At 44.1% G+C, this 71,145-nt stretch overlaps 5 protein-coding genes across 7 annotated transcripts in view; all 5 read right to left on the minus strand.

Moving 5' to 3' along the window:
• Positions 1–3,204: 3,204 nt before the first annotated feature.
• LOC123481049 (oocyte zinc finger protein XlCOF6-like) lies at positions 3,205–8,707 on the minus strand. The gene is made up of 2 exons (XM_041871069.2): positions 8,302–8,707; positions 3,205–4,458 (listed from the first exon to the last, which is right to left on the minus strand). Exons 1-2 carry the CDS (start codon positions 8,465–8,467, stop codon positions 3,287–3,289), a joined length of 1,338 nt encoding a protein of 445 aa, XP_041727003.2. The 5' UTR covers positions 8,468–8,707; the 3' UTR covers positions 3,205–3,286.
• A 9,603-nt stretch (positions 8,708–18,310) lies between these two features.
• LOC123485256 (zinc finger protein OZF-like) lies at positions 18,311–30,300 on the minus strand. Its single transcript, XM_045216192.1, has 2 exons — positions 30,049–30,300; positions 18,311–20,785 (listed from the first exon to the last, which is right to left on the minus strand). The coding sequence occupies exons 1-2, from the start codon at positions 30,212–30,214 to the stop codon at positions 19,326–19,328; spliced, it is 1,626 nt and encodes a 541-aa protein (XP_045072127.1). The 5' UTR covers positions 30,215–30,300; the 3' UTR covers positions 18,311–19,325.
• Positions 30,301–32,466: 2,166 nt separating this feature from the next.
• Positions 32,467–36,525, minus strand: LOC123485257 (gastrula zinc finger protein XlCGF57.1-like). Of its 2 annotated transcripts, XM_045216194.1 has the most exons (3): positions 34,769–34,966; positions 34,368–34,387; positions 32,467–34,235 (listed from the first exon to the last, which is right to left on the minus strand). In XM_045216194.1, the coding sequence occupies exons 1-3, from the start codon at positions 34,786–34,788 to the stop codon at positions 32,944–32,946; spliced, it is 1,332 nt and encodes a 443-aa protein (XP_045072129.1). In that variant the 5' UTR covers positions 34,789–34,966; the 3' UTR covers positions 32,467–32,943. The 2 variants fall into 2 exon arrangements, with proteins under 2 accessions (XP_045072129.1, XP_045072128.1); XM_045216193.1 differs by lacking the exons at positions 34,368–34,387; positions 34,769–34,966 and adding an exon at positions 36,241–36,525.
• An 8,301-nt stretch (positions 36,526–44,826) lies between these two features.
• LOC123485258 (oocyte zinc finger protein XlCOF6.1-like) lies at positions 44,827–49,044 on the minus strand. 2 transcript variants are annotated; one of them, XM_045216195.1, is made up of 2 exons: positions 48,773–49,044; positions 44,827–46,712 (listed from the first exon to the last, which is right to left on the minus strand). In XM_045216195.1, exons 1-2 carry the CDS (start codon positions 48,936–48,938, stop codon positions 45,520–45,522), a joined length of 1,359 nt encoding a protein of 452 aa, XP_045072130.1. In that variant the 5' UTR covers positions 48,939–49,044; the 3' UTR covers positions 44,827–45,519. The 2 variants fall into 2 exon arrangements, with proteins under 2 accessions (XP_045072130.1, XP_045072131.1); XM_045216196.1 differs by lacking the exon at positions 48,773–49,044 and adding an exon at positions 48,054–48,265.
• A 17,524-nt stretch (positions 49,045–66,568) lies between these two features.
• Positions 66,569–71,145, minus strand: part of LOC121557239 (prolactin) — a 4,590-nt gene continuing 13 nt past the window's right edge. The window contains exons 1-4 of the mRNA XM_041871077.2: positions 70,955–71,145; positions 69,929–70,036; positions 69,635–69,814; positions 66,569–66,769 (exon numbers count right to left, since the gene is read on the minus strand). The exon at positions 70,955–71,145 is cut by the window's right edge and continues 13 nt beyond it. Coding sequence (XP_041727011.1) covers positions 66,569–66,769; positions 69,635–69,814; positions 69,929–70,036; positions 70,955–71,145 — 680 coding nt within the window. The remainder of the gene's footprint in view (positions 66,770–69,634; positions 69,815–69,928; positions 70,037–70,954) is intronic.

The following is a 71,145-nucleotide window of genomic DNA, read 5'->3' on the forward strand; positions in this document are numbered from 1 at the left end:
TTGCAAAAGGCAAACTGACAGCCGCGACCAACCAGAGACATATAATCCATAGATGGTGGTTCCCATTCAAGTCAAGACTGCCAGCCATTGCTAGTGTACACATGAGTTTAACAGTCAAATTGACAGGGTTAGAGGTTACAAAACCCTTCTATTGAATATATGTATATGGCCACAAATGCAACATGCTGTTCCACAGATAGAATAAGAAGCGATAAGCAGACCAAAGTCAGCCTTTAACGATAAGTAATCAGATAAAGACAGCACTTCTAAAAACCTATTTCACACCATAGCCTGCTGAATTTGTAGATCGCCTTTCTTTCATTTTGATTTCGTCACAAATGAAAATGTGGCACTGACTCGCCCATGGATTGATGTTTCAGCATTGTCTCAATGAAGAGTTCGGTGTTCGACTAGCCATGTGCGACGTGCACGTGCAGTTACAAGCCTGCTAGAGTTAGCGGCAGGGGGACGAGCAATACCCACCGTCGTCGTACGGATGAAGCCTGACCTGGAATGTAAAGCTAACTGAAGATGGTTAGCTTTAGAAAACCCTGAGTAGCTTGCTTTGTAGTATACCACTCAGATGTTATGAACCTAATCCTGATTTACAGTCACCTTTGACCCCACGGTACACACCATCTATGACAGGGGTGTCAAACTCATTTTAGCTCAGGGGCCACATTGAGGAAAATCTATTCTCAAGTGGGCCGGACCGGTAAAATCATGGTATATATAACTTAAAAACAACAACTTCAGATTGTTTTAATACTAAGAAAACAATCAACATAAAGCTGGAGCCTGAGGACAGTGTGTCCAAAATAGTACAAGCACAACATCACTATTAATCATAAAACACCTTAAGTTTATTTGAAAATTCTAAAGAAAAAGAACACACAAACACACAATGCCTCAGTGATTCACAGAACTGTTTCACAGATCACAGAACTATATCAGGGTGTCATTTCTCAGGCAGAAATGTAGATACAAATAATGAAATCCTGTTCCCCAAACAAGTGCAAGAACCACAGAGTCAAGAATAGGTTAAATATACAAATAAAATAAAATCAATTAAAAACAATAGCACATCAACATAAAAACATATAAACATAAAGCTGGAGCCTGAGGACAGTGTGTCCAAAAGCACAACATCACTATTAATCATAAAACACCTCAAGTTATTTGAAATTCTGAGGACAAACAACACACAAACACACAATGCCTCAGTGATTCACAGAAGTATATCAAAGAACTATATCAGGGTGTCTCATGCAGCACTTTAAGTGGGGCTGCATAGTTTATTTGACTCCTGATACCTGGCATCTTTTAGCTTTCACCAGCGCATCAATATCAGGCGTCACATCCTGAGTGGCAGCCAACTTCAGGATGTGATTCAAGTGCTTGTGCGTGAGCCTTGAGTGCAGCTTTGTTTTATTCATGACGTTATCCATCTTTAATGACTTGCAACACAAAGCCTCCTGGTGCAAAATACAGTGAAACGTCCAAAAATCACGTCCTCCATTTGCAGATTGCACTTTCTCTCTGAACTTTGTCACCCTGTCCAGCGCGCCGACAAGTGCAGTGAAAATATCAGCTACTGTCGTTGTATCTGTCATCGGCACCAACTCCACGAACTCCTCCGTGACGGTCAATGTGTCATCAACTCCGCGGATGAAAATGGCCAGTTGTGCAACATCTGTAATGTCCGTGCTTTCATCAATTGCAACCGAAAACGCAATAAATGACTTTACTTTTTGCTTCAACTGGCTGTCCAAATCCACTGAAAGATCGGAAATCCTGTCTGCAACTGTGTTTCTTGTCAGGCTGATATTTGCAAAAGCCTGGTGCTTTTCAGGGCACACAATCTCCGCTGCCTTCATCATGCATGTTTTTACAAATTCACCCTCACTAAATGGTTTTGAAGCCACTGCGATTTCATTAGCAATGAGGTAGCTAGCTTTCACTGCAGCGTCACTGATGTCTCGGCTGTGAGTAAACACAGACTGCTGTTTCTTCAGACCCGCCAACAGTTCATTCACCTTCTCTCTTCTCCACTGTCCTTGAAAGTTGTCATATTTGTCGGCATGAAGACTCACATAGTGGCGACTAAGGTTATATTCTTTCAGCACTGCAACATGCTGTGAACACACCAAACATACAGCTTTCCCATTCAATTCCGTGAATAAATTGAAGGATGACAATTTTTCTTGGAACACTCTGCGTCCACTTTTCTCTTTTTTGACAGAGACATATTGGGGCAATGAGGGTGCCAAAGCGCATAATGTTAAAAGTAGAAGCCGTAATAAATATCGCGGGCAAAACAAAGTAGCTCATCCGGACTGGCTGCACTTGCTTGACCTATTTGCTCTGCCCCGGTATAAACAGTTTGCTTGCTTAACACAATTGGAACAGCAGTTTCTTTTATTGAAAAATTGCAGCTCATTTTTATACTTTACAAAATCATCTCGCGGGCCGGATTAAACCCGTTTGCGGGCCTGATCCGGCCCGTGGGCCGGACGTTTGACACCCCTGATCTATGACATCCCCTTATGGTCAGTCATGTCTGGTTCAGTTAAGCATGGTCCTATTTGGCTGTAAAACAGTGTGTGTGTTTTAATGTGTTTAGTAATGGGTAACAGTGTTGATTAATTTAACATTATACCCTCATATGTCTGTGAAGAATGATTTGAAATGACTAACAAGTTTTACATTCAACAGAGATGGTGTGATGGGGATCACATCTCCAAGAGTGCCATCTAGTGGGAAGAAAGGAGAAATGTCATCAATTAATTAGCAGTGCCACTGTCAGAGAAGGCACTTGTGACATGACCTGAAAAGGCAGTATTTTCCTCTAAAAAGCCTTGGAGTATGTTGAGAGACTAGAAGCCTCATTCTGTGACCTCTATCTCTCCCTCCAGACAGATGTAAAGTAGATAGGCCCTCCATGTAGACCAGAGAGTAGCAGAGAGCACCTGTGGAGAGAAACAGCAGGTTATCAATAGAATAGATCAGAGAAACTGTCATCCTGAAGCATGGAGAGCAGGTCCCTGGGAGAGGTATCATCTTATCGTACTCCACCAACCACTGGATGTGAGTCTATGAGCGTGTACTCAGAGTATTGTCCACATCCTGCCTTTTTATTCTCATCTTGTGACTAAATAGATCTTTGCCCTAATTTTCTTTCTTTTGAGTTTTCATCCTGTTTTCCTCCTTTGTGGATGTTTTTACATGGATCAGTAATTTAGACTTTTGAGTGAAGCTTTTGCCGCAATCATCACAGCTAAATGGTTTATCTTCTGTGAGTCAGTTTATGCTTCCTTAGGGTCCCCTTCTGACTGAAGCTTTTCCCACAGTCATCACAGCTAAATGGTTTCTCTCCTGTGTGAGTCAGTTTATGCTTCCTTAGGGTCCCCTTCTGACTGAAGCTTTTCCCACAGTCATCACAAATAAATGGTTTCTCTCCTGTGTGAGTCAGTTTATGCTTCCTAAGGTTCCCTTTCAAATTGAAGCTTTTCCCACAGTCACCACAGATAAATAGTTTTTCTCCTGTGTGAGTCCGTATATGCCTACTTAGGTCCCCCTTCTGTAAAAAGCTTTTCCCACATTCTCCACAGATAAATGGTTTCTCTCCTGCGTGAGTCAGTTTATGCTTCCTTAGGGTCCACTTCTGATTGAAGCTCTTCCCACAGTCACCACAACTAAATGGTTTCTCTCCTGTGCGAATCATCATGTGCTTGGACAGATCCCCTTTGAGTTTGAAGGTCTTGTCACAAACAGGGCTGGTGCAGGGTTTCCCACTGTGACGGAGTCGGACATGGGCCTTTTGTTTACAGGTGGAGTGGTAGCTTTTTTGGCAGAAGCAGCCAAAGAGAGTCACATGCCTCTGCAGGTCCGTTTTCAGAGCAAACATTTCGCCACAGTCACGGCAGCGGTGAGGTTTTCTAGACGTGGTGCTGGGTTTGAAACAGTGTTCCACCATTGATGGGTTTGGATCCAATGACGAACTGGGATCCAATGGTGGGCTGCTGTCAAGTGCCACTGGGTCGCTGCTTCCGGCTAGGTTTTGGCTGGAGGCATTGTTTTGATTATCTGGAGGGTGACAGGGACTGTAGAGACCCTTAAGGTGGGTCACAGTAACATAAGGTGTGAGATCCACTTGTTTAGGGTCCCTCTCTCTGTTCTCCACAGTCTGGGTTTGGGGAAGAGTCAAGGGCTGAAGTGGGTCCTCCTGATCACATTCACTTTTCATACAGGAAGGAGTGAATTTGAACTCTATGATATCAGTCTCCAGCCCTTGAAGCTGCTCTTCCTCCTGAGTGGTCCTGAGTTCCTCCTGTTCCTCTTTAATCTGTGGAAGCTCTGTGTTCTCCTGCCCCAGACTGGGGCTCCACTCCTGCTCACAGTGCTGCTGATCAGGGAGAACCTCCTCTTCAGAGACAGCGAGAGAGAGCTGCAGGGAGTCTGGAGGAAAGGAGAGAGGAGCAGAGGTTATCTATACAGCTTTTAGACATCAGGATTGGTGTCAATTCGAAGTTAAAACTAGAATCCTTAGTTGCTACATAAATGTTTTGATTATAAATAAATCATTCTTAAAATAACATGACGTATAAATGCCTCATGAGCTTAGTTCAACTGTCGTTTGCAAACAATGTAAATATAGCCTCAAAACATGGTTTAAAACTATAATGTTGATATCATGGATGGTCAGTCCTTGCGTCCATAGCTCTGTCTATGAATTTGAGAGTGGTTCCATTTCTCCAGGCTCATCCCTCACCTTTTTACCAAAACAGAGGCAGGGTGACTTTTATTATTGTTTCAATTAAGGCCTCTAGCTTTAAGTAAGTAGATTCATGAAGTAAATAAATTCCAATTCAATAATTGAACTACTATAATCTATTTTCAAGTACTTATCAATAAATTGAAGATAAGCCATTTACTTCAAGTGTATTTGTTAATTTATAAATAAATTAAAATAACTTCCTGGTTTTCGTGACAATGTTTGTATCCATGTATCGTCATTATTTTTCCCAACGCATGTACAGTATTAGCAAAGATGGTTTGGTATGAAGATATGTAGAAACTGCTTCTCCAATAGAAATCCCCGATCACGTTTTTAGGCGATGTCATGGCGACATTAGCTAGCTAAACTCATGCGCAGAAACACGTAATCGGGTCTAACCAGGGCTGCGTTCAGTACATAGAAACGTAATAGAACGTTAAATTGAACAAAAACAGCGCTGTATTGAGCAACCAGTTCAAAAACAGAGATGGGTTGGGGTGTGGGTTCAAAATCCACAGCTGCAATATAGTTTATGTCAACAACAATCTAAGCCAAAACCATCTGTTTTGCCCCATAGGTGCGCATGCGTTGGTTTGTTGCTAAACAACCCATCTATACAGTTAATGATGGGGGTTTGTTTCTCTGGCCCGGTTTACCCCGGTAGAAGGAGTTTGAACCGGGTGAAAAGTGATTGCATTCATTTTGGAACGGGGCTGCCTCTAGGGTGTAAACCAGGTGCCCGCTCTTGTCGAAGGCGGCGCAAAACAAAAGTGACGTAATTAAGCACGTGGAGTGATGAGTAGGATTATGTGTTTCACATGCAAAAGTGATTGCTTTATCTGTCTTCCCAATGAAAACTAGTTTGAAATGTTAATTTATGGAAAAGAGATGCTGTACAATTCTGGACGATATACCATGCTGCGTTATTGACAAAATGACCAAGCAGTGCAGATTACTGTTTGATTTATCGCCAGATAATAGTGCTCCCTCATTGGGTCTAATGGTCGTGTCACGCCGAACTGCGCTTGTGCATACCGTCAACTCCATATGAAGTAGTTTTTGACGAAAATCTAAAAGTGCCAGTGTCACGATCTTGTAGTAATGACATCTTCAGCTACTTAAAACATTGGTTTGAATCTATACTGAACAAAAATATAAAAGTGTTGGTCCAATATTTCATCAACTGAAATAAAATAACCCATAACATTTTTCATACGCACAAAATGCTTATTTCTCTCTAATGTTGTGCACAACTTTGTTTACATCCCTGTTAGTGAGCATTTCTTCTTTGCCAAGATAATCCATCCACCTGACAGGTGTGGTATATCACCAGTGGAAACCCGTCATTCAGGGCAGTTTTGAGCCCCACATTTTTAGGAAAATAAACTTAGAAATTGTTGCATGTTGCATTTATATTTTTGTTCAGTATAGGTTGTGCCTTTAGAAATCAAGGACATTTACAACTGAATACTTTTTCACTTCTCTCTTGGACTTCTCTAACCTGGCCTGGTCTGCGGTTTCCACTAGTTACCACAACCACAGTCAAAATTGGGTATATCGTAAAAAATATATATGTAAACTAAAATCTGCTTAATTTAAGGTTAGGAATAAGGTTAGCAGTGTGGTTAAGGTCAGGTTTAAAATCCCATTTTAAGAAGATAAATTGTAATTCAAAATTGTAGAAATAGGCAGGGTTGATGACTTTGTGGCTGTGGTAACTAGTGATTAACCCTGGGGCCTCGTTTATAAATGTAGCTGACACACAAAACCTGCCCCAAAACATGTGTGCCAGTTTTCAAGCAAAAGTAGGCATTTATAAAAACTGAACTTGACACGAGAATATGCTTATCCTCCCGCAAACTTTAGAACATGCATATGCACAGTTTCGAGTGGTTTAAGTATTGAATTGCAATTAAGGCAAAAGTAGCAACCTTGTGCAGCACTATTTTCAGCAGCAGCACACCACTGCTGGCTTGCCTCTGAAGCTAAGCAGGGTTGGTCCTGGATGGGAAACCATATGCTGCTGGAAGTGGTGTTGGAGGGCCAGTAGGAGGCACTGTTTCCTCTGGTCAAAACATTTTTATATCCCAGGGCAGTGATTGAGGACATTGCCCTGTGTAGGGTGCAGTCTTTCAGATAGGATGTTAAACAGGTGTCCTGACTCTCTGTGGTCACTAAAGATCTCATGGCACTCAATCTGGCCACCTAATCATCCCCAGCTTCCAATTTGTTCATTCATCTCCTCTTCTTTGTAACTATTCCCAAGGTTGTTGCTGTAAATGAGAATGGTGTTCTCAGTCAAAGAAATATGACACTCTTATTCAAACAATTTTATAAGATTTGCTGAATACATTTGTCACCTTTTCTGACTGTGATGGTTTCATACTCACGAAGTAGCCTTATAGGCCTACAAAAGTCCCATCACTCATTTAATTGGAACCACTTTACAGTAGTAAATAGATAAACTATTTGAAGTATTTTGCTCTATGTGATCCGGAGCGCATTAACCATTGAACAGAAGGGTCACGTTATTTTGTCTCAAATAAACAATATTTAATTTATAAACATTTTCATAACCATTGCTGAATAAATTCCTCACCACCTTTTCTGGCCATGATGGGTTCATATTCCCGAAGTAGCTTTAGCCTACAGCAAATTACCACGCGCATCTCATTTATATTGGGCCTAATAGATTGGCTATTATTTTATGTATCCAAAGGGGAGCGCGGTTTATAATATATAGTAGAAGTTAACAGATTAACAGAGAGTTCATATTTTGCTTTGAAGTGTGTAGGTTATAGGGCCTTCCACTGTAACTAGGCATAGGCCTATTGTATAGATTCACATTTTTCGAGTAGACATCGGCTAGACAATGTTTCAGAATTCGCGGGCAGTGCAGAATATTTCGGTTGGGGGAAAAAGTCAACGCAAATCATCAGGCTATTGATTTCAAACAATCTGTTTACAGGTCCACAACAATTTGCCATTGTTTTTTTTCTTTCAGAAACGGTCAAATATAACAAATATCACTGTAAAAGTTTTAAACATTCTGCCAACACATCTGATCAAGTTCGCCGTTGCTATATTTCCTTTATAAACGGCCAAGGCCTAATTCCAATACTTCCAAAGTATACAGCAAACGTGCGTGTTATAAAACGGTGACTGATGTGCGTTTTTCAGGCGGGGTTTTAATGCTCGTTCACGCCTAATTTATAAATGGGAAACAAGCGTATGCCACGTTTATAAATCTTAATATTTGTGTAATTGCGCAATCTTTTCAGAAATGACTCAAGCAGATATTCAATGTGTCCTGTTAACGTTAGCGACAGTTATAAATGAGGCCCCTGGTCTGCCGAGTCTGCTTCGCAAGCGTCCCCGGAAGTCTCGCAATGTTGGGCCTTTGGGTTTAGAAACTGTTAATAGTTAATAAAACATATTGAAATGGTGATCACTGAAAGACTAAACAGTTTATTTATTGAGCAGAACTGCTAGTTATCTACATTTCAGTAGATCTACACACGAACCTTTGTTACATTGTTGTATAATCGGTGTGATCCGCAGCAGTCTCCGTAGCCGATCATTCTCCTCCTGGTAGTCCACTACCGTTTGCTCAACTGCCCCAAAAATCTCCACAGCAGCCGCAGTTAAACGCTCATTTAAAAACACACGAAACAACTGTAGTTTAGACATATTTCAGTGGACTGAAAGTTGGGTATTCAACTAGTATTGCTTCATCCACGAGGAAAGAACGGTGGTCACAAACAAAACAAACCCGCTCCCAGTTTTACTTCCTTCTTCAGTGGGGTTTATCGGCGGTTGGCATCCAACGTTATGGTGCATTACCGCCACCTAACGCACTGGAGTGTGGGCCACAGACAGAGATAAACTAAATCCTACCTGCCAACCCCGTTTCTCTTTAAAAAAGATTACAACATATTTGAGACTATATCTAATGACGCTCTACTCAATATACTCTTTAAACTAATTTCCTGCATCCCCTTCTCCCTCATACTAAATCTAATCCTCTCTCTTTCCCTCTGAGACTGCAGCAATACATGCTCCACAGTCTCTATTTCCTGACAATAATCACACTTTCCTGATGGATGCTTTCCTATCACGTTTAATGTCTTATTCAACTGGCTGTGTCACACCCTTAATCTTGTAAAAATAGCCTCCTCTCTTCTGTCCCTTCCTGCCGTCCTCCCCTCCCCGACTTTCCTCTGCACTTTAAATAAATGCCTTCCCTTATTTTTTATATTCCACTGCTTCTGCCATCTCTGCACCATCACTGTATGTATCAGTCTTTTTGCCTCTGCCTTGCTCATTGACACTTCAACATCAACATCCCCACTACTAAGTGCTTGTTTAGCCTGTTCATCTACCGCCTCGTTCCCCTCCACCCCCACATGGGTTGGAACCCAAGTAAATCTTATCTGAATACCCATCTGTTTAATCCTGCCATGGGTTTGTAGCACCTCATAAAGCAGGTCTTCTCTGCGACGTGAGCTAAAGGACTGGAGACTCATTAACACTGCACATGAATCAGAGCAAATAACTACTCTGTCTGGCTTAACTTCCTCCACCCACTGCAAGGCCAACAGTATGGCCATCAGCTCCACCGTATATACGGCCAGATGATCTGAAATACGTTTCCTGACTTCCACCCCACATTCCTACACTACAAATGCTGACCCAGTACGTCCTGTCCTTGGATCTTTTGAACCATCTGTGTAAATGACCACAAAGTCCTGATACACAGTTTCCAGACGTCTCTTAAAGAAATCAGCTGGATCAACACCCTCCCTATCTTTCTGTAGTCTCTCCAACACTTCTAGATCAACTACTGGAGACGGGAGTAGCCATGGTGGATTTACAGGAATAACTACAGTTGGACTAAACTCCCTTCCATACAGTCCCATCTCCTTCGCCTGGGTATTACCCACCCACCCAAAGCTTGTGTTCGATCTTCGCTCATGTTCCCAGCATGCCTGTAAAATCCCTTTCGCAGGCTGAGACACCCCATGTCCTTGTAGGTTGACCCAGTAATTCATTGCCAGCTGCTGTCTCCTAATCTGCAACGGCATATCCCCCATCTCCACCTGTAATGCAGCCACTGGGGACGTCCGAAACGCCCCACTACATATTCTGAGTCCTTGCCCCTGTATGACATCTAGCCTTTCCAGTGAGGTCCGGGCTGCCGAACCATATGCTATACTTCCATAGTCTATTACAGATTGGATCAATGCAACATACAGTGAGGGAAAAAAGTATTTGATCCCCTGCTGATTTTGTACGTTTGCCCACTGACAAAGACATGATCAGTCTATAATTTTAATGGTAGGTTTATTTGAACAGTGAGAGACAGAATAACAACAACAAAAATCCAGAAAAACGCATGTCAAAAATGTTATAAATTGATTTGCATTTTAATGAGGGAAATAAGTATTTGACTCCTCTGCAAAACATGACTTAGTACTTGGTGGCAAAACCCTTGTTGGCAATCACAGAGGTCAGACGTTTCTTGTAGTTGGCCACCAGGTTTGCACACATCTCAGGAGGGATTTTGTCCCACTCCTCTTTGCAGATCTTCTCCAAGTCATTAAGGTTTCGAGGCTGACGTTTGGCAACTCAAACCTTCAGTTCCCTCCACAGATTTTCTATGGGATTAAGGTCTGGAGACTGGCTTTAATGTGCTTCTTCTTGAGCCACTCCTTTGTTGCCTTGGCCGTGTGTTTTGGGTCATTGTCATGCTGGAATACCCATCCACAACCCATTTTCAATGCACTGGCTGAGGGAAGGAGGTTCTCACCCAAGATTTGACGGTACATGGCCCCGTCCATCGTCCCTTTGATGCGGTGAAGTTGTTCTGTCCCCTTAGCAGAAAAACACCCCCAAAGCATAATGTTTCCACCTCCATGTTTGACGGTGGGGATGGTGTTCTTGGGGTCATAGGCAGCATTCCTCCTCCTCCAAACACGGCGAGTTGAGTTGATGCCAAAGAGCTCCATTTTGGTCTCATCTGACCACAACACTTTCACCCAGTTCTCCTCTGAATCATTCAGATGTTCATTGGCAAACTTCAGACGGGCCTGTATATGTGCTTTCTTGAGCGGGCGCTGCAGGATTTCAGTCCTTCACGGCGTAGTGTGTTACCAATTGTTTTCTCGGTTACTATGGTCCCAGCTGCCTTGAGATCATTGACATGATCCTCCCGTGTAGTTCTGGGCTGATTCCTCACCGTTCTCATGATCATTGCAACTCCACGAGGTGAGATCTTGCATGGAGCCCCAGGCCGAGGGAGATTGACAGTTATTTTGTGTTTCTTTCATTTGCGAATAATCGCACCAACTGTTGTCACCTTCTCACCAAGCTTTTTGGCGATGGTCTTGTAGCACATTCCAGCCTTGTGTAGGTCTACAATCTTGTCCCTGACATCCTTGGAGAGCTCTTTGGTCTTGGCCATTGTGGAGAGTTTGGAATCTGATTGATTGATTGTTTCTGTGGACAGGTGTCTTTTATACAGGTAACAACTGAGATTAGGAGCACTCCCTTTAAGAGTGTGCTCCTAATCTCAGCTCGTTACCTGTATAAAAGACACCTGGGAGCCAGAAATCTTTCTGATTGAGAGGGGGTCAAATACTTATTTCTCTCATTAAAAATGCAAATCAATTTATAACATTTTTGAAATGCGTTTTTCTGGATTTTTGTTTTGTTATTCTGTCTCTTACTGTTCAAATAAACCTACCATTAAAATTATAGACTGATCATTTCTTTGTCAGTGGGCAAATGTACAAAATCAGCAGGGGATCAAATACTTTTTTCCCCTCACTGTACATACTCTTCAATGAGGAATGCCCAGCCCCCCACTCCTTCCCCGTCAGACAGCGCATCACATTTAGCACCTTCTTACACTTTCCCACCACTCTCTCAATGTGTTCTGCCCAGGTCAGTCTAGAATCAAAGTATACCCCAAGGAACCTGAAGGCCCCCACCCTCTCCAAGTTTCTCCCATATAACCTCAAGCATACCTCATCTCCCACCTTCCTCCTGGTAAATAACACTGTTTGAGTTGAGTTTTCTCTACAGAGAACCTGAATCCCCACATTAATGCCCACCGCTCTACCTCATCAATTGCTTTCTGTACCTTCCTGACTATGTATGGCACATTTCTTCCCCTCTTCAATAAGGCCCCATCATCTGCAAATACCGACCTCCCTATATCCGGCTGTACCTGAGAGTAAACATCATTGATCATGATTGAGAACAACAGAGGACTAATCACGCTCCCCTGCGGTGTACCATTATCCACCAAGTAGCTGCCTGATAAAGACTTCCCCACCCTCACCTGGATAGACCTTCCAAACAGGAAATCCTTTATCCAGTTGTACATTCTTCTTCCTACCCCCATAATATCAAGCTTGATTAACAACCCCTCCTTCCACATTGTTGCATCCTAAGATGCTGGGTTCTTTTACTGATGACTCCGAAGCGTACTTATAATAACCAGAACTGATTTATTTCATGTTCACCTTAACACATTCCAATCAACTACTCTCTACAGTGTCTTCAGCCCAACTCTCCTTTACATCATTGAACATTTACCGCCCTTGCATCTCGTAATCCAATCACTTCAATGCAAGAACGGAAACCCCTTTGTCATTTGTTTATTAAAATAACTCAACTTCTGCATACAAATCCCATTGGCTATTTGCAACCATCAAAAATCTAAACTCATTAACACATATTACATTTCTCAATACACCACACACATCATATCATACGCCTTCTCCACATCAAAAAGACAGCTACAACAGTCTCCTTGTTCACCTGAGCCTTCCTGGCCTCTGCTTCTAAGCAGAGCACTGGATCCATAGTTCCCCTACCCTTCCTGAACCAACTCTGATGTGGCGTTACTAGCCCTCTGCTCTCCAGGAAGTAAGTTAGCCTCTCCATAATCATATGTTCCATAATCTTACATACATGTGATGTTAAAGCTATTGGCCAATAGCTTGTTGGCTTCGTTGGATCCTTCCCGGGCTTCCAGATTGGTACCACTACTGCCTCCTTCCAACTGCCTGGTAGTTTCCCCTCCTCCCACACTCTGTTGTACAACACCAATACCTTATCCAGTGCCTCATCACTAAGATGGGCCAACATAACATAGCACACCTCATCTTTCCCAGGTGAAGTTAACCCACCCTTACCTATTGCTCTTTTCACCTCTGCCCTGGTAAATGGTGCACTCAACACATCAATTACATCCTCCCTCCTTTCCAGCACTCCAGGATGCTCCTCTCTCGTGATCTCTCTCCCCCTCTGCCCCTCCTCTGACAGATTTGCGGAGTTATGCACTCGGAAAAATGCTTTGTCCATCATCTCTGCCTTCTCCTCATCTGTTACTGCCACATCCTCCCCACTCGTCAACACTGGATAATCCCACTCCCTTCTGATCCCACTCATCCTCTTAATCATCCCCCACACTTCTCCCACAGGTGTCGCCCTTCCAATGGTGTCACAGAACCGATGAAAATATGACCGCTTTGCCTGACGGATAGTTCTCCTCACCAGGGCCTGGGCCTGCTTATACTGAATCAGATGTTGGAAGTTATGCGTCCTTTTCAGTACTCAAAATGCCCTGTTCCTAATCCTCACCATTGCCCCACATTCCTCGGTCCACCATGGGACTGCTTTCCTCCTCCCTGAACTCTTAGGTATAGCCTCAGTAGCTGCCCCCACTAAAGCTGTTCTTACCCAGTTATTCATTCTATCTACATCCCTTCTCATATCCAACCGAGCCATCACCTGCTCACTCAGCTCCTGAAACTGATCCCACTTTGCCCTTCCAAACATCCACCTGCCTACTCCATCCACTAACACCTCCTCCTCCCTCCGCCCTACTGTGCATACTATGGGGTAATGATCACTCCCTACTGTTGACTCCTCCCATACCTCCCACTCACATATTCCTGCCATCGCACTAGATACCAGAGTGCGGTCCAAGGCAGACTCTTTCCCTGTGGCTACATCAATCCTGGTTCCTCTGCCATCATTCAGGCACACCAGATCATTCTTTTCTATCAAATTTTCCATCACTTGGCCATTTCCATCCATCTGTTTCCCAGCCTAAAGCGTGTTGTGGGCGTTAAAATCCCCACACCACATTACCTTACTTCTTTCCTGGCCCTCCACCCTCTCCAGCACTTCCTGGTCCAATATCTGACACGGATTATAGTAGTTCACTACCACTAGCACCCCTCCTCTCATCCACACCTCCACCACCACATACTCCTGTTCAATACCTTTGCCTATCATCTTGTAGGGAATTCCTTGCTTTATGAAGGTGCACATCCCCCCCCCTCCCCCTATATCTCTGTCCCTACGCACCACTACATATCACTGTATGATAAACTCCACATTCGGTTTGAGACATGTTTCCTGCACACAAATCACATCAGGCTTAGCTGGCATATCAACAATGAAGCCAACAGGCTTCGAGCATTCCACTGTAGTACTACCACTATAACTAAGATCCAGTAATAAATGACTCCACCCTCGTCGAATTGAGGTCATCTCCAACCTCTTCCCATGTCAACCCTGTCATACTCAAATGTCTCCCAGCAGCTTTCACTATTAGTTTAATCCTCTCCGTTTTAGACTCGACTTTATCAGTGCTATTGATAGCTCCTGCTATGAACGTCACCAGCTTTCTCTTTTCTATGTATACCATATCGCTGCCCACCTGCCCCGTAATCACGGTCTAGATGCTCCTACACATCTCTCCCTTGAACCTGTATCTCCCCTGGCAGTTTTACTTCCGTATAGTATTTTTCTGTTTTTATGAACGGGTGGTGATTCCATGTGGGTGGGGGTTTTACTACATGCTACAGACCAATGATCATGGAAATGGATAACTACATGTGGGGAAACACGAAACAGTTATATTAAGTAATAGGGTGATCTTGAATGATCATATATTATTGCATGAACTGAATTGAAAGACCTGCAACGGCTTGGGACTGATGGACCAGCGTGAACTAAACCGGAGAATGCAGTTATCAAGAGCAATTATAAAGACATGCTGTTGAAATGGGGCTGAAAAGAACACTAATGCGCTTAAAACAGAGTTTGCGCGTGTACAAAATGCACTTCTCAGAAGTCGACTCTATATAATTACTTGAGCAGCATTAGGTCAAAATGGATGATGAATACTCTTGGACAAATGGAAATAGATATTTTCTGGACATCATACATGTTTTATGTCTCTGTTTGATCAAACTTTACTTATATATATACACGTTTTTTTTATTAATCTATAATTTATCTGAAACCCACAGCTGGGTTGACTGGTTGTATAAAGAATAGCTCTGTTGCCATAAAGGGACAGGCGTGTGTGTGTGTGTACATTCATCCACTCAGCATTCAGTTGTATCCTCTCCTGTTTCTCCCGCTCTCTATTACATCTCCAAGTATCCCTGTCGAGTGAAATGGACATCAGTGTTCTGGTAACAGTATAACTTCCTCCACTGTCCCTTTCCCCAAACTGGGCTCGAACCATTGATCCTCTGCTCGCAAAACACACGTGACTGCCCTCCTTGACTGTTTGAGCTATAGAAAAAGACTAAGCTAGCTATGGAGTGAGCTTATGGAATGTTTTCGTCCCCGTTCCACTCACCCTTTCTAAACTCGCTACACACAGGGAGGGATAGAGATTAGAAATACAATTCCCATTCTCACGTTGTTGTAGCCTACTGAAAGGATCCTTGTTAGTGTAATAGATCCACTTCACTGGCCAGCTAGCCAATCTCCTTTTGCTATAGTAGGATGTCATGCAGACACCTCTTAAGCAGAGGGACACTGAGGAGCAAACATGGGTTTAGTTTGATCTATTCAACATTCATTAGTCTAGAAGTCTGTATGTATAGAATGAAAAGATGTCCTCCTTCGGGGAGCATTTAAGCACATACAGTGGGGAGAACAAGTATTTGATACACTGCCGATTTTGCAGGTTTTCCTACTTACAAAGCATGTAGAGGTCTGTAATTTTTATCATATGTACACTTCAACTGTGAGAGACGGAATCTAAAACAAAAATCCAGAAAATCACATTTTATTTTATTTTTTATTTTTAAGTAATTAATTTGCATTTTATTGCATGACATAAGTATTTGATACATCAGAAAAGCAGAACTTAATATTTGGTACAGAAACCTTTGTTTGCAATTGCAGAGATCATATGTTTCCTGTAGGTCTTGACCAGGTTTGCACACACTGCAGCAGGGATTTTGGCCCACTCCTCAATTCAGACCTTCAGGTTTCGGGGCTGTCGCTGGGCAATACGGACTTTCAGCTCCCTCCAAAGATTTTCTATTGGGTTCAGGTCTGGAGACTGGCTAGGCCACTCCAGGACCTTGAGATGCTTCTTACAGAGCCACTCCTTAGTTGCCCTGGTTGTGTGTTTCGGGTCGTTGTCATGCTGGAAGACCCAGCCACGACCCATCTTCAATGCTCTTACTGAGGGAAGGAGGTTGTTGGCCAAGATCTCGCGATACATGGCCCCATCCATCCTCCCCTCAATACGGTGCAGTCGTCCTGTCCCCTTTGCAGAAAAGCATCCCCAAAGAATTATGTTTCCACCTCTATGCTTCACGGTTGGGATGGTGTTCTTGGGGTTGTACTCATCCTTCTTCTTCCTCCAAACACGGTGAGTGGAGTTTAGACCAAAAAGCTCTATTTTTGTCTCATCAGACCACATTACCTTCTCCCATTCCTCCTCTGGATCATCCAGATGGTCATTGGCAAACTTCAGACGGGCCTGGACATGCGCTGGCTTGAGCAGGGGGACCTTGCGTGCGCTGCAGGATTTTAATCCATGACGGCGTAGTGTGTTACTAATGGTTTTCTTTGAGACTGTGGTCCCAGCTCTCTTCAGGTCATTGACAAGGTCCTGCCGTGTAGTTCTGGGCTGATCCCTCACCTTCCTCATGATCATTGACGCCCCACGAGGTGAGATCTTGCATGGAGCCCCAGACCGAGGGTGATTGACCGTCATCTTGAACTTCTTCCATTTTCTAATAATTGCGCCAACAGTTGTTGCCTTCTCACCAAGCTGCTTGCCTATTGTCCTGTAGCCCATCCCAGCCTTATGCAGGTCTACAATTTTATCCCTGATGTCCTTACACAGCTCTCTGGTCTTGGCCATTGTGGAGAGGTTGGAGTCTGTTTGATTGAGTGTGTGGACAGGTGTCTTTTATACAGGTAACAAGTTCAAACAGGTGCAGTTAATACAGGTAATGAGTGGAGAACAGGAGGGCTTCTTAAAGAAAAACTAACAGGTCTGTGAGAGCCGGAATTCTTACTGGTTGGTAGGTGATCAAATACTTATGTCATGCAATAAAATGCAAATTAATTACTTAAAAATAAAAAATAAAATAAAATGTGATTTTCTGGATTTTTGTTTTAGATTCCGTCTCTCACAGTTGAAGTGTACATATGATAAAAATTACAGACCTCTACATGCTTTGTAAGTAGGAAAACCTGCAAAATCTGCAGTGTATCAAATACTTGTTCTCCCCACTGTATATATGAGAGAAAAAAAACATATGGGGGATTGGAAGTGATGCAGACAATTACATTGATGGAAGTTAAAATCTATCTGCAATATTAAAGCTGATCTACCCCCCCATTAAATAATAATAATAATAATAATAATAATAATGATGAATACAAAAAAGGCACCCCCGCACCATCACACCTCCTCCTCCATGCTTCACGGTAGGAACCACAAATGCGGAGATCATCCGTTCACCTACTCTGCGTCTCACAAAGACACGGCGGTTGGAAACAAAAATCTCAAATTTGGACTCATCAGACCAAAGGACAGATTTCCACCGGTCTAATGTCCATTGCTCGTGTTTCTTGGCCCAAGCAAGTCTCTTCTTCTTATTGGTGTCCTTTAGTAGTGGTTTATTTGCAGCAATTCATCCATGAAGGCCTGATTCACACAGTCTCCTCTGAACAGTTGATGTTGAGATGTGTCTGTTACTTGAACTCTGTGAAGCATTTATTTGGGCTGCAATTTCTGAGGCTGGTAACTCTAATGAACTTATCCTCTGCAGCAGAGGTAACTCTGGGTCTTCCTTTCCTGTGGCGGTCCTCATGAGAGCCAGTTTCATCATAGAGCTTGATGGTTTATGCGACTGCACTTGAAGAAACAAATAGGGCTATCTTCTGTATACCACCCCTACCTTGTCACAACACAAGTGATGGGCTCAAACGCATTAAGAAGGAATGAAATTCCACAAATTAACTTTTAACAAAGCACACCTGTTAATTGAAATGCTTTCCAGGTGACTACCTCATCAAGCTGGTTGAGAGAATGCCAAGATTGTGCAAAGCTGTCATCAAGGCAAAGGGTGGCTACTTCGAAGAATCTCACTTTTTTGGTTACATGATTCCATATGTGTTATTTCATAGTTTTGATGTCTTCACTATTATTCTAAAATGTAGAAAATAGTAAAAATAAAGAAAAACCCAGGAATGAGTAGGTGTGTCCAAACTTGTCTCTGGTACTGTATTATAGGTAATGAATGTGTAGGGACTTCTGAAATTCGACAGATTTTGTGGTGAAGCAGAAACTCAATTTTAGCTAAACATTTGAGCTAAACACTAACCTTTGTCTTGTTTCCTGTAAGTTCCCAGGACGTCACAGAGACCCATGTCAGGACCTTTTTAGCACGTTCTCAGGACATTCATTTTACTAGTTCTTAGGACGTCCCATGGGAATGTTCTCTGGGGGACCTTTGTGTAGTTCTCTGTAAGTTCCCAGGACGTCACAGAGAACCATGTCAGGTCCTTTTTGGCACGTTCTAAGGACGTTCATTTTACTAGTCCTTAGGACGTGTGATGGTGCCAAGTGAACATTCTCTGGGGGACCTTTTTCTAGTTCCCAGTTAGTTTTTTGGACCTTCTTAGGACATTGTGTCATGGTCCCCTGGAGGTTTTGTCTAGTTCCCAGTTTGTCCCAGGACGTCTTTAGGATGTTCTTGCAACAATGTGTCACGCTCGCCTGGATGTTCTTGGAGGTATTAGTCCCAGGTGTCCCAAACCATGATAAGTCAAGTAATGAAATTGTTTGGGGGTTTTAAGGTAATTGGTATAATGTTTAGCTAAAATGGTGTAAAAACAGGTAAGCAATGATAATATGATTACATTTGACATGATCACTTAGTAGACTTTTCAAAATGACTCCGCCTGGGATTTGAACTCACAACCTCTGGATTTGGGGTATGCAGATCTTTCTGCTACGCCACAAAATCTGTAGAATTTCAGAAGTTCCCTACACATTCATTACCTATAATACATCTCTGCACTTCACAAAATAGTGCCATCTGCGCTGCTATTTTTGTCATCAGTTGATATGACTCTTCTCTCATTGACTTCATTGACTTATTCCAGCTATCTATGAGCGTGTACTCAGAGTATTGTCCACATCCTGCCTTTTTATTCTCATCTTGTGACTAAATAGATCTTTGTCCTAATTTTCTTTCTTTCATGTTTCATCCCGTTTTCCTCCTTTGTGGATGTTTTTCACATGGATCAGTAAGTTGGACTTCTGACTGAAGCTTTTCCCACAGTCACCACAGCTAAATGGTTTCTCTCCTGTGTGAGTCAGTTTATGGTTCCTTAGGTTCCCCTTCTGATAGAAGCCTTTCCCACAGTCTCCACAGATAAATGGTTTCTCTCCTGTGTGAGTAAGTGTATGCTTCTTTAGGGACCCCTTCTGATTGAAGCTTTTCCCACAGTCACCACAGCTAAATGGTTTCTCTCCTGTGTGAGTCCGTTTATGGTTCCTTAGGTTCCCCTTCTGATAGAAGCCTTTCCCACAGTCACCACAGATAAATGGTTTCTCTCCTGTGTGAGTAAGTGTATGCTTCTTTAGGGACCCCTTCTGATTGAAGCTTTTCCCACAGTCATCACAGCTAAATGGTTTCCGTCCTGTGTGAGTCCGTTTATGGTTCCTTAGGTTCCCCTTCTGATTGAAGCTTTTCCCACAGTCACCACAGCTAAATGGTTTCTCTCCTGTGTGAGTCAGCATATGGTTCCTTAGGTTCCACCTATGAATGAAGCTTTTCCCACAGTCACCACAGCTAAATGGTTTCTCTCCTGTGTGAGTCCGCATATGGTTCCTTAGGTTCCCCTTCAAATTGAAGCTTTTCCCACAGTCACCACAGGTAAATGGTTTCTCTCCCACTCCTGTGTGAATCCTCATGTGCTTGGACAGATATCCTTTGAGTTTGAAGGTCTTGCCACAAACAGGGCAGGTGCAGGGTTTGCCACTGTGACAGAGGCGGACATGGGCCTTTAGTTTACAGGTGGAGTTGCAGCTTTTTCTGCAGAAGCGGCATTCACGGAGTCTCTTCTTGTAGAGAGTCACATGCTTCTGCAGGTCAGCTTCCAGAGTAAACATTTCGCCACAGTCACGGCAGCGGTGAGGTTTTCTAGACGTGGTGCTGGGTTTGGAACAGTGTTCCTCCATTGATGGTTTTGGATTCAATGATGGGCTGGGATCCAATGGTGGGCTGCTGTCAAGTCCTACTGGGTTTATGCTTACGGCTGAGCTTTGGCTGGAGGCATTGTTTTGATTATCTGGAGGGTGACAGGGACTGTAGAGACCCTTAAGGTGGGTCACAGTAACATAAGGTGTGAGATCTACTTGTTTAGGGTCACTCTCTCTGTTCTCCACAGTCTGGGTTTGGGGAAGAGTCAAGGACTGAAGTGGGTCCTCCTGATCACATTCACTTTTCACACAGGAAGGAGTGAATTTGATATCAGCCTCCAGCCCTTGAAGGTGCTCTTCCTCCTGAGTGGTCCTGAGTTCCTCCTGTTCCTCTTTAATCTGTGGAAGCTCTGGGTTCTCCTGCCCCAGACTGGGGCTCCACTCCTGCTCACAGTGCTGCTGATCAGGGAGAACCTCCTCTTCAGAGACAGCGAGAGAGAGCTGCAGGGAGTCTGGAGGAAAGGAGAGAGCAGCAGAGGTTATCTATACAGCCTTTAGACGGTTGTCACTAGCTGGCACAGCCACAAAGTCATAAACCCTGCCTTTTCTCTAATTGAAAACAGCATGTGACATTGATATAAGTCAGAAACATTTATTCCTGTGCCAAAACGGTAGGTACATTTTGGTCATAAAGTATCTTCCAAAACTGAGTTATGAGATTTGAGTACAAGAGTTTGTCATGACTTATTTGAGGGTTGGGTTTAGATTTCCACAATACCCTTTGAGTCGTGTCAGGGACAACTGTAGCATTCTAGCTAACTCTTCCCCTAACCTTAACCCAATTCACCTAACCTGCTACATAAATTATCCCAACCTTTGTCATTAGTTCTCCTAACCACCAATGTAAATTCTCCCCATAATTCTCCTTTGTTGTTATCATGCAACAAGCAACCTGGTCTCAGAGAAAGATGTATAATACTATAGCTCCTCAAATAGAGATAAGTTTGGTCATCCAATTCGTATGCTATTGTACGACCAGGTAAGACGTATGATAGTATAGCTTCACTAATTCGTATGATTTTGTACGACAGCTATGACATTCATAATGTAACCTACTGTAATATATCATACTAAATGTATGGAATGATTTACTTACCAAATCCTACAAATTGTTCTGAGACCAGGTTGCACAACACCGGTGCTTTGAGGCTTGCTTAACATTTTCAAAGCAGTCTGATCCGATAGAAATTTTAATTACCCCGTGATCAATGACATCCGAAGCTTTGTTTGACCACATGCTTATTCGAAACGTGTGTTACAAAATCTGAAAGTACACAGATTTGTAAAAATGTTACAGCAATTGAACAGCAGCTCAGCAGGTAGGGTTTGGAACCATGGAACACTGACAATAAGACAGAGTCGAATCGCGGCAAAGCACAATATTTGGATTTATTTTTATGTGAAACCACACTATCTGCACATTGTTGTTCTAATAATTAATTTCATTTAGTAGGCTATATAATAAGCTTTTGACACACTCGCATCCTCCTAAATAATGGCATGGATTCAGTTTTAGGAAAAAATAAGAATTTTGAAGCAATAAAGGGAAGTGGGGTGTAAGATGCCAACATCATTCAAGCCCGTGACTAACCGCTGCACCAGAGTTTTGATATGTATTTATTTTTTTTACAAATCAATTATCTGAACATCAAACGCTGCTGACCAGCAGATGTCACTAATGTGCAATGTTTTAAGTCTGTGGCTGCGGATCAGACTTTTTCTGGTCCTTTTCCCCCCCGGACTAAAGGTCCTGAAGTTTCTGTGCATATGTTTATTCTCTACTTCACGCCCAGTCTCTGCTCTAGTCGTAAAGATCAGGTTACTCTGGCGAAAGGTGCTAATTTAATAAATTTATATCAAAGCTGAATCTATGTCTGCAAGATCTTATGATAGTATTTTACATAACATAACCGAAGATAGTAGCATTGCTTAACGTTACTGTAAGACAAAAACAACACCGCATTTTTCTCTCATGTGGCCAAAACACAACACCGTGCCACTAGGCAAAATACACAGGTAGGCTATGCTACAGTTTGATATCACCAGCTGCTCTAAACTTCACTGTACACCATTCAAAACAACACTGTAGGCTACTTCAAACAACTACTTCAAACAACACTGTATAAATCATTAAGATCTAAACCTATATGCCCATGAGACTGATCAAAGTAGGGCCGGGACTATACCAGTATCACGATACTCGTTAGTATTGTGGCAAGGAAACAAAATATGAAGCCAATTTAACTTCTTTAGGAAAACAGCCCTAATGTTGGAAACAAACATCATTATGTCGTCATCCAGAGTCACATTTATTTATTTTCTAAGCTATAGTACACAATATTTTACATACAGCAGGTTAAAGAACCAAAGAGTTTGGTCTGCTTCATGTTTTCATTGGAAAAAATATTGCGATACTGGTATTGTCCCGGGCCCAGATTCTGCATGGACGTTTCACCGGTAAAACGTGAGAAATGTGAAGGGAAGGAGACCACAAATGTTTTTTTTGTAAAGAAACACATGAGCAGAACATGATCCGCACATGCGCAGAAGCTTCGGGACCTTTAGTTCGGGAAAAAAGGCAGGGGAAAAGTTGGATCCGCAGCCACACTGTTGTTTTAAACGCCACGAGTAATGAACCGTTTTTCGGCAACTCAGCTATAAATGAATTGGAGACAGTGTACAAGATGGACGACCATTATTTTTAACACAATCCACTCACGTTCACATACGCCATTTGGTGGTTGATGCCATCTTTCTAGATCCGGTTGAACTGGGACGACTATGCCTACACCTGCACACTAGCACAGTGCAAACTGGACAGACGGCAGTACCATGCCAACATGCTCAGGCACCAGGAACTCAGCCACACTAGCACAGTGCAAACTGGACAGACGGCAGTACCATGCCAACATGCTCAGGCACCAGGAACTCAGCCACACTAGCACAGTGCAAACTGGACAGACGGCAGTACCATGCCAACATGCTCAGGCACCAGGAACTCAGCCACACTAGCACAGTGCAAACTGGACAGACGGCAGTACCATGCCAACATGCTCAGGCACCAGGAACTCAGCCACACTAGCACAGTGCAAACTGGACAGACGGCAGTACCATGCCAACATGCTCAGGCACCAGGAACTCAGCCACACTAGCACAGTGCAAACTGGACAGACGGCAGTACCATGCCAACATGCTCAGGCACCAGGAACTCAGCCACACTAGCACAGTGCAAACTGGACAGACGGCAGTACCATGCCAACATGCTCAGGCACCAGGAACTCAGCCACACTAGCACAGTGCAAACTGGACAGACGGCAGTACCATGCCAACATGCTCAGGCACCAGGAACTCAGCCACACTAGCACAGTGCAAACTGGACAGACGGCAGTACCATGCCAACATGCTCAGGCACCAGGAACTCAGCCACACTAGCACAGTGCAAACTGGACAGACGGCAGTACCATGCCAACATGCTAAGGCACCAGGAACTCAGCCACACTAGCACAGTGCAAACTGGACAGACGGCAGTACCATGCCAACATGCTCAGGCACCAGGAACTCAGCCACACTAGCACAGTGCAAACTGGACAGACGGCAGTACCATGCCAACATGCTCAGGCACCAGGAACTCAGCCACACTAGCACAGTGCAAACTGGACAGACGGCAGTACCATGCCAACATGCTCAGCACAGTGCAAACTGGACAGACGGCAGTACCATGCCAACATGCTCAGGCACCAGGAACTCAGCCACACTAGCACAGTGCAAACTGGACAGACGACAGTACCATGCCAACATGCTCAGGCACCAGGAACCCAGCCACACTAGCACAGTGCAAACTGGACAGACGGCAGTACCATGCCAACATGCTCAGGCACCAGGAACTCAGCCACACTAGCACAGTGCAAACTGGACAGACGGCAGTACCATGCCAACATGCTCAGGCACCAGGAACTCAGCCACACTAGCACAGTGCAAACTGGACAGACGGCAGTACCATGCCAACATGCTCAGGCACCAGGAACTCAGCCACACTAGCACAGTGCAAACTGGACAGACGGCAGTACCATGCCAACATGCTCAGGCACCAGGAACTCAGCCACACTAGCACAGTGCAAACTGGACAGACGGCAGTACCATGCCAACATGCTCAGGCACCAGGAACTCAGCCACACTAGCACAGTGCAAACTGGACAGACGGCAGTACCATGCCAACATGCTCAGGCACCAGGAACTCAGCCACACTAGCACAGTGCAAACTGGACAGACGGCAGTACCATGCCAACATGCTCAGGCACCAGGAACTCAGCCACACTAGCACAGTGCAAACTGGACAGACGGCAGTACCATGCCAACATGCTCAGGCACCAGGAACTCAGCCACACTAGCACAGTGCAAACTGGACAGACGGCAGTACCATGCCAACATGCTAAGGCACCAGGAACTCAGCCACACTAGCACAGTGCAAACTGGACAGACGGCAGTACCATGCCAACATGCTCAGGCACCAGGAACTCAGCCACACTAGCACAGTGCAAACTGGACAGACGGCAGTACCATGCCAACATGCTCAGGCACCAGGAACTCAGCCACACTAGCACAGTGCAAACTGGACAGACGGCAGTACCATGCCAACATGCTCAGGCACCAGGAACTCAGCCACACTAGCACAGTGCAAACTGGACAGACGGCAGTACCATGCCAACATGCTCAGGCACCAGGAACTCAGCCAGAGCACGTGGACAGTTAAAGGTCATTAACAATCAAAAATCATGTTTTTCATTAAATTTGATGATATTTGAAGGAAACCAGATCAAAGTATGATGACCAAAGTATGAAAAATTACTGTTGCTTCTACATTGATAAAGTTTGATCATAAAGTTACTGGTCCCATCCCCCATGTCAAACACTTGGATTAATTATTAAGGGGAAAGGTGACATCACCTTAACTCTCATGTTAATACACCAATGTTAACATTCTCTTACCTAATTTAAATAAGTACCGCCTCGTAACCAACATCGGAGAAGGCGTGTTTGCAGAGGGGCGTGGTTTATATAGCTAGAGAGCTACTCTACTGGTGCCAAAATTTAACTGTAGGGTTTCAGCTAATATAATTACAAGTTGACCCTCTTCATCTATGGCAAAGATACTTATATGTTTCCCCTTTCATCCGTGTCTGGTGTTAGCTAGGTCTTCAGTCAGCATGGAACAAAACGCGGGAAAGGGTCTCAGACGTAGTTGTCAAGTCAACTCATCCGTCAGTGCTGCTGTGAACTGCATCACAACAGACATGCCAACTGGGAGATAAAAAAATAAGGATATCATTGATGCAATTTCAATGTTGTTTGATTTGCTTTGTGTATCACCAAATTAGCTTGAGATTATTTTACTGCAACACTGCATCCAAGTTGCTCAAAGGCGTTTCAAAGAGCTGTCAGTCAAGGCGAGCTCATGTATATGAGCTCCCTGCCAAAAGCATGTCTTTTCAAACTTCCTGGTAGTTAGCCATGAGATAAAAAGTACTTTTCAGAATGACAGTTCAGGAAACTTTAAACAAACCAACCACACTTCCCCTGGCCAGCTGGCTCATGACATCAGATCATGAAAATAAAATGTGAATATAATTCAATGTATGTTTTGTGCACAAAGGTGATGACTAAGGTCGTGTCTTATTAGGAACATTCCAATTTGACTTCTCTATGGGGCCATCTTTTGGGAATTGTCTTTCTGGGCTGAACTTCAGTTAATCAGCAATACAGAAACTGTTCTTTGGGAACAGGCGAAAGCATGCTTTCAGACAGGAACCCTTGGGCCTTCTTTTCCGCAACAATTTGGTGAAAGCCCCAAAGGCCTCAGAAAGCCTTGTTTTCCAATTTTCTAATAGTTAATAAAACATCTTGAAATGGTGATCAATGAAGGCCTAAACATGTTATTTATTGAGCAGAACTGCTAGCTATGTATACTGAACAAAAATATAAAGCCATCATGTGAAGTGTTGGTCCCAAGTTTCATGAGCAGAAATAAAAGATCCCAGAAATTTTCCACACGCACAAAAATCGCATTTCTCTCCATTTTTGTGCACACATTTGTTTACATCCCTGTTAGTGAGCATTTCTCCTTTGCCAATATAATCCATCCATCTGACAGGTGTGGCATATCAAGAAGCGGATTAAACAGCATGATCATTACACAGGTGCACCTTGTGCTGGGGAAAATAAAAGGCCACTAAAATGTGCAGTTTTGTCACAACACAATGCCACAGATGTCTCAAGTTGAGGGAGCGTGCAATTGGCATCATGACTGCAGGAATGTCCACCAGAGCTGTTGCCAGAGTTTAATGTTCATTTCTCTACCATAAGACGCCTCCAATGTCATTTTAGAGAATTTGACAGTACTTCCAACCGGCCTCACAACCGCAGACCACGTGTAACCACATCAGCTCAGGACCTCAACATCCAGCTTCTTCACCTGCGGGATCGTCTGAGACCAGCCACCCGGACAGCTGATGAAACTGTGGGTTTGCACAACCGAAGAATTTCAGCACAAACAGTCAGAAACTGTCTCAGGGAAGCTCATCTATGTGCTTGACGTCCTCACCAGGGTCTTCACCGGACTGCAGTTCGGATTCATAACCGACTTCAGTGGGTAAATGCTCACCTTTGATGGCCACGGGCACGCTGGAGAAGTGTGCTCCTCACGGATGAATCCCGGGTTTCAACTGTACCGGGCAGATGGTGTGTATGTATGGAGTCCTAGTGGTGAGCAGTTTGCTGATTTACATTTACGTCATTTAGCAGACGCTCTTATCCAGAGCGACTTACAAATTGGTGCATTGACCTTATAGCCAGTGGGATAACCACTTTACAATATGTATTTTATTTTTCTTTATTTGGGGTGGGGTAAGGGGGGGGGGTAGAAGGATTACTTTATCCTATCCCGTGTATTCCTTAAAGAGGTGGGGTTTCAAGTGTCTCCGGAAGGTGGTGAGTGACTCTGCTGTCCTGGCGTCGTGAGGGAGCTTGTTCCACCATTGGGGTGCCAGAGCAGCGAACAGTTTTGACTGGGCTGAGCGGGAACTGTGCTTCCGCAGAGGTAGGGGGGCCAGCAGGCCAGAGGTGGATGAACACAATGCCCTCGTTTGGGTGTAGGGACTGATCAGAGCCTGAAGGTACGGAGGTGCCGTTCCCCTCACAGCTCCGTAGGCAAGCACCATGGTCTTGTAGCAGATGCGAGCTTCAACTGGAAGCCAGTGGAGTGTGCGGAGGAGCGGGGTGATGTGAGAGAACTTGGGAAGGTTGAACACCAGACGGGCTGCGGCATTCTGGATGAGTTGTAGGGGTTTAATGGCACAGGCAGGGAGCCCAGCCAACAGCGAGTTGCAGTAATCCAGACGGGAGATGACAAGTGCCTGGATTAGGACCTGTGCCGCTTCCTGTGTAAGGCAGGGCCGTACTCTCCGAATGTTGTAGAGCATGAACCTACAGGATTGGGTCACCGCTCAACGTTGTAAACAGAGAGCCCCATGCTGGTGGTGGGGTTATGGCATGGGCAGACATAAGCTACGGACAATGAACACAATTGCATTTTATCAATGGCAGTCTGAATGCACAGAGATACCGTGACGAAATTGTGAAGCCCAGTGTCATGCCATTCATCCACCGCAATCACCTCATGTTTCAGCATGACAATGCACAGCCCCATGTCGCAAGGATCTGTACACAATTCCTGGAAAATGAAAATGTCCCAGTTCTTCCACGGCCTGCATACTCATTAGACATGTTACCCATTGAGCATTTTTGGGACGCTCTAGATCGACGTGTATGACTGTTCCAGTTCCCGCCAATATCCAGCAACTTCGCAAAGCCATTGAAGAGGAGTGTGACAACATTCCACAGGCCACAATCAAAAGTCTGATCAACTCTATGCGAAGGAGATGTCGCACTGCATGAGGCAAATTGTGGTTTTCTGATCAACCCCCCTAACATTTTTTAAAGGTATCTGTGACCAACAGATGCATATCTGTATTCCCAGTAATGTGAAATCCATAGATTAGGGTAAAAAAATAAAGGGAACACTTAAACAACAATGTAACTCCAAGTCAATCACACTTCTGTGAAATCAAACTGTCCACTTAGGATGCAACACTGATTGACAATACATTTCACATGCTGTTGTGCAAATGGAATAGACAACAGGTGGAAATTATAGGCAATTAGCAAGACACCCCCAATAAAGGAGTGGTTCTGCAGGTGGTGACCACAGACCACTTCTCAGTTCCTATGCTTCATGGCTGATGTTTTGGTCACTTTTGAATGCTGGCGGTGCTTTCACTCTAGTGGTAGCATGAGACGGAGTCTACAACCCACACAAGTGGCTCAGGTAGTGCAGCTCATCCAGGATGGCACATCAATGCGAGCTGTGGCAAGAAGGTTTGCTGTGTCTGTCAGCGTAGTGTCCAGAGCATGGAGGCGCTACCAGGAGACAGGCCAGTACATCAGGAGACGTTGAGGAGGCCGTAGGAGGGCAACAACCCAGCAGCAGGACCGCTACCTCCGCCTTTGTGCAAGGAGGAGCAGGAAGAGCACTGCCAGAGCCCTGCAAAATGTGTCTGCTCAAACGGTCAGAAACAGACTCCATGAGGGTGGTATGAGGGCCCGACGTCCACAGGTGGGGGTTGTGCTTACAGCCCAACACCGTGCAGGACGTTTGGCATTTGCCAGAGAACACCAAGATTGGCAAATTCGCCACTGGCGCCCTGTGCTCTTCACAGATGAAAGCAGGTTCACACTGAGCACATGTGACAGTCATGACAGAGTCTGGAGACGCCGTGGAGAACGTTCTGCTACCTGCAACATCCTCCAGCATGACCGGTTTGGCGGTGGATCAGTCATGGTGTGGGGTGGCATTTCTTTGGGGGGCCGCACAGCCCTCCATGTGCTCGCCAGAGGTAGCCTGACTGCCATTAGGTACCGAGATGAGATCCTCAGACCCCTTGTGAGACCATATGCTGGTGCGGTTGGCCCTGGGTTCCTCCTAATGCAAGACAATGCTAGACCTCATGTGGCTGGAGTGTGTCAGCAGTTCCTGCAAGAGGAAGGCATTGATGCTATGGACTGACCCGCCCGTTCCCCAGACCTGAATCCAATTGAGCACATCTGGGACATCATGTCTCGCTCCATCCACCAACGCCACGTTACACCACAGACTGTCCAGGAGTTGGCGGATGCTTTAGTCCAGGTCTGGGAGGAGATCCCTCAGGAGACCATCCGCCACCTCATCAGGAGCATGCCCAGGCTTTGTAGGGAGGTCATACAGGCACGTGGAGGCCACACACACTACTGAGCCTCATTTTGACTTGTTTTAAGGACATTACATCAAAGTTGAATCTGCCTGTAGTGTGGTTTTCCACTTTAATTTTGAGTGTGACTCCAAATCCAGACCTCCATGGGTTGATAAATTTGATTTCCATTGATAATTTGTGTGATTTTGTTGTCAGCACATTCAACTATGTAAAGAAAAAAGTATTTAATAAGATTATTTCATTCATTCAGATCTAGGATGTGTTATTTTAGTGTTCCCTTAATTTTATTGAGCAGTGTATTTCAAATGACTGATTGCCTTATATGAACTGTAACTCAGTAAAATCTTAGAAATTGTTGCATGTTGCGTCTATATTTTTGTTCAGTGTAGCTATCAGTAGATCTACATACAAACCTATTCTACATAGTTTGATCTCCGGTGTGATCCGCAGCAGTCTCCGTAGTCGATCATTCTCCTCGTGGTACTCCGTTACAGTTTCTTCAACTGCCCCGAAAATCTCCACAGCAGCCGCGGTTAAACGTTCATTTAAAAACACACGAAACGACTGCAGTTTAGACATGTTTCAGTAGACTGAGTGTTGGGTATTCAGCTAGTATGGCTTCGTCCACGACAAAAAAGATGGTGGTCACAATCAAAACAAACCTGCTCTCAGTTTTACTTCCGTTTTGTTCTGTTTTTATCAGCGGGTGGCGAGCCCATGAACAAATCACAGCGCCCCCATGTGGATGTGGTTTTACTACAAGCTACAGACCAACGATAATGGGATACAGTAGCTCAGCGATTCTTGAAAGACGGGACAACCTCAACTTTATTATATTTTTCTTAATATTAACAACATTTGAAATATATATTTTGATAGCTCAAATAACCTCCTAATTCTAAAAATGTTTCACAAAATGCTTACTAACTGGATTTATGTCAACTCCATCAGACATCATAAAAGGCATTTAATTTTTACATTTATTGTCCAACAAATTGTTTCATTCTAACATTAGATTATTCAAATATGTAATACAAAACTCCAAACATTTGGTTTTATTTTATATCGCTATATCAGGGATGGGCATTTTTCCTCAGTTGCTTCATGACTAAAACCTAATTAAAATAAACATATTTGAACCAAATGTAATATCCTATCAGGTAGATGGAGTTAACAGTTTATGGTTGTGACCATGGTGATTTCAATATTGTTTATTTAAATCTATTCAAAGTTTAGAACTTAACAGACCATGACTGGTCTTGTTGCAGTACATGTAATGAGGAGATGAAGAAGGGGTCGTTGCTCATTCTTGATTAATTTATTAATTGAGGATTTTAGACAAATCTGACGGAGTTGACCAAATCTCGAGACACCTTTTTTTGGGAATCACAGTTTTGAGAGAAAAAATATTCAGAGAGGGTTATTGCAGGGAACTACATATGATACTTTTTCAGTTATATTATTATAAAATTCCCACAGTGGAAGAATACCTGACCACTGTGACTGACCCAATATTAAGGAAAGCTTTGACTATGTACAGACTCAGTGAGTATAGCCTTGCTATTTAGAAAGGCCGCTGTAGGCAGACCTGGCCCTCAAAAGAAGACAGGCTATGTGCACACTGCCCACAAAATGAGGTGGTGTGAACCTAATCTTGATTTACAGTCACCTCTGACCCCATAGTACACAACATCTATAACATCTTCCCTCATTCCCATGGTCAATCCAGGTTAGGTCAGTCATGTCTGGTTCAGTTTAGCATGGTCCTGTTTGTCTGTAATACAGTGTGTGTGTTTTAATGAATTTAGTAATTGGTAAGAGTCAGGGGCATCATGCACCATTATTTTAGAGGGGGCATGAAGTACGTGAGGTTCGAGGGGGTGTGGTTTGGAGAATTTAGCATATTTCAAACATTGGTATATAATATCTTATAAACCGGGTAGTTCAGGTTCTGGATGGTGATTGGTTGAAATCCGTGGTATATCAGACATTAAAAACCAGGTGGTTCGAGCCCTGAATGCTGATTGGCATTTAGGGCTCGAACCAAAAAAGTACAATTAACTGGTCTAATTACGTTGGTAACCAGTTCATAATAGCAATAAGGCACCTCGGGGGTTTGTGGTATATGGTCAATATACCACGGCTAAGGGCGGTATCCAGGCACTCCGCGTTGCATCGTGCTTAAGAACAATCTTTAGCCGTGGTATATTGGCCATATACCACATCCCCTCGGGCCTTATTGCTTAAATAACCCAATAATTTAAGCTATTTTTGTATTTTCTAAAGTCTAGCAACCTTGCCAGCAGGCATGTGGAACAAAAATATAAAACGCAACATGCAACAATTTCAAAGATTTTACTTTGTTACAGTTCATATACGGAAATCAGTCAATTGAAATAAATATATTAGGCCATATTCTATGGATTTCACATGACTGGGCAGTGGAGCAGCCATGGGTGGGCCTTGGAGTGCACCCACTTGGTAGCCACGCCCACCCACTGGGGAGCCAGGCCCAGCCTATCAGAATTACTTTTTCCCCACAAAAGGGCTTTATTACAGACAGAAATACTCCTCAGCACACAACTGATTGGCTCAAACGCATTAAGGAAATAAATTCCACAAATTAACTTTTAACAGACACACCTGTTAATTGAAATGCATTCCAAGTGACTACCTCATGAAGCTGGTTGAGAGAATGCCAAGAGTGTGCAAAGCTGTCATCAAGGCAAAGGGTGGCTATTTGAAGAATCTCAAATAATTTTGATTTGTTTAACACTTTTTTTGGTTACTACATGATTCCATATGTGTTATTTCATAGTTTTGATGTCTTCACTATTATTCTACAATGTATAGTCAAAAGAAAGAAAAACCGTGGAATGAGTAGGTGTGTCCAAACCTGTCTCTGGTACTGTATTATAGGTATTGAATGTGTAGGGGACTTCTGAAATTCTACAGATTTAGTGGTGAAGCAGAAAGATCTGCATATCCCAAATCCAGAGGTTGTGAGTTCAAATCCCAGGTGGCAATATGATTACATTTGACATGATCCCTTAGTACAGACATTTCAATATGACTCCACCTGGGATTTGAACTCACAACCTCTGCATGGTTGTCCCCTACACATTCATTACCTACAATACATCTCTGCACTTAACAAAATAGTGCCATCTGCGCTGCTATTTTAGTCATCAGTTGATATGACTATTCTCTCAATGACTTATTCCAGCTGTACTCAGAGTATTGTCAACATCCTGCCTTTTTATTCTCATCTTGTGACTAAATAGATCTTTGTCCTAATTTTCTTTCTTTCATGTTTCATCCTGTTTTCCTCCTTTGTGGATGTTTTTCACATGGATCAGTAAGTTAGACTTTTGAGTGAAGCTTTTCCCACAGTCACCACAGATAAATGGTTTATCTCCTGTGTGAGTAAGTGAATGCTTCTTTAGGGACCCCTTCTGATTGAAGCTTTTCCCACAGTCACCACAGCTAAATGGTTTCTCTCCTGTGTGAGTCAGAATATGGTTCCTTAGGTTCCACCTATGAATGAAGCTTTTCCCACAGTCACCACAGCTAAATGGTTTCTCTCCTGTGTGAGTCCGTTTATGGTTCCTTAGGTTCCCCTTCTGACTGAAGCTTTTCCCACAGTCACTACAGCTAAATGGTTTCTCTCCTGTGTGAGTCAGTTTATGCTTCCTTAGGTTCCCCTTCAAATTGAAGCTTTTCCCACAGTCATCACAGCTAAATGGTTTCCGTCCTGTGTGAGTCTGTTTATGGTTCCTTAGGTTCCCCTTCTGATTGAAGCTTTTCCCACAGTCACCACAGCTAAATGGTTTATCTCCCACTCCTGTGTGAATCCTCATGTGCTTGGACAGATATCCTTTGAGTTTGAAGGTCTTGCCACAAACAGGGCAGGTGCAGGTTTTGCCACTGTGACAGAGGCGGACATGGGCCTTTAGTTTACAGGTGGAGTTGCAGCTTTTTCTGCAGAAGCGGCATTCACGGAGTCTCTTCTTGTAGAGAGTCACATGCTTCTGCAGGTCAGCTTCCAGAGTAAACATTTCGCCACAGTCACGGCAGCGGTGAGGTTTTCTAGACGTGGTGCTGGGTTTGGAACAGTGTTCCTCCATTGATGGGTTTGGATTCAATGATGGGCTGGGATCCAATGGTGGGCTGCTGTCAAGTCCTACTGGGTTTATGCTTACGGCTGAGCTTTGGCTGGAGGCATTGTTTTGATTATCTGGAGGGTCACAGGGAATGTAGAGGCCCTTCAGGTGGGTCACAGTAACAAAAGGTGTGAGATCTACTTGTTTAGGGTCACTCTCTCTGTTCTCCACAGTCTGGGTTTGGGGAAGAGTCAAGGGCTGAAGTGGGTCCTCCTGATCACATTCACTTTTCATACAGGAAGGAGTGAATTTGATATAGGCCTCCAGCCCTTGAAGCTGCTCTTCCTCCTGACTGGTCCTGAGTTCCTCCTGTTCCTCTTTAATCTGTGGAAGCTCTGTGTTCTCCTGCCCCAGACTGGGGCTCCACTCCTGCTCACAGTGCTGCTGATCAGGGAGAACCTCCTCTTCAGAGACAGCGAGAGAGAGCTGCAGGGAGTCTGGAGGAAAGGAGAGAGGAGCAGAGGTTATCTATACAGCTTTAAGACATCAGGGTTGGGGTTAGCCTCTCCTGATTCCGAGTGTAGACTTAAATCAGAATGTTCAATAAACTTAATTTGACCTTACTCTACCTGTTGTCCGCTGATTTAGTCTGAATGCCATTGGAAATTTGAGACAAAATATCCACAGGAAAGTATTACCGTATTTTTGTTTTTTGACTTTAGTGCAATAGTCACAAGTACAGTATGTGTTGAATGTTCACAACTCTGAGTACAAAACAGATCATCAAAAAGGCAGTTGTTTCAAAACTCTAAGCACATTTTCAATTGACTAAGTACAACACAAAATTATACAATCACTTTTTCAACAAATTTAGCGTTTAATCTAGAACTTTACCAACTGAGCCACACAGGACCGTTTTCACAATGCAATGCTCACATTACTTTTGATATGATTGTCATCTCATTCATCAAAACACATTTTACTATTGGGCATACTTAAATCGCCTGCTCTTAATTGATAATCACTTAACTGTTTGGTAAAGTTACCCATTGCATCCGTTTTGGAACCGGCTGCCTCCAGGGTGGGAGCCAGGTGACCTGCTCTCACGGATGGCGAAGTCGACTCAAAACTAAATGGTTATGTAGGTTAAGCACGTGGAGTAATGAGTAGGAAACCATGTTATCACATGCAAACGTGATTGCTTTGGATTTAAACACCGTTGGACTTCCCAATGACCGTCGGGCTTCCCAATGAAAACTAGTCTGAACATATATTTCATGGAAAAGAGATGTATGTTTCTTTAGGATGCAACATTCTACCTTGTTGACATCATGACCAAGTGGCGCAGATTTCTGTTCGATTTGACAAGGGCGCTCCTCCCTCACCGTTTTTGCCCGTTCATATCATAGGCCATAGCACGGTGCCCCACGGCTCAGGTTATTAGAACTCCCTCATTTTTCACCAAGCGCAAACCCCTACCATCGGGGCAACCTGGGCCAGACAAACGAGGGGATTCTATTAAGCTGGCCCGTGCTCCCAAGTAGCGTAGTTTGCCTCCGGGTTTACATTTCTGGACAAAGGCGAAGTCGGCTCAAAACAAAAGTGAAGTAGGATTCGGTGTTTTCACATGCAACAAAAAAAACTGCTTTGGATAAAAACGCTGCATTCCCAATGAAAACTAGTTTGAAAATGCAAACATTCATTTTATGAAATAGAGATGTATGTTTCTGAACAATGCACCAGTATGCCATGACAACATGACCGAGCAACGCAGATTCTGTTTGATTTGAGAAGGGCGCTCCTCCCTCACCGCTTTTTCACGCAGTTCACTCCTCCCACCTGAGCAACCCAGGACAGATAATCGAATCCCTTCATTGCTTAAAGCTACAACCACCAAACAAACCTCAGTATGTTCAAGAACATTGAAGGTTTTGGGGAAACGTGTCATTCAGTACAAACTGTTCAAACATTACATCGAACTGAACACCCCAGCGTTTTGAAAAGTCGGTTTAATAATATTTTCTTGTGGATATTTTGTGTACAATTTCAAAACGAGTCATAAGGACCAACCGCAGACAACCGGTAGAGTTCAAATTAACAGTACATTTTATTCAACATTCTGGCTTGTAGAGCTCGTAACTATAGGATAGTCTCAGACTGTCATCAGCGAGGTAACAAAGTCGGATGTATAAGGCAAGGTTGGGGTCAATTATAATTTAAGTAAGTCAATTCATGAAGTGAACGAGAATTCTAATTCAATTATTTAAATAGAAGATTTTTTTCAATCCCAATACATTTAAGATAAGAAGCTAGTATGTATTTCAAAAAAGTTTTTCAATTTTTAATTCTAAATTCAAATCACCTTGTTTTCGTGACAATGTTTTCATTAATGTACGGTATAGTTAATAAAACATCTTGAAATGGTGAACACTGAAAGCCTAAACAGTTTATTTATGGTGTTGAATTGTAGCTATCTAACTAGCAGTACATCTACATACAAACCTATTCTACATAGTTGTATCTCCGGTGTGATCCTCAGCAACCTCCGAAGCCGATCATTCTCCTCCTGGTACTCCACTACCGTTTGCTCAACTGCCCCAAAAACCTCCAGAGCAGCTGCCGTTAAACGCTCATTTAAAAACACACGAAACGACTGTAGTTTAGACATGTTTCAGTGTACTGAGAGTTGGGTATTCAGCTAGTATGGCTTCAGTCCACGAGGAAAGAATGGTGGTGGTGGTCCTCTTCTTCTTTGATGAGGTTTAACGGCGGTTGGCATCCAATTAATGTTGCATTACCGCCACCTACTAAACTGGAGTATATCTCCCTTAAACTTTGCTTTAAAAAAATATATATATAATAATAATAATACAACAAATACCCTACCATCTAACACTACACTCACAAAAACAATAATAAATACCATACTCCACTATTTAAATCTATTTAGTCCTACTTCAGGCCAACAGCCTGAAAGGATGGGACACCACTACTTAACACACCCTGTAACTCTCCTCTCTGCAGCTGCCACCACAACCTCTTTTTTCTGCGACTTACGTTCCATCCCTGCCGTGTAGTTGATAACCATTGCTATAAATGCCAAAAATCCAATCTTACTGAAACGTATATCACTTGTTGGTTTATCCCTATGTACTGGTACAGATCTAATACTCACACCATTCCTCTCAGGATCCCTCCCCCTTGACCTATCTTCCTCTACTTTCTTCACTGCCTCAGCATATGACAACTTCTGCACTACTCTAACCCTGGAAACCTCAACCTGCCTCTCTTTCACTGGACATTTCTGATCCCCAGCCCCATGGGCACCCCTACAATTAACACTTACTACTACTTTCCCCAATGCGACACATTCCTTTGTCTCATGCCCTTCTGCACACTTCTCACACCCAGGAACCTCCCTCCTACACACTGCTGACACAAGCCCATAAGCTTGACACGTGTAACAACGATTCGGCATAAAAGTTCGTACAGGATAACTTATATATCCTAACATCACTTTGTCGGGCAAAGACTCAACATCAAAACTCAAAATAACAGACAATGATTATTCTGTTTCTCCACTCATGCCACCCTGTCTGCGTCGCACCAAACACCGGGAATCTTCCCCTTCAGTTGGTCAGCTAAGAATGGTGGTCACAAACAAGCTCCAAGTTTTCCTTCCATATTGTCTTCTTTTTTTTTTTTTTTTTTTCTTTTTTTGTAGAAGCGGGTGACAAGCCCATAAACACACATCAGTGCTCCCATGTGGATGGGTTTTTTACTACACGCCACAGATGAAAACAGAGAATTACATATTGGGAAACACGAAACATTTGATTTAGCAGACGCTCTTATCCAGAGAGATTTACAGGAGCAATTAGAGTTAAGTGCCTTGCTCAAGGGCACAACAGTTATATTAAATAATAGAGTGATCTAGGATGATAATTTCTTGCATGAATTTAATTGAAAGACCCGCAACAGCTTGGGACTGTTGGGACAGCATGCACTAAACCGAAGAACTCAGTTATAAAAATAAATTATAAAGATTGAAAGGGGGCTGAAAAAACACTGTAATGCACTTAAAACAGAGTTTGCACATGTACAAAATGCCCTTATCAGGAGTCGACTGTAGATCATTACTTGAGTAGCATTAGGACAAAATGGATGATAAATACTATTGAACAAATGGAAGGAGATATTTTCTGGAAAGCATATATTTTCAATGTCTCTGACTATAACATCATTTGAATCAAATCAACTTTACTTACATAGAACGTTTAAAAATATATATTAATAATTTTTCTGAAATCCGCAGCTGGGTTGACTGGTTGTATAAAGCATAGGTCTGTTAATGTAGTGGGACAGGTGTGTGTATGTGACGCTAACTTTGAGTGTCAACAGACTTCAGTCCTGTTTCCATGACTTATGTACCAGGCTTATCATCCACAGAGGTGTAAAGAAGAGCTAAAACAGAACAAGGACAACACAATGATGAAGTGTGTCACAACAGAAAATTATGATGCGTATCACAACAGAAAAGTCAGTAGTAATGTGAGTGCTGCAATAACTAACCCACGTCATTACAGAATGACATTACATTCATCCATGGATATTTCCGTTTCTTCAAAGGTAGTATTCATTCCAAGGCTCCATGCATTCTGATTGGAACAGTGAAGTGCTGCCACCTAGCGACTGATATGTGTAATTGGTATCAGTTCTCAGAGAGAGAGAGAGGGTCATTCTACAGATTCGGTGACATTTCAGTATTGTCAGTGTCCCAAGATGTACTAGTGTTATAACTTGTCAGAACATTTATCAAACTACACTTAAATTACAACATTTCAAAGTTTTACATATTTTTAATATGGAGTAGAGAATATGATTTTAAACAGAGATGAATTTCAATACTTATATGTTTGCTTTTCTTAGGAGTATTAAGAATTTCGCCTGTCCCTATTGACCATCATGCAAATGGCGTTACTCATTTTGAGTACACAGTGTTAAATAATAATGCTTTTTTTTTGTTAAATTAATTGTATATGCCTCCTTATTATGCATAATCCATTTTCTCAGCATAAGACATTTTATTTTCTGAGAAATGCAGGCTTTTACCCCTGTCCTTGTATTTCTTTCAACCCCGTAACGCAACAATACCCCCACTCACAATTAAATAATGGTTTGATCCTGTGGACATCATTTATGAGGAAGTGACATCATACAAGTCTTCAGAGAAGCCTGGTGTGACAAGTGGTAAGCTGCTCTCTCACTTTTTATAAATATTTCATGTTTTTTAAGCACATATGGGCTTTGTCAATCTCAGGTATTCAACTCTGTTGGGGGGGATTCATAGTTAAGATTTTACCAAGAATAGTTTTTATAGCTATGAAGTATAACAATGTCTTTTGTTGAATAAGGCCATGTGGCACACTGCTAGCTGCTAGCATCCCGAATTAGCAACAGATTAGCACAAAATCTTCAACCCTGTCACATTCAACCCCATCACATTTTTCAATGTTACGGGGTTGAATGGCTGTTACAGGGTTGAATAGCTGTTAAATCTTAGCAATATTTAATGTATATTGCTTAATACCAATCATATTTTCTTGTTGAATGTTTGTTGTTTACGGTTTTACAGTATCAACTAAAAGTACGAGGAATTTTTGAAAATAATAACTTAAAAAAAAGTGACAATTAATTTGTTCTCTCTCCTATATACATTGACATATTTAGGAGTATTATCTGCAAGTTCATGTTCATTTTACTACATAGTGATTAAAAGGATACAATATTTAGTCTTGAAGAGTAAGCAGGTCATTGACTTGACCTTGACCTACAATTTCAGATTCAACAATGGAAAAAACAGCAGCAGAAAGGAAACACACATAGAGAGGAAGGTGAGGGACATCCGCGCGCCGGTGGTCAGGTAATTCTCCTGGAAATGTAAGATCTTTAAGACACGAGGTGGTGGTGGTCATGGACACACAATCAACAGAAAATAAAGTTTTGTTGCTTTAAAGCATAATTTAGTAATGCATAAAAAGACTAGAGAATGTAAATGAAGACTAGTCTAAAAAGACATACAGTATACTGCCTTGGCAACTGGTGCGTGAGGGGTTCATGTTCACTAGCCGACTGGTTTGTACTGACATATTTAGGAGTATTATCTGCAAGTTCACGTTCATTTTACTACATAGTGATTAAAAGGATACAGTAATTAGTTTTGGAGAGTAAACTGGTCATTGACTTGACCTTGACCTACAATTTCAGATTCAACAATGGCAAAAACAGCAGCAGAAAGGCAAAGAGAGTACAGGGCAAGAAGAAATGCTGATCCAGAACGAAGGGAAAAGTACCTCAGGAGTGAACGCATGAGATGGACAAAATATGTTTTAGCAGGAAAGAAGAAAGGAATAGGAGATCTAGATAAGAGAGGTCAAAAGATGAGGAGAAAGGGATGGAGAAAAGCGAAGGAGCGGCAAAAGCAAAGGGAAATGGCTGTTAATACTATTGCCACCCCTCCACAAAGTCCTGATAGAGACGTGGTGATGTCACATGAGCCCACAAGGTTAGGAGAGAGAGAGAGAGAGAGAGAGAGAGAGAGAGAGAGAGAGAGAGAGAGAGAGAGAGAGAGAGAGAGAGAGAGAGAGAGAGAGAGAGAGAGAAGAAAGAGAGAAAAAAAAAAGGGAGAGAGGTACAAATATGATTTCTGGTAACTTTGTACACTATTTCTTCAAAACTGCTTAGACATATTCACATTGTAATAGTATCCTTAACATTTATTTATACTGCTTATGAACTTACCTTGTTATGATTTGATACAATAAATAAAATTGAATTGTCTATTTGTTTGTTTTAGACTATCTGTGAAGGGGAAGAAAAAATCAAGAAAGACAAATTGAGAAAGCAGGTAGCTGATTTACAGAAATGTCTTGATGAAGAAAGGAGGGCCAAAGAAAAGTACAAAAAAAGGCTCCAGCGTTTAGAAAAGAAGACTTCGTCAAAATCCACAGCTGTACCAAGTGATGTCAGAAGATCTGCACTGCATCACACAGCACTCGTTGCTCAAATAAAGGAGCATTATAAAAATGCAAAAACTGAACGAGAGAAGCAAATTATATCCAGAGTAGTGGCAGGTAACATTATTAAGAAGTATAGACTGCAATCATTTTCAGAGTCTGCTTTGGGTTTTTCAAAGAAACGCTGGAAGCTCACAGGCAGTGTATCTACATTTCAAAGAAAGAAAATCTCAAACTTTGTGGACATCAAGAAGAGGGTGAGGGATTTCTTCACACGTGATGATATCAGTAGAATGACCACTGGCAAAAAGCAAACTAAAACAAAGAACAAACAGAAGATGCAGAAGAGGTTCCTCCTTGACATGTTGAAAAATCTGCATAGGAAGTTTCTTGCAGAGAACACAGAAAAAATTTCATACTCCATGTTCAGCCGCCTCCGGCCTTTCTGGGTGGTTTACCCTTCCCTTGCTGATCGGGACACTTGTATGTGTAAGCTTCACGAAAACCTGACCTTTGTCGCAGAGAAGCTCAAACAAATTAAGCTTATTGAATCGTCAGTGCTTGAAGATTTAGTTGAAAGTGTGTGTTGTAGTTCCTTGAATAAGCAGTGCATGTACGGTGAATGTGAACAATGCAAGAACCAAACAGTTCCAATGTCAAGCTTGTATGCTGCTGATGAAAATGTTGTCTTTCTCCAGTGGATGGTCAAAGAAAAGCAAAGAAAAAATGAGGAAGGTCAAACAGTAAAAGTCACTGTGAAGGATGAGGTAAACATGACGCAGGAACAACTAGTACAGTTGTTTCATACGCTCCTCTTCAGGTTTCGGAAACATCTTTTCAACATTAAACAGCAGTATGCTTACTGTCGCGAACTCAAGAAAAACATGTCTGCAGATGAGTGCCTTATCCATATTGATTTTTCAGAAAACTTCACCTGCAGATATGGGACAGATACAGTCTGTTCACTTTGGTTCATCTCATGAACAGGCCGTCCTCCACACAGGTGTCCTCTACGTTGGACAGAATCAGCAACCAACTTGCTTCACCACCATTTCTCCATCAAGGAATAAGGCTCCTCCTGCTATCTGGGCACACCTCAGTCCTGTGCTTGATGACCTGCAACATACCCACCCCAACATATCAACAGTACACTTCTTCAGCGATGGCCCTTGTACCCAGTACAGGCAAAAAGGCAATTTCTTTCTGTTCAGCACAGAACTGGCCAAGAGGGGCTTGAGGGCAGGGTCTTGGAATTTATTTGAAGCAGGGCATGGGAAGGGAGCACCAGATGGTGTTGGTGCAACCCTAAAAAGAACCGCAGACAGGCTGATAAGTCAAGGATGTGACATCCCAAATGCTCATACTCTGTACAGGGTCTTAGAGGAGAACAACACTGCCATCAAGCTTTACTTCATTGAAGACGAGGCCATCGAGAAAGCCGTCCAAGGTATGCCAGCCAATTTGCCAGTAGTTCCATCCACAATGCGGATCCACCAAGTTGTTTGTGTGGCTGCAAGGCAAATTGCCTACCGTGATGTAAGCTGTATGTGCACAGTCCACAACAAGAAACTGGAATGCCAGTGTTTCAATACACAACATTTCACATTTACCCCTAAAGTTACATCAGTCGTGTCACAGAGGGAGGTTGATTGGGCAAATCCAGACATATGCGGGAAATGGTGCGTGGCCAAATATGATGACGATTTCTATCCCGGAATAATTCTAGCCACAGATGAATCCCATGTGCAGGTCAAATGCATGTGCTGTGCTGGACCAAATAGGTACTTCTGGCCACTTCTTGATGATATCCTGTGGTATCCATTTGAGGACATCTTGGAACACATTGATCCCCCTAAACCGGTGACTTCTAGGCACATGGAAATACAGAAGGAAGTGTGGGCTAGGCTCTCTCAGTAAAAATGGTGAACAAACTGTAGGCTTACCTATAGGTTATTAATGTTAAGATGTTTGCTTAATGTTCAAACATTCAAACAACACAGACATTCCTGCCATTACTCTGGATATTTCTATGAAATCAATGAAATGCTGTAACTGTTGTTAGTTTATTAATGTGTTTTAATCTGTCTAGATTTCATCTTGATTGTTTAAACTTTAAAAGCTATGTTGACAGTAGTTTAAAATGTTAAAAAATGGCAACATGTGACCTATATAGGTTATCAATGTTAAGATGTTTGCTCAATGTTCAAACAGACTCCTGCCATTATCAGATGGATATTTTTATGAAATCAAAGAAATGTTGTTACTGTTATTAGTTCATTAATGTGTTTTACTCTGTCTAGCTTTCATCTAGATTCTTTAGATTTTAAAAGCTATGTTGACAGTAGGTTTAAAAATGTTAAAAATGTTTAAAAAATGGCAACATGTTAGTGATCTCAAAAGATAAAACATATGACACGTGATGCTTTTCACTCAACCCTGTTACATGATTTTCAACCCTGTTGCGGTGCATTCATCCCTGTTACGAGATTTTATTTTTTACATTTTTGTATTAAATACACAAAATATAACATCAATAGTGTTTTTATTGTGTGTATTAAATCAGGGTAAATAAGGCTATTTCAATTTTGTCAGGAATTACGCAGCATTCTTGCACATTTCTTGCGAAAATGTGGAGTTAGATTAGAAATTTCTTCATCGTAAACTGGAAAGGATGGTGCTGGTCAGTTTTTCTTGATTTTCTCTTTAATAACAATATGCCATTATTTACAAGGGACATCTAAACTGTGAGATTATGCCAGAAGCTGATCTCAAGCTTATTGGAAAAATGAATAGTTGAATAACAAAATGACTGTGACGGGGTTGAATTAAATTGGGACTTGTTTGAGAAAATAATACAGAATAATAACTTAATACTCTACATTGAGATGGGAAAAGGTATTTTCTATCAAGTACACACATTACTTTGTCACATCAAATAAAAAAAAGCTTAAGATTTTAATGTTCATTGTTTCATCCTCCTCAATCACAAAAGGCACCGAATCTGTAGAATGACCCAGGATCGAAAAGAGAAGACACTGTTCTACTCTCCGTCACCACCACTTGGGTCGTTTGTTTAGTTGCGAGTAAAGTATTGATGACAATATGTTGCCAGACAGTCTCACAACAGGACAAAATAGCACTGCAGAGAGATAGTCACAACAGTGCCCTCTCAGCATTCAGTTGTACACTCTCCTGTTTCTCTCTCCTACATCTCCTAGTATCCTGTTGAGTGAAATGGACATCAGTGTTCTGTTAACAGTATAGCTTCCTCCACTGTCCCTATATCGGGCTCGAACAAGTGATCCTCTGCTCGCAAACACACGTGACCTAACTCCTGGACAATGTACCAACTTGTTGAGCTATGGAGAAATATCTAATATCTAATCTTGATAGCTCCAGCGGTGACATTTCAAGCTTGCTGTGGAGTGAGTTTACGGTACATTTTTAACTCTGTTACACTCACCCTTTCTAAACTCGCTACACACAGGGAGGGATAGAGATTAGAAATACAATTCACATTCTCACTTCTCATGTTGTTGTAGCCTACTGAAAGGATCCTTGTTAGTGTAATAGATCCACTTCACTGGCCAGCTAGCCGATCTCCTTTTGCTGTAGTAGGATGTCATGCAGACACCTCTTAAGCAGAGGGACACTGAGGAGCAAACATGGGTTTAGTTTGATCTATTCAACATTCATTAGTCTAGAAGTCTGTATGTATAGAATGAAAAGATGTCCTCCTTTGGGGAGCATTTAAGCACATATATCATCTACACCTCTTTCTATTGTAGTAGATCAATGCATACAGTTAAAGTCCCACTCCTCCACATTGGGATAAATCTGGATAACACACACCTGTTTACTTTGACACTCCTGGTGTTGTGAACCTAATCCTGATTTACAGTCACCTCTGACCCCACAGTACACACCATCTATTCTATGACATCCCCTTATAATTAAAATTAATTAATTAATTGGTCATTTAGCAGACGCTCTTATCCAGAGCGACTTACAGGAGCAATTTAGGGTTAAGTGCCTTGCTCAAGGGCACATCGACAGATTTTTCACCTAGTCGGCTCGGGGATTAGAACCAGCGACCTTTCGGTTACTGGCACAACGCTCTTACCCACTAAGCTACCTGCCTTATGGTCAATCCAGTCCAAGACGGGACAGTCATGTCTGGTTCAGTTTAGCATGGTCCTGTGTAGCTGTAATACAGTGTGTGTGTGTGTTGTTTAAATGTGTTTAGTAATGGGTAACTAAGACAGGGTTTAGTAAATGGGCAAGAACACAGTGTTTAAAACAGACACTGTGATAGGGATCACATCTCCAACAGTGCCATCTAGTGGTTAGAAAGGAAAAGTGTCAGCACTGAGTTTATGAGAAGTGCCACTGTCAGACTTGTGACATGACCTGAAAAGGTAGCATTTTCCTCTAAAAAGCCTCTGAGAGTGTTGAGAGACTAGAAGCCTCATTCTGTGACCGCTATCTCTCCCTCCAGACAGATTTAAAGTAGATAGGCCCTCCATGTAGACGCAGAGAGCACCTGTGGAGAGAAACAGCAGGTTATCAATAGAACAGATCCGAGACCAGAGAAACTGTCATCCTGAAGCATGGAGAGCAGGTCCCTGGGAGAGGTATCATCTTATCGTCCTCCACCAACCACTGGATGTGAGTCTATGAGCGTGTACTCAGAGTATTGTCCACATTCTGCCTTTTTATTCTCATCTTGTGACTAAATAGATCTTTGTCCTAATTTTTATTTCTTTCAGTTTTCATCCTGTTTTCCTCCTTTGTGGATGTTTTTCACATGCGTCAGTAAGTTAGACTTGTGATTGAAGCTTTTCCCACAGTCATCACAGCTAAATGGTTTATCTTCTGTGTGAGTCAGTTCATGCTTCTTTAGGTTCCCCTTCAAATTGAAGCTTTTCCCACAATCACCACAGATAAAGAGTTTCTCTCCTGTGTGAGTCCGTATATGCCTACTTAGGTCTCCCTTCTGATAGAAGCTTTTCCCACAGTCTCCACAGATAAATGGTTTCTCTCCTGTGTGAGTCAGTTTATGCTTCCTTAGGGTCCCCTTCTGACTGAATCTTTTCCCGCAGTCACCACAGCTAAATGCTTTCTCTCCTGTGTGAATCGGAATATGATCGGTTAGGTTCCCCTTGCGATTGAAGTGCTTCCCACAGTAACCACAACTGAATGATTTCTCCCCTGTGTGAATCCTCATGTGCTTGGACAGATCTCCTTTGAGTTTGACGGTCTTGCTACAAATAGGGCAGGTGCAGGGTTTCCTACCGCGACAGAGTCGGACATGGGCCTTCAGTTTACAGGTGGAGTTGTAGCGTTTTTTGCAGAAGCGGCATTCATTGGCTCTCTGCATGGGGAGAGTCACATGCCTCTGCAGGTCCGTTTTCAGAACAAACATTTCACCACAGTCACGGCAGCGGTGAGTTTTTCTAGACATGGTGCTGGGTTTGAAACAGTGTTCCCCCAATGATGAGCTGGGATCCAATGGTGGGCTGCTGTCAAGTCCTACTGGGTTTATGCTTACGGCTGAGCTGTGGCTGGAGGCATTGTTTTGATTATCTGGAGGGTGACAGGGACTGTAGAGACCCTTAAGGTGGGTCACAGTAACAAAAGGTGTGAGATCCACTTGTTTAGGGTCCCTCTCTCTGTTCTCCACAGTCTGGGTTTGGGGAAGAGTCAAGGGCTGAAGTGGGTCCTCCTGATCACATTCACTTTTCACACAGGAAGGAGTGAATTTGAACTCTATGATATCAGCCTCCAGCCCTTGACGCTGCTCTTCCTCCTGAGTGGTCCTCAGTTCCTCTTGTTCCTCTTTAATCTGTGGAAGTTCTGGGTTCTCCTGCCCCAGACTGGGGCTCCACTCCTGCTCACAGTGCTGCTGATCAGGGGTAACCTCCTCTTCAGAGACAGCGAGAGAGAGCTGCAGGGAGTCTGGAGGAAAGGAGAGAGGAGCAGAGCTTATATATATATACAGCTTTAAGACATCGGGGTTGGGGTCAATTCGAAGTTAAAACTAGAATCCTTAGTTGCTACATAAATGTTTTGACTTGAAGAATAGAATGTATAAATGCCTCATGAGCTTAGGTCAACTGTTGCCCCTCAACAGAACACAAAATATAAGCTTGTTTTACCCCAATGTTTGTAAACAATGTAAATATAGCCACAAAACATGGTTAAAACTATAATGTTGATATCATGGATGGTCAGTCCTTGCGTCCATAGCTCTGTCTATGAATTTGAGAGTGGTTACATTTCTCCAGGCTCATCCCTCACCTTTTTACCAAAACAGAGGCGGGGTAACCCCGCTTTATTATTGTTTCATTTAAGGACTCTAGATTTAAGTAAGTAGATTCATGAACAACTATAACCTACTTTTAATTACTTATCAATAAACTGAAGATAAAGATATTTATTTCTAACGCAAAAAAATGTATACACGTTAATTTATCAATTCAAATCACTTCCTGGTTTTGTGACAATGTTTGTATCCATGTATGGTATTAGCAAAGATAGTTTGGTAGGAAGATATGTAGAAACTGATTACGCCTGTAGGGCAATGTCGTGGCGACGTTAGCTACCTAAGCTTATTCGCAGAAACACGTCATCGGGTCTAACCAGGGCTGCATTCAGTACATGAAAACGTAATAGAACTTTCAATTAAACGGAAACTGTGCTGAGCGACCAGTTGGAAAAACGGGGAGGGGTTGGGCTGTGGGTTCAAATGCCCTTTAAATGTCACTCATTGCTTCAAGCCACACCCCAGCACACCCACCGAAGTCCAAAGCGTTCTGCAATGTCGCAAACGTTCAAGCGAACTGAACACACCCCAGGGGAGAATGATTGCCTACAGAGACCCACAGTGGATGTGTCATAATACTCATAAAACCTAGCGGTCAAATTGTTTTTCCACCATTCATTTTTCCCAAAGGGGATTTGATAAACACTTAAAATAAGGGCTGTGTTTCATGTAGGCTTACCATTGCGTGACGTTTTGACAATCATGTAAATCAATCTCTCTCAGACAAGGTGACTTTTATCAATATGTTTGGCTCTATTTACTCTCAGATTCGAAAATGCTAATTAGCATCAAAGTAGACATCATGCAAGACTACAAATCCCTGCACATCATCTCTACTTGACACCTTTACTAACAGGTATTGTGTCAACTTACAACTTGCACAACACAGGTTCACAGAATTGTCAATTTAAAGAAATGTAGCCAATTTATTCATTACTACATTTAACTAGCATTTTTAATCCAGAGATTCTTACCTTTGCCTCGATTCGTCAGTCTCCTCCAGATCATCATGGCATTTGTAGTTCTTTATGATAACCACATTGGCAGCTAATTTCATTTTTGGGGTGTAAATACAGGCAAATATATTGTTAAGTCACCTTGTCCGAGAGATATTTACATGGGTATCAAAACGTCACGCGAGGGTAAGCCTACATGAAACACAGCCCTTATTTTAAGTGTTTCTAAAATTCCCGATGGGAAAAATGTATTGTGGAAAAACGATTGGAACCCCTTTCCTGTTTGACTGCTATGTTTTATGGGTATTGTGACACCTCCACTGTGTGGCTTTATGAGGTCAGTCGTCTCCCTCCGAACTGCGCATGTGCAAGCCGTCAACTCTTAGGCACTGCTTTGATATAAAGTAGTGTCAGTTTGCCACTTTCATGAGGTTGTACTAATGACATGTTCACCTGCTTAAAACATTGGTTTGAATCTAGGCTGTGCCTTTAGAAATCGAGATAATGCACAACTAAGGAGGAATATTTCACTTCTCTCATTGACTTCTCATACCCCGGTCTGCCATATCTTGCTTCGCAAGCGTTCCCGGAAGTCTGACGATGTTGGGCCTCTGGGTTTAGAAACGGTGGTAGCAGTTAATAAAACATCTTGAAATGGTGATCACTAAACCCCTAAACAGTTTATTTATTGAGCAGAACTGCTAACTATCTAGCCATCAGTAGATCGCCATACGAACCTATTCTGCATCGATTTATCTCCGGTGTGATCCGCAGCAGTCTCCGTAGCCGATCATTCTCCTCCTGGTAGTCCACTACCGTTTGCTCAACTGCCCCAAAAATCTCCACAGCAGCCGCTGTTAAACGCTCGTTTAAGAACGCACGAAACGACTGTAGTTTAGACATATTTCAGTGGACTGAGAGTTTACTATTCAGCTAGTATGGTTTCGTCCACTAGGAAAGAATGGTGGTCACGAACAAAACAAACCCGCTCGAAGATTTACTTCCGCATTGTTTTTGTCAGTGGGTGGCGAGATGTTTTTTTTACTACACGCTACAGACCAATGATAATGGGAATGAGCGGATGCTGGTGGGAGGAGCTATAGGAGGACGGGTGGAACGGGTATCAAACACATCAAACATATGGAAACCACATGTTTGACTCCGTTCCATTGATTCCATTCCAGCCATTACAATGACCCTGTCCTCCTATAGCTCCTCCCACCAGCTTCCACTGATGGAAATAGATAACTACATGAAACAGTTATATTAAGTAATAGGGGTGATCTAGGATGATCATTTATTTCATGAACTGAATTGACAGAACGGCAATGGCTTGTGACTGATGGACCAGCATGCACTAAACCAGAGAATGCAGTTATCAAGAGCAATTATAAAGAATGTTATTGAAATAAGGCTGAAAAAACACTATCTTCTGGAAAACATACATTTTCAGTCTCTGATCATTACATCATCACTTGAATCAAATCAAACTTCACTTATAAATAACTTAATGAAAAATAATAATGTACCTGAAAGCCACAGCTGCGTTGACTTGTGGTATAAAGAATAGCTATGATGCTATAGGCAAGGGTGTAAAACTAATTCCATGGAGGGCCCAGGTTCTGCAGGTTTTTGGTTTTTCCTTTCAATTAAGCACTAGACAACCAGGTGTGGGGAGTTCCTTACTAATTAGTGACCTTAATTCATCGCTCAAGTACAATGGTCCTCTGTAGCTCAGCTGGTAGAGCACGGCGCTTGTAACGCCAAGGTAGTGGGTTCGATCCCTGGGACCACCCATACACAAAATGTATGCACGCATGACTGTAAGTTGCTTTGGATAAAAGCGTCTGCTAAATGGCATATTATAATGGAGGAGCGGCCCTCCATGGAATGAGATTGGCATGTGCCATAGAAGGATAGGTGTTTGTATCTGTGTAACAAAAAGCTCTCACAGTTGCAGGTCCGAATTAGACGTTCATCCATGTGTTTAGGCATTAACAGCAAATTCTTAAGGTTAGGCATTAACTCTGATTGGTTAAGGTTTGGGATAGGCTTAAAACAAAAATATCAAAAACAACTTTCTATCGCTGGATTCGAACATGCAAACTTTCGGCTGTTCCAAATGAAATTTGACGTTTGGAACAACTTTGAAATTTGACGTTTGAGAAACATGGATGAACGTCTAATTCTGACATGAGACCGTGAGAGGTTGTTCATGAAACGGCCAGCTAGTTAGCATGCACCCTAGTAGTGTTTCAATCAGTGACATCACTCGCTCCGAGACCTTGAAGTAGTTGTTTTCCTTGCTCTGCAAAGATGCTGCTTTTGTGGAGCGCAAGCAACACTAAAGCCTTGTTCACATTAAAGCCAATTTATGCTTGATCCGAAAATGTGGTCGGAGGTGCTGTATGGATGGTGTGATGCAATTGCGGTGCCTCCGTATAACTCCGCATTAACATGTTTGGTTGATGGTAGGTGGGGGCGGGAGGTCCTGTATAAACACAAACTCACTTCCTTGACAACTTCCTTCCCAACAGCTCTGCTCAGTGAAGCACAAGTAGTATAATTGCCCTGACTTCTGCAGAGGCCATATCACAGTAAATGCTGTACGGCCACTCGCAGATATCGGATTGACCATGTAGAGCCTTTTACCCATAAGCACTCTGTTACCTTGTGCCAGATGTCATGCATTTCAATGGGGACGTCCACAATGGAGTGAAAATGCAACACCCCCTTGATGTTGAAGGCTCCATTACGAGATGGACGCCGCATACAATGACATTTTCCAAACTTTGCATCATCTTCAGTCCAGCTAGAGTCCGTCGAAGAACAGGATGTTACCAAACCACAAAAGAAGATGGCTTTATGGATAGCTAGCAACTTGTAAACAATTACCCATTCCTATATGTGAGTACTATTTTAATAGTAATGTTAAATAATACACATCGTCTATACTAAACATCTTGTAACTCTTCTGCAGTAAAATCTCATACACCCAAGTACTTCTCTGCAGTTGCCACCACAACATCTATCCTCTTATTGAAGCATGTATTATTCCTTTCACTCTCTATTGGCCTCGGACTACTCACAGGGATCCTCTCAGGACACCTCACCCTGGACTCATCTTCCTCTACTACTCTCCACTGCCTCAGCATAGGACACCTTCTGTACTACTCTGATCCTGGCAACCTCAACCTGCCTTTCTCTCACTGGACAACTCTGATCTCCAGCACCATGGTTACCCCTACAGTTTACAGACACAACTTTTCCCACCGATACTACACATTCCTTTGTCTCATGTCCTCCTGCACACTTCTCACATCTATGAAGCTCCCTCCTGCACACTGCTGCCAAATGACAACAAGCTTGACACCAAAAACTCCGTAATGGATTCGGGACAAACTTGACTTTACTGGTAAAGACTCTGCATCAAAACTCAGTATTACAGACAGTGTCTTTTCAGTTTTACCACTCTCCACTGGGTCTGCGTCGCACCAAATGGCGGGCATCACAAACACCGGGAATCTTCAACATCAGTTGATCCTCCTCAACACCTAACGCCACTCCAGTTATCACTCCTTGCAATGGCGCCCTGCTCTGGAGAGGAAAGCATGTCACAGTTCTTGTCCCTAGTCGCATGGTGCGGTGCGCATGCTCCCTCTGGATGGCAGAAAACACAAAAAATCTACACGATTCCACTCCGAGTCACTTTCACCAACCCCACATTCCCCAAATATGGATCTGACAGAAGATCCATATCTACATTCTCTCCAAAAATGTCACTCCCACTGGACCAGAATCATCTTTGTCATCATCAGGTCGAGGCTCAAACCTTCCGGTCTTCACCGCACTTGCCACCACAGTTAATTCATCCTCTCTCTTGTCATGTTCAATTTCCTTCTATAGCTCTTCCAAAAGTTGTGCCACCACTCAAAACATGTTCCACTTTTCTCCTTTTTCCCCCCGTCCACCATCTTACCCCCACCTCATAGCCACACCGGCAGACATATAATAAATAATAATAATATGCCATTTAGCAGACGCTTTTATCCAAAGCGACTTACAGTCATGTGTGCAATCTCACTTTCCCCATAAAGCCATCACCTAAAACCACATCTTTTCATCTTCTGTGGTTTGGTAATTTCCTGTTCTTCGACGGACTCTGGCTGGACTGAAGACAACGCAAAGTTTTGGAGTATGCGGTGTACATCTCGCAACAGAGCCTTCAACCACAAGGGGGCGTTGCGTTTCCACTCCGTTGTGGACATCCATATTGAAATGCATTGACATACGGCTCAATGTAATGGAGGCTTATGGGCATATTAGGCAGGATTAGGCGTCCGCCTATGGCAGCAGATTGATGAGGGCAGCATTTTCTGAGCTAAACTGACCAAGACCCACCTCCAACAATAACACATAAAACCTCACATAATTCTGGCACCAAAAACAATGACTCTTTCTCTCAACCAGTGGCCTATGGGCTTTTTAGGTGAGCACTGATGCCGCCCATTGATAAGCAGTGGCCACTTTGTCAAAGTCAGGGGTGACAAATATTTAGCTTGTCCATCCCCACCCATCTCCATGGTGCTGTTGCAGCGATCCACCAACGTTCAGTCAAAAAATGAATCTAACTTAAATAATGTAGCTGATATAGGATATGGTAGAAAGAGTATGTAGCCTTTTCTGTAGCCTACAGGCTGGAGATAAAATGTATGACAATGTAATGAAACGGACACTTTTTACATCATGCAGGTTTCTCTGATCAAATAGCCGAACCTACATGGAAACCAATCAAATACAAAATGAGCTGTCATGGTAACAAACAACATATCCTAAAAACAGGACAGGTCAAAGTCAAATGGACAATATGGAATGGACAATCACAACTGTTGTCCAGGAGTTTCATCCCATTGTCATGATCAGTGGTTTCAAGTTTGTATCTGTCCATTTTTGACAAGTTGATCATAGTGTAAAATAAAATACTTCTGCATTTCCCGCTGTGTAAACACCTTGCAAATAGGCTCGCGATAACTCCTGATAAAGTTGGGTAGTTGATATTCAGAGCTTAAGTAGCCAAATTGATTAGTGGACTGGAGTGTGGCCCAGAGACAGTGAAGGTCTAAATCCTACCGAATAATCTCGTCTCCCTAAAGAAACGAAATACATAATTAAATACTACATCCCCCTGAAGATTTCCCCAGCAGTTCACTGAATCCTGGCACTTCATCCGTTTACTTCGGTATTGTCTTCTTCTGTTTTCATCAGCGGGTGGCGAGTCCATAAACACAACATAGCGCTCCCATGTGGATGGGGTTTTGTTACAAGCTATAATGGAAGTAGATAACTACATGTGGGGAAACAGTGAAGGGGTGATTTAGGATGATAATTTCTTGCTGACGGCGTGGGACTGATGGCTGCAAAGGAGTCGGTTTCCTCCTTAACTCCAGTTAATGGAATGGAAAAAAACAGGGAAAATATGCATACTGTCTTAATAAAACAATTTTACACCACCATGCTAGGGTGGCTAATGCTACTTTCTGATGTTTCCCACCGTGTTTAGCCAGGGGTAAACAACAGACTCACACGGTGTGCAACATTCGGAAGTTGTCCGAAAATGGTGGTGGAAAATAGTTTTTTATTAAGACCGTATTTTAATTTCCCTATATATATATATATATATATATATATATTTAAATCGAGTTAAGGAGGAAACCGACACATTTGCAGCCTGAGTGCAGTATGTAGTCAGCCGTCTGGGCTAAGGGGTTCCACTAGATAGCACAGCCACAAAGTCAAAATGGTCTGTATTGTAAAAATTTATGAAAACTACAATTCGATTTTTGGTCTTAATTTAAGGTTAGAGTTAAGCATAAGGTTAGCAGTGTGGTTAAAGCAGCATTCAGCAGTTGCTACATACATTTTTCGACTTATAAATTAATGATATGTGGATTGATCCTTGAAGAATATAATTTATAAATGGCTCATGAGCTTAATTCAACTGTCGTACCCCATCAGAACCCAAAATATAAACTTGTTTTACTCCAATGTTTGTAAAAATAAAAATAAAAGAAAAAAGACTTTGCAAAAGCCGCAAAACATGGTTAAAACAATACTTTTGATATCATGGATGGTCAATCCTTGCAGCCGTAGTGCTGTTTATGGATTTGAGCGATTAATAGGCAGGATTTATTAGCCCTCCTGTAGCTCAGTTGGTAGAGCATGGCGCTTGCAACGCCAGGGTTGTGGGTTTGATTCCCACGGGGGGCCAGTATGAAAAATGTATGCACTAACTGTAAGTCGCTCTGGATAAGAGCATCTGCTAAATGACTAAAATGTAAATGTACAATTATTTATGACTTTGTGCCTGTGGCAACTAGTAACAACCCTGAAGTCGACACCTCTAGAGGTCTCTGCGCTAATCATTACTTAAGCAGCATTAGGTCAAAATGGATGAGAGATACTCTTGCACAAATGGAACGAGATCATTTCTAGAAAGCATGTTTTTATGTCTCTGTTTGATCATTACATCATCATTATCAATTGAAACAAATCAAACTTTACCTACACAGAGGTTTTTAAAATGTAAATTCATAATTTATCTGAAACCCACAGCTGGGTTGACTGGTTGTATAAAGAATAGCTCTGTTGCAATATAGGGACAAGTGTGTGTGTGTGTGTCACAGGCCCACTGCCTGAAATAGCAGTGTGTGTGTGTGTGTGTGTGTGTGTGTGTGTGTGTGTGTGTGTCTGTCCAGCCAGCTGTGTAGTATGACACTAACAGTGTTCAGTCCTGTTACCATGACTACTGTACAAGGGTTATCATCCACAGAGGTTTAAAGTGGAGCTGAGACAGAACTAGGACAACACAATGATGAAGTGTCTCACAACAGAAAACTGCGTAGTAGTGGGAGGACTGCAAGGGCAACCAAACCACATCATTACAGAATTACATTACATTCCTCTATGGTTATTTCAGTTTCTTCAAAGGTAGTGTTCACTTCAAGGTTCCTTGCATTCTTTTTTTACTTTTTTACTAGATGACTTGTAGTTTTTCATGTCGTCTGTCTGTAATTGTCTAATGACTTGGTGCTGCCTATCTTGGCCAGGATCTCAATGAGCCCTTCCTGGTTAAATATATAAATAAAACATTCTGAGTGGAACAGTGAAGTGCTGCCATGAAGTGGCAGACGTGTGAATTTGGCATCAGTTCTCAGAAAGAGAGCAGATAAAGAGGGAGAGACAGAGAAGGATAGAGAAACACTCTGTCGTCACCACTTGGGTCGTTTGTTTAGTTGCGAGTAAAGTATTGATGACAATATGTTGCCAGACAGTCTCACAACGGGACAAAGTAGCACATCAGGACATCAGAGAGAGATAGTCACAGCAGTGCCCTCTCAGCATTTAGTTGTACTCTCTCTCTCTCTCTCTCTCTCTCTCTCTCTCTCTCTCTCTCTCTCTCTCTCTCTCTCTCTCTCTCTCTCTCTCTCTCTTTCTCGCTCGCTCTCTCTCTCAATTCAGTTCAATTCAATGTAAGGGCATTATTGCCATGGGAAACGTATGTTAACATTGCCAAAGCAAGTGAAGTAGATAGTAAACAAAAGTGAAATAAACAATAAATATTAACAGTAAACATTACACTCAGAAGTTCCAAAAGAATAAAGACATTTCAAATGTCATATTATGTTTATATACAGTGTTGTAACAATGTGCAAATAGTTAAAGTACAAATGGGAAAATAAATAAACATAAATATGGGTTGTATTTACAATGGTGTTTGTTCTTCACTGGTTGCCCTTTTCTTGTGGCAACAGGTCACAAATCTTGCTGCTGTGATGGCACACTGTGGTTTTTCACCCAGTAGATAAGGGAGTTTATCAAAATTGGGTTTGTTTTCAAATTCTTTGTGGATCTGTTTAATCTGAGGGAAATATGTGTCTCTAATATGGTCATACATTTGGCAGGAGGTTAGGAAGTGCAGCTCAGTTTCCACCTCATTTTGTGGGCAGTGTGCACATAGCCTGTCTTCTCTTAAGAGCCAGGTCTGCCTACGGCGGCCTTTCTCAATAGCAAGGCTATGCTCACTGAGTCTGTACATAGTCAAAGCTTTCCTTAAGTTTGGGTCAGTCACAGTGGTCAGGTATTCTGCAACTGTGTACTCTCTGTTTAGGGCCAAATAGCATTCTAGTTTGCTCTGTTATTTTGTTAATTCTTTCCAATGTGTCAAGTAATTCTCTTTTTGTTTTCTCATGATTTGGTTGGGTCTAATTGTGTTGTTGTCATGGGGCTCTGTGGGGTCTGTTTGTGTTTGTGAACAGAGCCCCAGGACCAGCTTACTTAGGGGACTCTTCTTCAAGTTCATCTCTCTGTAGGTGATGGCTTTGTTATGGAAGGTTTGGGAATCACTTCCTTTTAACATTTACATTTACATTTACGTCATTTAGCATACGCTCTTATCCAGAGCGACTTACAAATTGGTGCATTCACCTTATAGCCAGTGGGAAAAAGTGGTTATAGAATTTAACGGCTCTTTTCTGGATTTCGATAATTAGCGGGTATCGGCCTAATTCTGCTCTGCAGTCTCAATTTGGTGTTTGTCCCATTTTGTGAATTCTTGGTTGGTTAGTGGACCCTCTCTCTCTCTCTCTCTCTCTCTCTCTCTCTCTCTCTCTCTCTCTCTCTCTCTCTCTCTCTCTCTCTCTCTCTCTCTCTGTCTCTCTTTCTCGCTCGCTCTCTCTCTCAATTCAGTTCAATTCAATGTAAGGGCATTATTGCCATGGGAAACGTATGTTAACATTGCCAAAGCAAGTGAAGTAGATAGTAAACAAAAGTGAAATAAACAATAAATATTAACAGTAAACATTACACTCAGAAGTTCCAAAAGAATAAAGACATTTCAAATGTCATATTATGTTTATATACAGTGTTGTAACAATGTGCAAATAGTTAAAGTACAAATGGGAAAATAAATAAACATAAATATGGGTTGTATTTACAATGGTGTTTGTTCTTCACTGGTTGCCCTTTTCTTGTGGCAACAGGTCACAAATCTTGCTGCTGTGATGGCACACTGTGGTTTTTCACCCAGTAGATAAGGGAGTTTATCAAAATTGGGTTTGTTTTCAAATTCTTTGTGGATCTGTTTAATCTGAGGGAAATATGTGTCTCTAATATGGTCATACATTTGGCAGGAGGTTAGGAAGTGCAGCTCAGTTTCCACCTCATTTTGTGGGCAGTGTGCACATAGTGTCAGGGCGTGTGTAGGTGTGGTGTAAGGAATCAAATGCAGGACGCAGACGGTAGGTTCCAAATGCTGTATTCTGGCCCAAACACAGGCAACAGGACAATTAAGCCCAACAGCTAAACTACGCACGAGGCGAAAAGGCAAATGCGCACAAACAGGTGCGACAAAACGAAGTAGTGCACGAAACAGGTGCAACTGAGCTCCAGCGCAGTGGAGAAAATATGCTCAACCGAGCAAACACAACACTGACGAAAAACAATCATACACAACCCATGACAAACACAACGAGAAACTTATAGGACACTAATTACGTAAAACAGAAACAGGTGTGACACAAACAGACAAAAGCAAACGAACATGAAACATCTATCGGTGGCAGCTAGAATTCGGAGACGACGAGCGCGAAGCCTGCCCGAACAAGGAGGAGGAGGCAGCCTCGGCCGAAACCGTGACAGTACCCCCCTTGACGCGCGGCCCCAGACGCGCGCCGACTCGGCCTCGGGACGGCCAGGGGACGCGGCGCAGGGCGCGTCGGATGCCTCCGATGGAACTCCGTCAGGAGCGACGGGTCCAACACGTCTCTCCTCGGCACCCAGCACCGCTCCTCCGGACCGTACCCCTCCCACTCCACTAGATACTGGAGACCCCCCATCCGGCGTCTCGAATCCAAGATGGATCTCACGGAGTACGCCGGTGCCCCCTCGATGTCCAACGGGGCGGAGGAGTCTCCAAGATCTCATCTTCTTGGAGTGGGCCCGCTACCACCGGCCTGAGAAGGGACACATGGAACGAGGGGTTAATACACTTATACTCCACAGGTAGCTGTAATCTATAACAAACCTCATTCAACCTCCTCAGGACTTTAAATGGCCCTACAAACCGCCGACCCAGTTTCCGACAGGGCAGGCGGAGGGGCAGGTTTCTGGTAGAGAGCCAGACTCGATCACCAGGTGCGTACACCGGTGCCTCACTGCGGTGGAGATCAGCGCTCGCCTTCTGACGTCGGAGGGCCCGCTGCAGGTGGACGTGTGCAGCGTTCCAAGTCTCCTCCGAGCGCCGCGCCCACTCATCCACCGCAGGGAGCCTCGATCTGGCTCTGCTGCCAGGGTGCCAGAACCGGCTGGTAACCTAACACACATTGAAATGGGGTTAGGGTCGTGGAGGAATGGCGTAGGGAATTCTGGGCCATCTCGGCCCAGGGAACGCCCTAGACCACTCCTCCGGCCGGTCCTGGCAGTATGTTCTGAGAAACCTACCCACATCCTGGTTTACGCGTTCCACCTGCCCATTGCTCTCCGAGTGGTAGCCCGAGGTGAGGCTCACCGAGACCCCCAACCGCTCCATAAACGCTCTCCAGACCCTGGAGGTGAATTGGGGACCCCGATCAGCCACAATGTCCTCGGGCACCCCGTAGTGCCGGAACACATGGGTAAACAGTGCCTCGGCAGTTTGCAGGGCCGTAGGAAGACCCGGCATGGGGAGCAAACGACAGGCCTTAGAGAACCGGTCCACAACGACCAAGATGGTGGTATTCCCTTGGGAGAGGGGAAGGTCTGTTATAAAGTCCACCGATAGGTGGGACCATGGCCGTTGTGGAACGGGCAGGGGTAGCAACTTACCCCTAGGTAAATGTCTAGGCGCCTTACACTGGGCGCACACCGAGCAGGAGGAAACATAAACCCTCACATCCCTAGCCAACGTGGGCCACCAGTACTTGGCACTAAGACAGTGCACTGTCCGGCCGATACCCGGATGTCCAGAGGAGGGTGACGTGTGAGCCCAATAGATCAATCGATCCCGAACCTCGAGCGGAACGTACTTCCGACCCTCCGGGCACTGTGATGGACTAGGGTCGGTGCGTAACGCCCGCTCGAGTTCAGCATCGACCTCCCACACTACCGGGCGCCACCAGACACGACGCAGGCAGTATGGGAGTGGGCTCCACGGACCTCTCCTCCGCGTCATACCGCCGAGACAGCGCATCTGCCTTGCCATTCTGTGACCCAGGGATGTACGTGATCTTAAACGTAAACCTGGTCAAGAACATACTCCATCTTGCCTGGCGAGGGTTCAGCCTCCTCGCCGCCCGGATGTACTCCAGGTTACGGTGGTCCGTCAAAATGAGGAAAGGGTGTTGAGCCCCCTCAAGCCAGTGCCTCCACACCTTTAGAGCCTGTACCACGGCTAACAGCTCCCTGTCCCCTACGTCATAGTTCCGCTCCGCCGGACTGAGCTTCTTAGAGTAAAAAGCACAGGGGCGGAGTTTGGTGGCGCGCCAGATCGTTGTGAAAGCACGGCTCCTAAACCGGCCTCCGACGCGTCCACCTCTACTTGGAACGGCAAAGAGGGATCCGGGTGCGCCAGCACCGGGGCCGAGGTAAACAGGTCCTTCAGCCTCCCAAACGCCCTGTCCGCCTCGGCTGACCACTGCAGACGCACCGGACCCCCCTTCAACAGAGACGTGATGGGAGCTGCCACCTGTCCAAAACCCCGGATAAACCTCCTGTAGTAATTTGCAAACCCCAAAAACTGCTGCACCTCCTTCACAGTGGTTGGTGTTTGCCAATTACGCACGGCCGACACTCGATCTACCTCCATCCTCACCCCTGACGCAGACAACTGATAACCCAAAAAGGAGACCGACTCCTGGAAAAACAGACACTTCTCTGCCTTCACATACAGGTCGTGCTCCACCAGCCTCCGCAACACCTTGCGCACCAGGGCTACATGCTCGACACGGGTAGGTGAGTACACGAGAATGTCATCAATGTACACCACCACCCCCTGCCCCTGCATGTCCCTGAAGATCTCATCCACAAATGATTGGAAAACTGATGGAGCGTTCATCAACCCGTATGGCATGACCAGATACTCGTAATGGCCCGAGGTGGTACTAAAGGCTGTTTTCCATTCATCGTTCTCCCTGATGCGCACCAAGTTGTACGCGCTCCTGAGATCTAGTTTCCGTGAAGAAACGCGCCCCATGCAACGACTCAGTCATGGTCGCAATCAGCGGGAGTGGATAACTATACTTCACCGTAATCTGATTGAGACCACGGTAATCGATGCATGGGCGCAAACCACCATCCTTTTTCTTCACGAAAAAGAAACTCGAGGAGCGGGGAAGTGGACGGCCGTATGTATCCTTGTCTCAGTGATTCGTCTATGTAAATCTCCATAGCTTTCTTCTCCTCCTGAGACAGAGGATACACATGGCTCCGTGGGAGCGCAGCTCCTGCCTGGAGGTTTATCGCACAATCCCCCTGCCTATGGGGTGGCAACCGCGTCGCCCTCGCCTTACTAAATGCAATAGCCAAATCCCCATACTCAGGTGGAATGTGCAATGCGGGCACCTGGTTTGGACTCTCCACCGAGGTAGCCCCTACGGAAACGCCCAAACATCTACCCACACACTGGGCAGACCACTCCATCAGAGCCCTCTCCTGCCACGAAATCACTGGGTTATGGGTACTCAACCAGGGCATGCCCAGCACCACCGGATACGCAGGAGAGTCAATCAGGAACAGCTGAATCATCTCCTGATGATCCCCCTGCGCACACATCCTAAGTGGCGCCGTGACCTCCCTGATCAAGCCCGTACCCAACGGACGACTATCTAGGGCGTGAACGGGGAAAAGGAACATCAACAGGAATGAGGGGAATCCCTAACGCTAAACAAAACTTTTTATCAATAAAATTCCCAGCTGCGCCTGAATCTACCAGCGCCTTATGCTGGGCATGAGGTGCTACCTGTGGAAAACGTACAGGCATACAAAAATGGGCAACAGAGAGCTCTGGGTGAGTGGGGCGCCTACTCACCTGGAGGAATCCCCAGTGCGGGACCTGTCGTCATCTCCCCTAGGAGGCCATCCCCAGCACCTAGCCGCGGTGTGTCCTCCCCGACCACAGTTGGTGCAGTGGATGGACCCCCTAGCCTGCCGACTCCTCCTCTCTCTAGCGCCAGCGCCCCGAGCTCCATGGGACAAGGCTCGGAGGCGCTGGAGGGTGGAATGGACGGACCCTCCGCAAGACGTCCGCGGGTAGCCAGCAGGGTATCCAGCCTGATGGACATATCCACCAGCTGGTCGAAAGTGAGGCTGGTGTCCCTGCAAGCCAGCTCCCGACGGACGTCCTCACGTAGGCTGCATCGGTATAGATCGATGAGGGCCCGATCATTCCACCCTGCATCTGCCGCCAGAGTACGGAATTCGAGCGCGAATTCCTGGGCACTTCTCCTCCCTGTCGGAGGAAGACCAGACGCTCCCCCGCCGCTTTCCCCTCCGGGGATGGTCAAACACCGCCCTGAAGGGCGGGAGAACTTCGGTGTACGTAATAGTCGTGGCGTCGATCTTCCTCCACTCTGCGTTGGCCCACTCCAACGCTTTTCCGGCCAGGCAGGAGATCAGGGCGGACACGCTCTCGTGCCCTGACGGTGCCGGGTGCACGGTGGCCAGGTATAGCTCTACCTGGAGCAGGAATCCCTGACACCCAGCCGCTGTCCCGTCGTAAGCCCTCGGGAGAGATAGTCGGACTCCTCGAGGTTCCGGCGCTGGACTGGGCGGGCTGGCCGATGGTGCTGGCAGGGGCGGGTGGTGGTGGAGGCGAACCCCAGCCTCGGAGTGTGGTAATCACCTCCTGCAGGGCGTTCCCCATCTGCAGGAGTTGCTCTTGCTGGTCCCGAACCTGGGCTTCCCCGTCTTGTCTGGGCTGCTTCGGCTCCTGGTGATTCCATGACTGGTGTATGATTCTGTCAGGGCGTGTGTAGGTGTGGTGTAAGGAATCAAATGCAGGACGCAGACGGTAGGTTCCAAATGCTGTATTCTGGCCCAAACACAGGCAACAGGACAGTTAAGCCCAACAGCTAAACTACGCACGAGGCGAAAGGCAAATGCGCACAAACAGGTGCGACAAAACGAAGTAGTGCAGAAACAGGTGCAACTGAGCTCCAGCGCAGTGGAGAAAATATGCTCAACCGAGCAAACACAACACTGACGAAAAACAATCATACACAACCCATGACAAACACAACGAGAAACTTATAGGACACTAATTACGTAAAACAGAAACAGGTGTGACACAAACAGACAAAAGCAAACGAACATGAAACATCTATCGGTGGCAGCTAGAATTCCGGAGACGACGAGCGCCGAAGCCTGCCCGAACAAGGAGGAGAGGCAGCCTCGGCCGAAACCGTGACACATAGCCTGTCTTCTCTTAAGAGCCAGGTCTGCCTACGGCGGCCTTTCTCAATAGCAAGGCTATGCTCACTGAGTCTGTACATAGTCAAAGCTTTCCTTAAGTTTGGGTCAGTCACAGTGGTCAGGTATTCTGCAACTGTGTACTCTCTGTTTAGGGCCAAATAGCATTCTAGTTTGCTCTGTTATTTTGTTAATTCTTTCCAATGTGTCAAGTAATTCTCTTTTTGTTTTCTCATGATTTGGTTGGGTCTAATTGTGTTGTTGTCATGGGGCTCTGTGGGGTCTGTTTGTGTTTGTGAACAGAGCCCCAGGACCAGCTTACTTAGGGGACTCTTCTTCAAGTTCATCTCTCTGTAGGTGATGGCTTTGTTATGGAAGGTTTGGGAATCACTTCCTTTTAACATTTACATTTACATTTACGTCATTTAGCATACGCTCTTATCCAGAGCGACTTACAAATTGGTGCATTCACCTTATAGCCAGTGGGAAAAAGTGGTTATAGAATTTAACGGCTCTTTTCTGGATTTCGATAATTAGCGGGTATCGGCCTAATTCTGCTCTGCATGCATTATTTGGTGTTTTTCGTTGTACACTGAGGATATTTTTTCAGAATTCTGCATGCAGTCTCAATTTGGTGTTTGTCCCATTTTGTGAATTCTTGGTTGGTTAGTGGACCTCTCTCTCTCTCTCTCTCTCTCTCTCTCTCTCTCTCTCTCTCTCTCTGTCTGTCCTAGTTGTATCCTGTCCTAGCCTGTGCGTGTTTGTGACTATCTTTGGGGCATAGTAAATGGTTTGTTTTATAAAGTTAAGACGTAATTTAATTAGTTTACTTGGGTGACCGAGGAACAAATGGCATTCTTAGAGCGGAAAACAATGTCATGAGTCATGCCTGGTCGGTCTGACACACACACACACACACACGTCTTTATTTTGTCTTGGCTAATTAATGTGAAGTGCGACTGACGCATATGAGCTTATATTAGCTCATTTTGCATCTGTTGTTGCTTTGCATTGAGATCGTAGCTCAGACCCAAATTAGACTGACACAGGAAGTGCCTGGATGTTTAAGAAACAATGTTTTAAATTTTTTTATTTATTTAACTAGGTAAGTCAGTTAAGAACAAATTATTATTTACAATGACGGCCTACACCGACCAAACCCGGACAACGCTGGGCCAATTGTGCGCCGCCCTATGGGACTCCCAATCACGGCCGGTTGTGATACAGCCTGGAATCGAACCAGGGGGTCTGTAGTGACGCCTCAAGCACTGAGATGAATTGACCCTTAGACCGCTGCGCCACTCATCCTGTCCCCCATTCCCCATCTTTCTGTGGGTCCTCAAACAGCCCCTGTCCCCTCCGATCAACCCTCCACCTCTACGCTACCCGACCCCGAGCGTGTAGTCCCCCGTCCCCCTCCATCATGGGTTTATGGGTCCTGTCCCTCTGTCCTCTGCTCCCTGCGTCACTTGGAAAACATATGTTAAAGTGAAAGCCTGGCAGCCTGAGCCAATGACTCCCAACTGAAGTACGAGAAGTCGCCTCTGATCAGTGGAGCTGCCAGTCAGTTGGCAGCCGGACCGTGGCTGAGCGTCATACCCACCGCTTTATTCTTCTTCTGCATGACACACACTGGAGCCCCGGGCTTGTCTAGGAGAAGTCTGACGCAAACACAGCACTGCCAGAGTGGAGCTAGCTCTTAGGAAGGATATGGATTCGTATTTGTTTCAGCAGCATCACGGTTTTCAGTGTAAGGGTGTGTAATGTTACCCTCAGTGCTCTCACAGAGTTTGAGTCACTCACAGCTGTATGTATAGCCTATGCACGTGCAAGCTTAGAGTTTAAATGCATTGATCAGAAAATTGTGTCATTCCGAACTTCATCCACAACGTTATATTCCATTGTGTTTGGACTCGAGCGATACTTCTCCCTGTAACCTTTTCCGCGTGTGCAAGCGCTGGCTAGACAGAGAAGTATCGCTCAAGTCCAACAGAATGGAATATAACGTTCCAGATAAAGTTTGGAATGACACAATTTCATGTGTACAACATAAAGGCCTGCATCACTAAAAGGAAGTATTTGGGTGTTTTTGGAGACTTTGTTCATGTTTTATCTGTGTCCCTCCAACTGCAGAACAAACATGAGGAAGTCTATCGCTGTTTATATACGTTTCTCAAAACCAAGTGAAATTGCAAAAAACAGTGTTTGGACACTACTATAACATGCCATTTACCAAAATACAGAATGGTAAAAAAAAAAAGAGAACTTGTCCTTTAATAATTGTTTTGCCTCTGCCAGGGGGTGTTCAATCTTATCCACAAAAGCCAAAGCATTAGTACAACTGATTCAACTATTTAACTAACCATAGTCTTCAATCAACATTTCATTTGTTAGATTGAGTGTGTTGTGGCATCGGCTGGAGTAAAAGTCTGCACCCATGACCCTTTTCAGATACCTTTGGCCAGTGGCCAACTCCAGTCCTCCAGTACCCCCAACAGTACTCTACAGTAGTGGTTCCCAACTCCAGTCCTCCAGTACCCCCAACAGTACTCTACAGCAGTGGTTCCCAACTCCAGTCCTCCAGTATCCCCAACAGTACTCTACAGCAGTGGTTCCCAACTCCAGTCCTCCAGTACCCCCAACAGTACTCTACAGCAGTGGTTCTCAACTCCAGTCCTCCAGTATCCCCAACAGTACTCTACAGCAGTGGTTCCCAACTCCAGTCCTCCAGTATCCCCAACAGTACTCTACAGCAGTGGTTCCCAACTCCAGTCCTCCAGTATCCCCAACAGTACTCTACAGCAGTGGTTCTCAACTCCAGTCCTCCAGTACCCCCAACAGTACTCTACAGCAGTGGTTCCCAACTCCAGTCCTCCAGTACCTCTAACAGTACTCTACAGCAGTGGTTCCCAACTCCAGTCCTCCAGTATCCCCCAACAGTACTCTACAGCAGTGGTTCCCAACTCCAGTCCTCCAGTACCTCTAACAGTACACGTTTTTGTTGTAGCCCCGAACAAACACACCTCATTCAACTAATTGAGAGCTTGATGATTAGTTGACTAGTTGAATTAGGTTGTTGAGGGTTACAATAAAAATGTAACAATAAAAAGCATATACTGTATAATGATGTCATATATGACCTCAAGCATACCACAAACTCCATTTGAACCCCAGTGGTCTTCTTGGTAGGTCAAACCCAGTAAACCTCATGCGCACTCACTCACACTCACTCACGCACGCATGCACACACTCACTCACGCATGCATGCATGCACACACACACACACAATCAATCACAATAGAATGTTGAGTTCTGAGTTCTGTTTTTGTACCTATTAGTTTACTTCAAAGAACATTTCATGTCTGGTTGGTCTTATAAATGAAAAGTAAACAAAACATTTGTGAATTTCCATCAATTTCTCTTCTGAGTACAGCCCTTCTCCCTCTTGAAAATGTACATTTAAAACATTGAATGTACTCATTATATGAAGCATACATGTGCTCTAAACCTAAAGGTGGTGTGGTAATGGCAGTATTTATGATATTCTACTCAGTGGCTCTGCCCCCCAAACTCTGAGAGCAAATTCAAGTTTCATCATTAAGATAAGTTACATACAGGTGTAGGATTTAATTTGAGCGAGTTTTCTAGGCAGGAAAAGAATCCTGCAGCAACAGGAAATGTGAATTATTATGTGGATTATAATTAATGGTCATTTTTGTAGGGGTTGATGCATTTTTGATAAGGGAAAATCAAGTCTGAAATTTCAAAGTGGACATTACAAACTTCAGAAGCCTTTTTAAACTTCAAATACACTACAAGTTTAACATTTCCTGCATTGCAGGAAGGTTCTCCTGCAACAGGGTGATCAAATTAAAATCTTACATCTGTACTATATTTCTCTGTGACATGAAGTACATACAGTACATAGAAGACATTAAGACATTGTCGTTGGTGGAAGTTATCGTTGGACTTGTCAGAAGGAGGAAAGTGCCACAGTTCTAGTCTCTTTTATTGGTCTTATCATCATGTCTACCCATTTCCTTGATTGACACAGTAGCTTGAAATAGTCACATCTCTTGTCTTGTCTTAACATCTCAGCATCCGTTCTCAGGTACGATCCTGCACTTGAGGATCTTCAGGTAGTTCTGGACCTTGTTGGAGTCCCGTCGGAAGCAGTAAAGTAGGTCGTGGTCGCTCATGGCCCGGGACTCTCCGCTGGTGTCTGACGAGGGGACCAAGGCCTCAGGGGAGGACAGGCCACTCAGGGAGTTACTGATCATCCCCAGGTGCTGCATCTGAGAGAGAGGGACACAGACAGTGGATTGTTAGGGATAAGGGATTTTACTTTCTGTACACATTGCATTATGAGGTGCATGTCTGTGCATGTTTGTGTGTGTGTGCTCTCGTGAGCTATCACATGCCAACACAGCAGCAGAGTGAGGACTGTCTAGTGACATCCTGGTAGGCATCTGCATTAGTCACTGACTCACTGATGGTGTCAGCATCATTCTGCACAATGTCACTAGGGCTCAAGCTGCTATAGGACTCTCATTTCACGATAGTATGCTCAAGGCATCTTCCTCTTACCCTATCAGCTACCTTCTCCCCCATCTTCCTCTTACCCTATCAGCAACCTTCTCCCCCATCTTCCTCTTACCCTATCAGCCACCTTCTCCCCCATCTTCCTCTTACCCTATCAGCCACCTTCTCCCCCATCTTCCTCTTACCCTATCAGCCACCGTCTCCTCCCATCTTCCTCCTACCCTATCAGCCACCTTCTCCCCCATCTTCCTCTTACCCTATCAGCCACCTTCTCCCCCATCTTCCTCCTACCCTATCAGCCACCTTCTCCCCCATCTTCCTCTTACCCTATCAGCCACCTTCTCCCCCCATCTTCCTCCTACCCTATCAGCCACCTTCTCCCCCATCTTCCTCTTACCCTATCAGCCACCTTCTCCCTCCATCTTCCTCCTACCCTATCAGCCACCTTCTCCCCCATCTTCCTCCTACCCTATCAGCCACCTTCTCCCCCATCTTCCTCTTACCCTATCAGCCACCTTCTCCCCCCATCTTCCTCTTACCCTATCAGCCACATTCTCCCCCATCTTCCTCTTACCCTATCAGCCACCTTCTCCCCCATTTTCCTCTTACCCTATCAGCCACCTTCTCCCCCATCTTCCTCCTACCCTATCAGCCACCTTCTCCCCCATCTTCCTCTTACCCTATCAGCCACCTTCTCCCCCCATCTTCCTCTTACCCTATCAGCCACCTTCTCCCCATCTTCCTCTCACCCTATCAGCCACCTTCTCCCCCCATCTTCCTCTTACCCTATCAACCACCTTATCCCCCATCTTCCTCTTACCCTATCAGCCACCTTCTCCTCCCATCTTCCTCTTACCCTATCAGCCACCTTCTCCTCCCATCTTCCTCTTACCCTATCAGCCACCTTCTCCCCCCATCTTCCTCTTACCCTATCAACCACCTTATCCCCCATCTTCCTCTTACCCTATCAGCCACCTTCTCCTCCCATCTTCCTCTTACCCTATCAGCCACCTTCTCCTCCCATCTTCCTCTTACCCTATCAGCCACCTTCTCCCCCCATCTTCCTCTTACTCTATCAGCCACCTTCTCCTCCATCTTCCTCTTACCCTATCAGCCACCTTCTCCCCCATCTTCCTCTTACCCTATCAGCCACCTTCTCCTCCCATCTTCCTCTTACCCTATCAGCCACCTTCTCCCCCATCTTCCTCTTACCCTATCAGCCACCTTCTCCTCCCATCTTCCTCTTACCCTATCAGCCACCTTCTCCCCCATCTTCCTCTTACCCTATCAGCCACCTTCTCCCCATCTCCCTCTCACCCTATCAGCCACCTTCTCCCCCATCTTCCTCTTACCCTATCAGCCACCTTCTCCTCCCATCTTCCTCTTACCCTATCAGCCACCTTATCCCCCATCTTCCTCTTACCCTATCAGCAACCTTCTCCCCCATCTTCCTCTTACCCTATCAGCCACCTTATCCCCCATCTTCCTCTTACCCTATCAGCAACCTTCTCCCCCATCTTCCTCTTACCCTATCAGCCACCTTCTCCCCCATCTTCCTCTTACCTTATCAGCCACCTTCTCCTCCTATCTTCCTCTTACCCTATCAGCCACCTTCTCCCCCATCTTCCTCTTACCCTATCAGCCACCTTCTCCCCCATCTTCCTCTTACCCTATCAGCCACCTTCTCCCCATCTCCCTCTCACCCTATCAGCCACCTTCTCCCCCATCTTCCTCTTACCCTATCAGCCACCTTCTCCTCCCATCTTCCTCTTACCCTATCAGCCACCTTATCCCCCATCTTCCTCTTACCCTATCAGCCACCTTCTCCTCCCATCTTCCTCTTACCCTATCAGCCACCTTATCCCCCATCTTCCTCTTACCCTATCAGCAAACTTCTCCCCCATCTTCCTCTTACCCTATCAGCCACCTTCTCCCCCATCTTCCTCTTACCTTATCAGCCACCTTCTCCTCCTATCTTCAATCTTACCCTATCAGCCACCTTCTCCCCCATCTTCCTCTTACCCTATCAGCCACCTTCTCCCCCATCTTCCTCTTACCCTATCAGCCACCTTCTCCCCATCTCCCTCTCACCCTATCAGCCACCTTCTCCCCCATCTTCCTCTTACCCTATCAGCCACCTTCTCCCCCATCTTCCTCCTACCCTATCAGCCACCTTCTCCCCCCATCTTCCTCTTACCCTATCAGCCACCTTCTCCCCCATCTTCCTCTCACCCTATCAGCCACCCTCTCCCCCATTTTCCTCTTACCCTATCAGCAACCTTCTCCTCCCATTTTCCTCTTACCCTATCAGCCACCTTCTCCCCCCATCTTCCTCTTACCCTATCAGAAACCTTCTCCCCATCTTCCTCTTACCCTATCAGCTACCTTCTCCCCATCTTCCTCTTACCCTATCAGCCACCTTCTCCCCCCATCTTCCTCTTACCTTATCAGCCACCTTCTCCCCCATTTTCCTCTTACCCTATCAGCCACCTTCTCCCCCATCTTCCTCTTACCCTATCAGCCACCTTCTCCCCCATCTTCCTCTTACCCTATCAGCCACCTTCTCCCCCATCTTCCTCTTACCCTATCAGCCACCTTCTCCCCCATTTTCCTCTTACCCTATCAGCCACCTTCTCGACTCCCTTGCGGAGCTCGCGCACCATGTAGCTCATCTCCAGCGCTTTGTTGGAGCTGAAGTTGTTGAAGTCATCCTGGTGAGCCATGCTCTGGTGGAACTGCCACAGAGGATCCTTCCATGCTACCAGCAGCTTCAGAATCACCTCTGTTAACTCTTCTCTCTGAGGAAAGAGAGAGAGAGAGAGAGAGAGGGAGAGAGAGAGGTCACTACAGGAAGCAGAGAGGGGTACTACTATGGTAAACGATAGTTGATTAAACAAAGTTGTAAGACTCACAGCCAGTCTCTGCGCGTTCTCTTTGCCATTAGGGGTTAGTATGGTGGATGTATGGCAGTTGCGGTTTATCCTGCCAATATGGTTTTTGCTGGGCAGGAAGTATTGCTCCTGAAGGAAGGAAGAGGAAAGGAGAGAAAGAGGAATTGAGTTGACAGGGAAGACGTAGGTAGAAAGCAACAGATCAGAGAGTCAAAGGAGCTGGGTCTCTGAAGAGCAAAGCCTTCGAAAGCAATGAAACAAAAAGCTTGTGGAAGAGCTGGTTTATTCCTTAAAGGGATAGTTCCCCCAAATTACATGGATCGCTGTCTTACCTTGGCAATAGACTGCTTACAGGGTAAGAAAGCCAATATGTTATTTTAGCATTTGGGTGAACTATCACATGCAATTTCCTCTTATTAAATTCAAACCACTCAATTATTATATGCTACATTACATGTTGAAAGAACTGTTGTTCAATGTTATAATGTCAGGATCTCAATCTTAAAAATCCCCTTATTCATCTGATTATCCAAAACCAATATGTCACATCAACAACCCCAAGGTGTTATAGTGTGTTCATGAAGCTCCAAATTACATTTGACAGGAATTGAATGTGCAATACAAGTTTAATTGACTTTTCATTTCAGAACAATTCCTTTTAGCTAATAGGCTAATTAAGCCATCAATTGTACATCATAAAACCCTGTTCAAAGCCCCCAGACAAAGCTACATTAATCAGAACAACACAGACAACCGAAAGAAAGAAAGAAAGAAAGAAAGAAAGAAAGAAAGAAAGAAAGAAAGAAAGAAAGAAAGAAAGAAAGAAAGACAGAAAGAAAAAAAGAAAAAAAGAAAAAAAGAAAAAAAGAAAGAAAGAAAGAAAAAAAGAAAAAAAGAAAAAAAGAAAAAAAGAAAAAAAGAAAGAAAGAAAGAAAGAAAGAAAGAAAGAAAGAAAGAAAGAAAGAAAGAAAGAGAATGAGAGAGAGAGAGAGGGAGAGAGGGAGAGAGTTAACCTTGATCATACCAGAGAAAGGTATCAGGACTTACGAATTCAGAGTGCAGGTCGCTGGAGATGCCGTGCATCCTGGCACTGTGCTGGATGACCCGGTCAAAGAGGTCTGCCAGGGAGAGGAAGTGGCACCCCGCCTGGCCATGGACACAGATGGGCGCCGCGTTCGCCCTGCCACTGCCACGCAGCTCCACACACACCAACACCAGGAGCAGAGCCCACACTGGAA

Source organism: Coregonus clupeaformis, unplaced genomic scaffold (genome assembly GCF_020615455.1).
Source record: "Coregonus clupeaformis isolate EN_2021a unplaced genomic scaffold, ASM2061545v1 scaf0633, whole genome shotgun sequence".
Lineage (NCBI taxonomy): Eukaryota > Metazoa > Chordata > Actinopteri > Salmoniformes > Salmonidae > Coregonus > Coregonus clupeaformis.

Bases quoted from the DNA above. Each gene is read 5' to 3' on its own strand.
- LOC123481049 (XM_041871069.2), bottom strand. From the start codon at position 8,467: ATGTCTAAACTACAGTTGTTTCGTGTGTTTTTAAATGAGCGTTTAACT. The intron at 4,459-8,301 runs GTTCGTGTGTAG...CCTTTCCTCCAG, and splicing joins TATACAACAATGTAACAAAG to ACTCCCTGCAGCTCTCTCTC.
- LOC123485256 (XM_045216192.1), bottom strand. From the start codon at position 30,214: ATGTCTAAACTGCAGTCGTTTCGTGTGTTTTTAAATGAACGTTTAACC. The intron at 20,786-30,048 runs GTTTGTATGTAG...CCTTTCCTCCAG, and splicing joins GATCAAACTATGTAGAATAG to ACTCCCTGCAGCTCTCTCTC.
- LOC123485257 (XM_045216193.1), bottom strand. From the start codon at position 36,406: ATGTCTAAACTACAGTCGTTTCGTGTGTTTTTAAATGAGCGTTTAACG. The intron at 34,236-36,240 runs GTTTGTATGTAG...CCTTTCCTCCAG, and splicing joins GATACAACTATGTAGAATAG to ACTCCCTGCAGCTCTCTCTC.
- LOC123485258 (XM_045216195.1), bottom strand. From the start codon at position 48,938: ATGTCTAAACTACAGTCGTTTCGTGCGTTCTTAAACGAGCGTTTAACA. The intron at 46,713-48,772 runs GTTCGTATGGCG...CCTTTCCTCCAG, and splicing joins GATAAATCGATGCAGAATAG to ACTCCCTGCAGCTCTCTCTC.